The 61,617-nt window shown below is 48.6% G+C and overlaps 1 protein-coding gene across 1 annotated transcript; it reads left to right on the plus strand.

The window, feature by feature from the left end:
- The first annotated feature begins 28,076 nt into the window (after window positions 1-28,076).
- Window positions 28,077-60,083, plus strand: RIIAD1 (regulatory subunit of type II PKA R-subunit domain containing 1). The gene is made up of 4 exons (XM_077463359.1): window positions 28,077-28,208; window positions 30,639-30,715; window positions 30,841-30,887; window positions 59,694-60,083. The coding sequence occupies exons 1-4, from the start codon at window positions 28,152-28,154 to the stop codon at window positions 59,804-59,806; spliced, it is 294 nt and encodes a 97-aa protein (XP_077319485.1). The 5' UTR covers window positions 28,077-28,151; the 3' UTR covers window positions 59,807-60,083.
- The last annotated feature ends 1,534 nt before the right edge of the window (window positions 60,084-61,617 follow it).

A 61,617-nucleotide genomic window follows, 5' to 3' on the forward strand; every position in this document is an offset into this window, starting at 1 on the left:
GAGCTCTGCCCAGGGTCCAGGTGGGGTCCTGTTGAGAATGAGGACCTGCCATTACACACCGAGCTCTGTCTGGGGTCCAGTTGGAGTTCTCTAGAAATAAGAACCTATGTAAGACTATGAGATAGCTACAAACCAGACTGCAAACTGGTGAAACCACCCAGGCTGGAAGGCTTGTCAGACCGGCTCGTCGTAGAATAGATCGTAACCTTCCTGTGGCAGTTACAAGAGGGTGGTTTATTGAGCCACTCATTATAGCAACAGACTGTAAACCTAATTACCGTGAGCTCTGGCATTACATCACAAAACTGTAAATTATATTAGATTGTAAGCTCCTGGGAACAACTACTGTACCATGCCACTAAATTGCAAGCTTTTGGGGTCAGGGTCCCATTATAACACTAGCCTGTAAGCTCCTGGGGCCAGGGACTAATTGCAACCCTAAATTGTAAGCTCCTGGGGACAGGACATTATTATACTGCAAGCTCCTGGGGACGGGGGTCTAATTATACACCCACAGTGTACAATTCTGGGGTCAGGGTCTCCTGTGATTGTAAGCTCCTTTGAACACGGTCGCCTTATATTGCTAGACTGTAAGCTTTTGGTCCTTCCTATATCACTAGATCAGGGGTGGACTGGAGGGGCGGCTGCTCTGGGCACTGTGGTATCATGTGCAGTGGGGGTGAGAGAAGGAGATGGGGGGGGGATTTGTGTTGAAAGGGGGAATTTGGGGAGGGGGTTCTAAGAGTGGTGATTTAGGGGAATTTGTGTTGTAAGGGAAGGATGGTGGGAAAAAGATTTGTGCTAGGAAGGTGGATTTAGGGGGAATTTGTGCTGGGAGGGGGAATTTGAAGTGTGGGGGGGGGTAGATGTGTACTAGGAGGGGATAATTTAGGGATAGAGGATTTGTGCTAGGAGGAGTGATTTTTTTTGCGTGGGGGGCATTTGAGCTGGAGGGATTTGAGGGGTAAAGATTTGTGCTAGGATGGGAGATTGGAAGTGGGGGGGAGGTGTACCGGGGGAGAGGCTATTTTGGGGTAGAGGATTTGTGATAGGAGGGGTGAATTTTTTTGTGGGGGAGGCATTTGAACGGGGGGGGGGGGGGTTGGGGGATGAGGGGCCAAAGATTTCTGCTTGGAGGGGGATTTGGGGGGAATTTGTGCTGGGAGGGGGGAATTTGCAGTGGGGGGGAGAAGATGTGTACCAGGAGGGGAAATTTTAGGGGTAGAATATTTGTGCTAGGAGGGGTACATTTTTTTTATCTTTTTTTTGGGGGGGGGGGGGGATTTAGACTTGGGGGTTGGAGGGGCAAAGATTTGTGCTAGGAGGGGGGACTGTGGGGAAAGATGTGTACCATCGGGGTGGCTATTTTGGGGATAGAGGATTTCTGCTAGGAGGGGGTGAATTTTTTTGTGGCAGAGGCATTTGAATGGGGGGATTTGCGTGGGGGGGGGGAGATATGTACTAGGAGGGGACATTTTAGGGGTAGAAGATTTGTGCTAAGAGGGGTACATTTTTAATCTTTTTTTGGGGGGGCGGGCGTTTGAACTTGGGGGATGGGGGGCAAAGATTTGTGCTAGGAGAGGGCGATTTGGGGGGAAGTTGTGCTGGGAGGGGGGATCTGAAGTGGGGGGGAGGATGTGTACTAGGATGGGAAATTTTAGAGGTAGGGAATTTGTTCTAGGCAGGGGGGGCATTTAAGCTGGATGAATTTTGAGGATGGAGGAGCAAATATTTGTGCTGGGAGGGGGGATTGGAAGTGGGGGAGGACATGTGTACCAGGAAGGGAAATCTTAATGGTAGAGGATTTGTGCTAGGAGGGGTGATGTTTTATTTTTATTTTGTAAGGGGGAGGGACATTGGAACTTGGGGGACCTGGGAGATGTGGGGCAAAGATTTGTGCTAGGAGGGGGAATCAAGTTCAAATATGGGAGGGGGGACTGGAAGCGGGGGAGGAGATGTGCACTAGGATGGGAAATTTTAGGGGTAGAGGATTTGTTCTAGGAGGGGTGATGTTTTATTTTTATTTTTGAAGGGGGGGGAGACATTGGAACTTGGGGGACCTGGGAGATGGGGGGCAAAGATTTGTGCTAGGAGGGGGAATTATGTTCAAATACGGGAGGGGGGTTGGAAGAGGGGGAGAAGATGTGCACTAGGATGGGAGGATTTGTGCTAGGAGAGGTGAAGTTTTATTTTTTTTTGGGGGGGGGGGAGACATTGGAACTTGGGGGACCTGGGAGATGGGGGGGGGGGGCAAAGATTTGTGCTATGAGGGGAAATTTGTATTGGGAGGGGGGATTGGAAGTGGAGAAGAAGATGCGCACTAGGATGGGAGGATTTGTGCTAGGAGAGGTGAAGTTTTATTTTTTTTAGGGGCGGGACATTGGAACTTGGGGGACCTGGGAGATGGGTGGGGGGGGGCAAAGATTTGTGCTAGGAGGGGGAATTTGTACTGGGAGAGGGGATTGGAAGCGGGGGAGAAGATGTGCACTAGGATGGGAAGTTTTAGGGGTAGAGAATTTGTGTTAGGAGGGGTACATTTCATTTCTTTGGAGAGGGGGCATTTGAGCTGGGAGGGGGGGGGGGCAGATTTGTACAGGGAGGAGGGCAAACTTATGCTTAGGGGGTAAGCATGCAGATTAGTTCTCAGTGGGTTTTTTTTTTTGAGGGGGGGGGGGGGGTTTGCTGACAGATAATGCTCATACATCTTGGTGGGGGTGGGGGTGGGGGGGGGCAGTTTTTGGCATGTTTACCCTGGGCTCTAGATGACTTTGTCCCGGCACTGAGCTAGATTGCAAGTTCTTGGGATAAAAGTCCTAGGCACCTGTGTCTTATCTGCCCCGACTATCCCAATGCACACCATAGTTGAACTTAATAAACAGCCTGAATAATAGCCCCCTGGGGGGGGGGGCACAGGTGCCTGGAGGATGGGGGGGGGGGAGGGGAAATGCATTTAATATTTCATAAGCGCAAATCAGTTTCTTACTGGAGGGAGCTAATAACTGTGCTGGATGACAGCCGTGTAATTACCTCCGGGGGGGGGGGCATCGGGAAGGCAGTGGAGTAAAATTCCGGACCTGCACAAATTTTGTTATGAGGGAACATCCAAACATCTGCCCGGTAACCAAACCCTCACTCCACCCTCTCCTTCTGCAAACTCCATTTTTTGATTTTTTTTTTTTGGGGGGGGGGGGGGGGGCATTTGTTCTCTTATTTTTTGGCACGATATTATACGATTGTGAATTTATCTTCTTCCCGACCATCACCTTTTGTCCAATTTTATTCTAGAACGTGCTCTGTGTCGGTGTAGATTCCCGCAAATTGGATCGTTGATCGTTGGTAGAAACTTGGTGTTTCTAATGGCCTTAAGGAAAAAAAGGGGGGAGGGGAAGGGAGTAATGGTTACCGTTATCTGTGCGGGTGGGGTGGGGGGTGGGGGAGGTTTGTGGAATATTCATATAACAAGCCCTCAGAATTTTTTTTTAAAAAAAAGGTTGTCGGCAAGTGGAATATTTCATTGAAGGACAATTAGACTTCCATGGTGGAGATCAAGAGTTGGTGTACAAGGTGTGGTTGGTGGATTGGGGTTTTGGGGGTATCATAATCTACAATAAGGTCTTGGAAGAAAGGAATTGGGTTCATATACGAGGGAAGAACCAAATGTAGAGGCTTTGCTTTGTCAGAATTACAACAACAAAAAATTGGGGAAATTTGCCATTTTGGCAAATTGTATTGGAGTCAATCGGTTTTTATCGGTACAGTGGGATTTAAGTGGCTCCTGTGGGTTAGAGAAGCTCCTTTCAACGATCCTAGATCTGTTCTTGTGCCGCGTAATGGTCCTTTGTTAGTTGAGAACATGATTTTAGATACTGAGGAACAGAGGAGCCTTAAATTTAACCGCCAACTTTAACCCTAAGCCTAAAGATAACCCTAAATCTGACCCCAACTTTAACTCTAGCGGTAATCTTAACTCTAAGCTCAACATTAACCCTAAATTTAACCCTCAAATTCAACCCTAGCCATAACCCTAACTCTAACCCCAACATCAACCCTAGTCACAACGCTAACTCTAACCCCAACATCAACCCTAGTCACAACCCTAACTCTAACCCCAACATCAACCCTAGTCACAACGCTAACTCTAACCCCAACATCAACCCTAGCCATAACCTTCACTTTAACCACAACATCAACCATAGCCATAACCTTCACTGTAACCCCAACATCAACCCTAGCCATAACCCTAACTCTAACCCCAACATCAACCCTAGTCACAGTCCTACCTCTAACCCCAACATCAACCGTAGCCATAACCTTCACTCTAACCACAACATCAATCCTAGCCATAACCTTAACTCTAACCCCAACATCAACCGAAGCCATAACCTTAACTCTAACCCCAACATCAACCCTAGCCATAACCTTAACTCTAACCCCAACATCAACCCTAGCCATAACCTTAACTCTAACCACAACGTCAACCCTAGCCATAACCTTAACTCTAACCCCAATATCAACCCTAGCCATAACCTTCACTCTAACCCCAACATGAACTATAGCCATAACCTTAACTCCAACTCCAACATCAACCCTAGTCACAGCCCTAACTCTAACCCCAACATCAACCATAGCCATAACCTTCACTCTAACCCCAACATCAACCCTAGCCATAACCCTAAGGCCGCGTACACACGCGCGGACTGTTGGCCCAACTTTGTCCGTCCAACAGTTTGAGCGAACAGTCCGCTCAAACTTAGCATGGACGGACATGGCCACACACGACGAACGAACAGTTTGCTGAAACCGTGCGCGATGACGTGAACGGCACGTACGACGGGACGCAAAATACGACGTCCTATACACTGCATTATAACTTTCGGCTTGAAAATCCTTTCTGAGCATGCGCGGAACTTAGTTTGACGAACAAGCCTACACACGGGCGGACTGTTCGTTGAAACAAGGTTTCAGCGGACAGTTTTTCGGAATTTCCGTAAAACCTTGTCCGTCCAACTGTCCGCTGAAACTGTCCGCTGAAAGCCCACACACGAGCGGACTGTCCGCCCAAACACTGTTCAGCGGACAAGGTTGGGCCAACAGTCCGCGCGTGTGTACGCGGCCTAACTCTAACCCCAACATCAACCCTAGTCACAGTCCTACCTCTAACCCCAACATCAACCGTAGCCATAACCTTCACTCTAACCACAACATCAATCCTAGCCATAACCTTAACTCTAACCCCAACATCAACCGTAGCCATAACCTTCACTCTAACCCCAACATCAACCCTAGCCATAACCCTAACTCTAACCCCAACATCAACCCTAGTCACAGTCCTACCTCTAACCCCAACATCAACCATAGCCATAACCTTCACTCTAACCACAACATCAATCCTAGCCATAACCTTAACTCTAACCCCAACATCAACCGTAGCCATAACCTTCACTCTAACCCCAACATCAATCTTAGCCATAACCTTAACTCTAACCCCAATATCAACCCTAGCCATAACCTTCACTCTAACCCCAACATCAATCCTAGCCATAACCTTCACTCTAACCACAACATCAATCCTAGCCATAACCTTAACTCTAACCCCAACATCAACCGTAGCCATAACCTTCACTCTAACCCCAACATCAATCTTAGCCATAACCTTAACTCTAACCCCAATATCAACCCTAGCCATAACCTTAACTCTAACCCCAATATCAACCCTAGCCATAACCTTAACTCTAACCCCAATATCAACCCTAGCCATAACCTTCACTCTAACCCCAACATCAACTCTAGCCATAACCTTAACTCTAACCCCAATATCAACCCTAGCCATAACCTTCGTTCTAAGCCCAACGTCAATCCTACCCATAACCTTAACTCTAACCCCAATGTCAACCCTAGCCATAACTTTAACTCTAACACCAACATCAACGCTAGCCATACCCTTAACGCTAACCCCAACATTAAACATAGCCATAACTCTAACACCAACTTTAACCCTAGCTGTAACTTTTACTCTAACCCCAACATCAACCCTAGCTGTAACCTTTATTCTTAACCCAATATTAAATGTAGTTATAACCTTAACTCTAACACCAACATCAATTCCAGCCATAACCTTGACTTTGACTCTAACCCCAACATTACCCTAACTCTAACCACAACATTAAACCTAGCCATAAGCTTAACTCTGACCCCCAACATCAACTCTAGCCATAACCTTAACTTTATCCCCAAAAGCAACCATCAGCCATATCCTTACCTCTAACCCCAACATCAACCCCACCCTTAACCTTGACTCTAACCCCAACATTAACCCTAATTCTAACCCCAACAGTAAACCTAGCCATAAGCTTAATCCTGACCCCCAACATCAACCCTAGCCATAACCTTAACTCTAACCCCAACATTGACCCTAGCTGTAACCGTGACTCTAACCCCAACATCAACCGTAGCCATAACCTTCACTCTAACCCCAACATCAACCCTAGCCATAACCTTAACTCTAACCCCAATATCAACCCTAGCCATAACCTTCACTCTAACCCCAACATCAACTCTAGCCATAAAATTAACTCTAACCCCAACATCAACCCCAGCCATAACCTTGACTATGACTCAAAACCCCAACATTACCCTAACACTAACACCAACATTAACTCTAAGCCCAACATTAAACATAGCCATAACTCTAACCCCAACTTTGACCCTAGCTGTAACCTTGACTTTAACCCCATCATCAACCCCAGCCATAACCTTAACTCTAACTCCAACATTAATCCTAACTCTAACCCTAACATTAAACCTAGCCATAACCTTCACTCTAACCCCAACATCAACCCTAGCCATAACCTTAACTCTAACCCAAACATTGACCCTAGCTATAATTGTGACTCTAACCCCATCAACCCTAGCTGTAACCTTCACTATAAACCCAACATTAACCGTAGCTGTAACATTAACTCTAACCCCGACATTAAACCTAGCCATAACCTTAACTTTATCCCCAAAATCAACCCCAATCATACTCTTAACTCTAAACCCCAACATCAACCTCAGCCGTAACCTTTACTCTAACCCCAACATTAACCATAACTGTAACCCCAACATTAAACCAAGCCATAAACTTAACTCTAACCCCAACACCCTGATATACTAGTTTTGGGGAACTCAAGGGTAGTTTGGGAGTTCTAGGGAAGACAGAGAATTTGGATATTACCCAAAAAATTCATTCTGTTTCGTTATCTAGGATCACTGTAATTTTATTAGTACGACAAACCAATTTTGGGGTATTCAAGGGCAGTTTGGGAGTTCTTAGACGGAGAATTTGGGTACCTACTCAATAAATGCATTTTATTGTCTAAGATCACATTGATTTAATAGTTTTCGGGTAATCAAGGGCAGTTTGGGAGTTCTTAGAGAAGACCAAGAATTTACGGTAGGTACTACCCAAAAAGTTAAGTCTCCTTATCTAGGATCAGGCGAATTTTATTACTACGATAAGCCCGTTTTGGGAACTCATGGAGAGTTTGGGAGTTCTTAGGGAAGACAAAGAATTTGGGTATTATCCAATAAATGAATTCTATTTCGTTATCTGGGATCACCCAAATTTTATTACTATGATGAGCCAGTTTTGGGGTACTCAAGCACAGTTCTTAACCAAGAATGTTGGTATCTACCCAATAAATGAATTCCATTATCTGAAATCACCCTGACTTACTAGTTTTGGGGTACTCAAGGACAGTTTAGGAGTTCTTAGAGAGGACCGAGAATTTCGGTAATACCCAAAAAGTTCATTTAATTTCATTATCTGGGATCACCCGAATTTTATAACAACGATGACCCAGTTTTGGAGTAGCCGAGGGCAGTTTGGGAGTTCTCATGGCGGCTGGAGAATTTGGGTATCTACCCAGTAAATGAATGCCATTGTCTGTGATCACCCTTTTATTAATAGTTTTGGGGTACTTGAGTGCAGTTTGGGGGTTCTTAGACAAGATCGAGAACTTGGGTGTTACCCAATTAGTTCATTCTATTTCGTTATCTGGGATCATCCAAATTTTATTACTACGATGAGCCAATTTTGGGGTACTGAAGGACAGTTTGGGAGCTCTTAGACCGAGAATTTGGGTATCTACCCAATAAATTAATTCCATTATCTGAGATCACCCTGACTTAATAGTTTTGGGGTACTCAAGGACAGTTTAGGAGTTCCTAGGGAAGACCGAGAATTTGAATAATACCCAAAAGTTCATTTAATTTCATTATCTGGGATCACCTGAATTTTATTACAATGATGAGACAGTTTTGGGGTACTCGAGGACAATTTGGGAGTTCTTAGACCAAAAATGTTGGTATCTACTCAATAAATGAATTCCATCGTCTGGGATCACCCTGACTTACTATTTTTTTGGGGTACTTGAGGACAGTTTGGGAGTTCTTAGACCGAGAATGTTGGTATCTACCCAATAAATGAATTCCATTGTCTGGGATCACCCTGACTTTCTAGTTTTTTGGGGTACTCAAGGACAGTTTGGGAGTTCTTAGACTGAGAATGTTTGTATCTACCCAATAAATGAATGCCATTGTCTGGGGTCACCCTATTATTAGCTTTGGGGTACTGAAGGACAGTTGGGAGTTCTTAGGGAAGACCGAGAATTTGGGTATCTACCCAATAAATGAATTCCATTATCTGAGATCACCCTGACTTACTAGTTTTGGGGTACTCAAGGACAGTTTAGGAGTTCCTAGGGACCGAGAATTTGGATAATACCCAACAAGTTAATTTAATTTCATTATCTGGGATCACTCAAAATTTATAACGATGATGAGCCAGTTTTGGGGTACCTGAGGGCAGTTTGGGAGTTCTCATGGAGGCTGGAGAATTTGGGTATCTACCCAATAAATGAATGTCATTGTCTGGGATAACCCTGCTATTAATAGTTTTGGGGTACTCAAGGGCAGGTTGGGCGTTCTTAGGCAAGATCGAGAATTTGGGTATTACCCAATTAGTTCATTCTATTTCGTTATCTGGGATCACCCAAATTTTATTAATGCGATGAGCCAATTTTGGGGTACTCAAGGACAATGTGGGAGCTCTTAGACTGAGAATTTGGTTATCTACCCAATAAATTAATTCTATTATCTGAGATCACCCTGACTTACTAGTTTTGGGGTACTCAAGGACAGTTTAGGAGTTCCTAGGGAAGACCAAGAATTTGGATAATTCCCAAAAGTTCATTTAATTTCATTATCTGGGATCACCTGAATTTTATTACTACGATGAGCCAATTTTGGGGTACTGAAGGACAATTTGGGAGTTCTTAGACCGAGAATGTTGGTATCACCCAATAAATGAATTCCATTGTCTGGGATCACCCTGACTTTCTAGTTTTTTGGGGTACTCGAGGACAGTTTGGGGGTTCTTAGACCAAGAATGTTGGTATCTACCCAATAAATGAATTCCATTGTCTGGGATCACCCTGTTATCACTAGCTTTGGGGTACTCGAGGGCAGTTTGGGAGTTCTTAGACCAAGAATTTGGGTATCTACCCAATAAATGAATTCCATTGTCTGGGATCACCCTGACTTACTAGTTTTGGGGTACTCAAGGACAGTTTAGGAGTTCTTAGACCAAGAATTTGGATATCTACCCAATAAATTAATTCCATTGTCTGGGATCACCCTGACTTACTAGTTTTGGGGTACTCAAGGACAATTTAGGAGTTCCTAAGGCAGACCGAGAATTTGAGTAATACCCAAAAAGTTCATTTAATTTCATTATCTGGGATCACCCGAATTTTATTACAACGATGAGCCAGTTTTGGGGTAGCCGAGGGCAGTTTGGGAGTTCTTAGACCGAGAATGTTGGTATCTACCCAATAAACGAATGCCATTGTCTGGGATCACCCAGTTATTACCAATTTTTGGGGTACTTGAGTGCAGTTTGGGGGTTCTTAGACAAGATCGAGAATTTGGGTATTACCCAATTAGTTCATTCTATTTCGTTATCTGGGATCACCCAAATTTTATTAATGCGATGAGCCAATTTTGGGGTACTCAAGGACAATGTGGGAGCTCTTAGACTGAGAATTTGGTTATCTACCCAATAAATTAATTCCATTATCTGAGATCACCCTGACTTACTAGTTTTGGGGTACTCAAGGACAGTTTAGGAGTTCCTAGGGAAGACCAAGAATTTGGATAATTCCCAAAAGTTCATTTAATTTCATTATCTGGGATCACCTGAATTTTATTACTACGATGAGGCAATTTTGGGGTACTGAAGGACAATTTGGGAGTTCTTAGACCGAGAATGTTGGTATCACCCAATAAATGAATTCCAATGTCTGGGATCCCCCTGACTTTCTAGTTTTTTGGGGTACTCGAGGGCAGTTTGGGAGTTCTTAGACCGAGAATTTGGGTATCTGCCTAAAAAATGAATTCCATTGTCTGGGATCACCCTGACTTTCTAGTTTTTTGGGGTACTCGAGGGCAGTTTGGGAGTTCTTAGACCGAGAATGTTGGTATCTACCCAATAAATGAATTCCATTGTCTGGGATCACCCTGACTTTCTAGTTTTTTGGGGTACTCGAGGGCAGTTTGGGAGTTCTTAGACCGAGAATGTTGGTATCTACCCAATAAATGAATTCCATTGTCTGGGATCACCCTCTAGTTTTTGGGGTACTCGAGGGCAGTTTGGGAGTTCTTAGACCGAGAATGTTGGTATCTACCCAATAAAAGAATGCCATTGTCTGGGATCACCCAGTTATTACCAATTTTTTGGGTACTTGAGTGCAGTTTGGGGGTTCTTAGACAAGATCGAGAAATTGGGTATTACCCAATTAGTTCATTCTATTTCGTTATCTGGGATCCCCCAAATTTTATTACTAAGATGAGACAATTTTGGGGTACTGAAGGACAGTTTGGGAGTTCTTAGACCGAGAATTTGGGTATCTGCCTAAAAAATGAATTCCATTGTCTGGGATCACCCTGACTTTCTAGTTTTTTGGGGTACTCGAGGGCAGTTTGGGAGTTCTTAGACCGAGAATGTTGGTATCTACCCAATAAATGAATTCCATTGTCTGGGATCACCCTGACTTTCTAGTTTTTTGGGGTACTCGAGGGCAGTTTGGGAGTTCTTAGACCGAGAATGTTGGTATCTACCCAATAAATGAATTCCATTGTCTGGGATTACCCTCTAGTTTTTGGGGTACTCGAGGGCAGTTTGGGAGTTCTTAGACCGAGAATGTTGGTATCTACCCAATAAATTAATTCCATTGTCTGGGATCACTCTGACTTACTCAAGGACAGTTTGGGAGCTCTTAGAGAAGACCCAAAATTTGGGTATCTACCCAATAAATGATATTCTATATCGTATTCCCGGGATCACCCACATTTTTTTGCTACGATGAGCCAGTTTTGGGGTACCCGAGGGCAGTTTGGGAGTTCTCATGGAGGCTGGAGAATTTGGGTATCTACCCAATAAATGAATGCCATTGTCTGGGATCACCCTGTTATGAATAGTTTTGAGGTACTCAATGCCAGTTTGGGGGTTCTTAGGCAAGATCGAGTATTTGGGTATTACCCAATTAGTTCATTCTATTTCGTTATCCGGGATCACCCAAATTTTATTTCTACAATGAGCCAGTTTTGGGGTACCTAGGACAGTTTAGTGTGTTACCCCCCCCCCAAAAAAATGTCATTATCTGGGATCACCCTGATATTATTGTGATGATGAGCAAGTTTTGGGGTGCTGTAAATGATGAGGAAAAGGGTCTTCACAGAAAATCTTACCATTAATGGTCTTTGTCAATACGTATTGGGTTGGAGAGGGGGATGGGTGGGCATTTATTTCCCCCAGGTGATGCAGCACTGTGGGGGGGGGGGGGGGGGAAGGGGGGATATATAAAAATGTAAAAGGTACAGAGGCGCTCGGGGTCGGGGGGGGGGGGCCCAGCCGCGGCCTTCTCCACCAGCTGTGCGTCCTGCCAGTGATGTCCCCGGGGACCGGCTGTGTGACATTGACAAACACTTATAAACATGACATTTGAAAGACGGTCCCCAGACCCGCGGATGCCGGCCTGCATCAAAATGAAAGATTAGGAAGCAATAATCCGGCACGCAGCAGTGGGGGGAGGGGGGGGGGAGTGACAGCGCTGTGCCTCGGGGACGCCGTACACGCCACCTTACCAGAGACGGCTGAGCTCACAAGCTGCGCCGACATCACCGTGTCACCGCGCCCCGCCGTCCACAGCCCTTCCCGGGGACTCGGCGCCGTCTGGCCGGTCCGCTGATAAATACGAATCCGACTGAATTACATCAGAACCGAGCTTTACAAATCCCAACACGTTCCACCCCGTCCCTGAGTCCGAGCCTAGGCTGAGACTCTCCCCTCCCCCCAGTCATCAGTCTGCTGCAGGCAGGAGCAAGCATTTCCTCAGTCTCCCCTCCCCCCAGTCATCAGTCTGCTGCAGGCAGGAGCAAGCATTTCCTCAGTCTCCCCTCCCCCAGTCATCAGTCTGCTGCAGGCAGGAGCAAGCATTTCCTCAGTCTCCCCTCCCCAGTGATCATGCTGTACATTGTAACTTTGTAGAAGGAGGAGGAGTCGTTTCCTCTGTCTCCCCTCCCCCAGTCTGCTGCAGGCAGGAGTCTGCATTTCCTCAGTCTCCCCTCCCCTAGTGATCAGACTGTACATTGTAACTTTGTAGAAGGAGGAGGAGTCATTTCCTCAGTCTCCCCTCCCCCAAATATTAGTCTGCTGCAGACAGGAGGATACTTTTACTCAGTCTCCCCCTTCCCCGGTCATTGGTCCGCTGCAGGCAGAGAGAAGCATCTCCCCTCCCCCAGTGATCCAGACTGTACATTGTAACTTTTCAGATGGAGGAGGGGGCATCTCCCCCTCCCCCAATCTGCTGCAGGCAGGAGGATCCATTTTCTTGGTCTCCCCTCCCCCCAACCATCAGTCTGCTGCAGGCAAGAGGATGTATTTCCTCAGTCTCCCCTCCTCCAGCCTGCTGCAGGAAGGAAGAAGCATTTCCTCAGTCTCCCCTCCCTCAGTAATCAGACTGTACACTGTAACTTTTTACAAGGAGGAGGAGTAATTTCCTCAATCTCCCCTCCCCCAATCTGCTGCATGCAGGAGGATGCATTTCCTCAGTCTCCCCTCCCCCAGTCATCAGACTGCTGCAGGCAGAAGGATGCATTTCCTTGGTCTCTCCTCCCAAAGTGATCAGACTGTACATTGTAACTTTGCAGATGGAGGAGGAGGCATTTCCTCAGTCTCCCCTCCCCCAATCTGCTGCAGGCAGGAGGGTGCATTTTCTCAGTCTCCCCTCCCCCAACTATCAGTCTTCTGCAGACAAGAGGAAGTATTTCCTCAGTCTCCCCACCTCCAGCCTGCTGCAGGAAGCAGAAAGCATCCCCTCAGTCTCCCCTCCCCCAGTCATCAGTCTGCTGCAGGCAGAAGAAAGCATTTCCTCAGTCTCCTCCCCCAATGTGCTGCAGACAAGAGGATGCATCTCCTCAGTCTCCCCTCCCCCAGTCATCAGTCTGCTGCAGGCAGAGAGCAGCATTTTGTCAGTCCCCCCCCCCACCATAGTGATCAGACTGTACATTGTAACCTTGTAGCAACCCATCCTCTCAGTCCAGGAAGTAGATGGTGACCCTGGATGATGCCTGAACAAAGGTGCCGTCCTTCTGGAGAGTGCTGAGATCTCTGATGAGATAGAAATGTTTGTCCTCATGTTACAGACTTGTGGCAAATAGAAAGGAGATTGCACAGACATTGTACAATCAGATTGGATGGTGTGTAGCCGGCGGGCTGAACATTTTCTCCATAAGGCAGACGACCGAATAAAAAATACATAATAATGTGTAACATAGAGAAATAGATACCTTTAAAAAAAACAAAATAAGAAGAAAAAAAAAAAAAAGCCTTAAAAGTCTTAAAATAAGAAATAGTAAAATAAATAATTATAAATAAATACTTTTAAAATATAAATAAGAATAGAAAAAAAAGCCTTAAAATAATAAAGAGTAAAGTAAATAATTATGAAATAAATAATACAAAAATAAATAATGTAAAAAATACCCAAAGTAGATTTAAAAAATAAATATGTATATAAAAAATAGAAATAAAAAATACATAATAATGTGTAACATAGAGAAATAGATACCTTAAAAAAAAAACGAATAAGAAGGAAAAAAAAAAGCCTTAAAAGTCTTAAAATAAGAAATAGTAAAATAAATAATTATAAATAAATACTTTTAAAATATAAATAAGAATAGAAAAAAAAGCCTTAAAATAAGAAAGAGTAAAGTAAATACTTATGAAATAAATAATAGAAAAATAAATAACTTAAAAAATACCCAAAGTATATTTAAAAAATAAATATATATATAAAAAATAGAAATAAAAAATACATAATAATGTGTAACATAGAGAAATAGATACCTTTAAAAAAAACAAAATAAGAAGAAAAAAAAAAAAGCCTTAAAAGTCTTAAAATAAGAAATAGTAAAATAAATAATTATAAATAAATACTTTTAAAATATAAATAAGAATAGAAAAAAAAGCCTTAAAATAATAAAGAGTAAAGTAAATAATTATGAAATAAATAATACAAAAATAAATAATGTAAAAAATACCCAAAGTAGATTTAAAAAATAAATATGTATATAAAAAATAGAAATAAAAAATACATAATAATGTGTAACATAGAGAAATAGATACCTTAAAAAAAAACGAATAAGAAGGAAAAAAAAAAGCCTTAAAAGTCTTAAAATAAGAAATAGTAAAATAAATAATTATAAATAAATACTTTTAAAATATAAATAAGAATAGAAAAAAAAGCCTTAAAATAAGAAAGAGTAAAGTAAATACTTATGAAATAAATAATAGAAAAATAAATAACTTAAAAAATACCCAAAGTATATTTAAAAAATAAATATATATATAAAAAATAGAAATAAAAAATACATAATAATGTGTAACATAGAGAAATAGATACCTTAAAAAAAAAAACGAATAAGAAGGAATAAAAAAAGCCTTAAATGTCTTAAAATAAGAAATAGTAAAATAAATAATTATAAATAAATACTTTTAAAATATAAATAAGAATAGAAAAAAAGCCTTAAAATAATAAAGAGTAAAGTAAATAATTATGAAATAAATAATACAAAAATAAATAACTTAAAAAATACCGAAAGTATATTTAAAATAAATAAATAAATAAATATAACTATATATATATATATATATATATATATATATATATATATATATATATATATATATATATATAAAACTATATATATATATAACTATATATATATATATATATATATATATATATATATATAATATATTTTGGCTATTTTTTAAGTTATTTTTTTTTTGTATTATTTATTTCATAACTATATATACACATACACACACATACAGTATATGTATATAAAATGAAAAATATATAATAAGGCATAACATGTCACACATAGACAAATAAATAGCTAAATAGCTTAAAATTTTTTTTTTTTAAATATAATGAATATAATATAATAAAAAAAAAATGCCTTAAAATAATTAAAAATAAAATAAATAATACAAAGATAAATAATTAGAAAAATAGCATATTTCATTGAAAATAATCTTGTATACTGTGTAGTAAAAAAAAAAAAAAAAAAATCAATAATAAGGAATAAGGTGTCACACACCGACAGACAAATATCTTTCCTGTTTATTGACAGCCAACAGAAAGTGCTGCAGACACTGAGCGGCTCAGAGCCCCCCCAGTACATCTCCTCACCCCCTTCACTAATTGGGGGTCATTTGCATAGTGGGGGCCACTTCAGGATGGGAAGGCACTGACATTAATTACCCACATGGTGAGGGTCCGAAATTCTCCAGGGTCACCATCTGCTGGGTGTGGGGGGGGGGGGGGGAGGGGGGGTCCATTCATGCAAAGGTTTAATCTCTCATCAATGAAGCACCAGACCAGAGAGGAGGAGAGGGTCCCGCTCAGGACAATGCCCCCGCCTTAACCCTTCAATGCCCACGCCGGACTGTGGATCTTATATATATATATATTAGATTGTAAGCTCCAAGGCCCTCCTATTCCTTCTGTATGGTAATTGTACTGCCCCTCCCCCCCCTTTTAAGTGCTGCGCTAACTGTTGGCGATATATAAAAAAATATGTATAATAATATTCAAATCATATGGGGGGGGGGGAGGGGTTGCTGGGTGTGGTGGGAGGGCATCTCTTTGTGCCTATATACAGTATGTGTGTGTATACATTTATAGAAATACAGCGCCTGGAAAAAGTATTCATACCCTTTGAAATTCCCCACATTTTGTTACAACCAAAAACCGTAAATGTATTTTATTGGGATTTTCTGTGATGGACCAACACAAAGTGTCACATAATTGTGAAGTGGAAGGAAAATGATACAAATAAATATGTGAAAAGTGTGGGGGAGGGGCATTTGTATGGCGCCCCCCGGAGTCAATACTTTGTAGAACCCCCTTTCTCTACAAGTCTTTTTGGGGGTGTCTCTACCAGCTTTGCCCATCTAGAGAGGACATTTCTGCCCATTCTTCTTCTTCTTTGTAGAATATCTCGCGCTCTGTCAGATTGGATGGAGAGCGTCTGTGATCAGCAATTTTCAAGTCTGGCCACAGATTCTCAATGGGATTTAGGTCTGGACTGTGACTGGGCCATTCTAACACATGAATATGCTTTGATGTAAACCATTCCATTGTAGCTCTGGCTGGATGTTTCGGGTCGTTGTCCTGCTGGAAGGGGAACCTCCGCCCCGGTCTCAAGTCTTCTGCCGACTCTAACAGGTTTTCTTCTAAGATTCTCCTGTATTTGTCTCCATCCATCTTCCCATCAACTCTGACCAGCTTCCCTGTCCCTGCTGAAGAAAACCATCCCCACCACATGATGCTGCCACCGCCATGTCTCACGGTGGGGATGGTGTGTTCGGGGGATGGGCAGTGTTAGTTTCCCCCACACATAGCGTTTTGCTTTTAGGCCATAAAGTAGAATTTTGGTCTCCTCTGACCAGATCACCTTCTTCCACATGTTTGCTGCCCCCTCCCCCACATGGCTTCTCACAAACTACAAACAGGACTTCTTATGACTTTCTTTCTCCAATGTCTTTCTTCTTGTCACTCTTCCATAAAGGGCAGATTTGTGGAGAGACGACTAATAGTTGTCCTGTGGACAGATTCTCCCCCCTGAGCTGTGGATCTCTGCAGCTCCTCCAGAGTTACCATGGACCTCTTGGCTCTTCTCCGATGAATGCTCTCCTTGCCCGGCCCGGTCAGTTTAGGTGGACGGCCATGTCTTGGTAGGTTTGCAGTTGTGCCCATACTCTTTCCATTTTCCGATGATGGATTGAACAGAGCTCCGTGAGATGATCAAAGCTTGGGAGATTTTATTATAACCCAACCCTGCTTTATACTTCTCCACAACTTTATCCCTGACCTGCCTGGTGTGTTCCTTGGCCTTCATGATGCTGTTTGTTCTCTAAGGTTCTCTAACAAACCTCTGAGGGCTTCACAGAACAGCTGTATTTATACTGAGATGAAATGACACACAGGTGGACTCTATTTACTAATTAGGTGACTTCTGAAGGCAATTCGTTCCTCTAGATTTTAGTTATTGGTATCAGAGTAAAGGGGGCGCCATACAAATGCCCCTCCCCCACACTTTTCACATATTTATTTGTATCATTTTCCTTCCACTTCACAATTATGTGACACTTTGTGTTGGTCCATCACATAAAATCCCAATAAAATACATTGATGTTTTTGGATGTAACATGAGAAAATGTGGGAAGGTTCCTCGCGGTCGCGGTCCTGCCGGCGTTATCGCTCCGCCATGACAAGCGCTAATTCAAGTTCAATGCGAAGTATTAAGGCTGAGAGGGGTCCCGGGGGAGGGGGAGGGGGGGATGAGATATTAATAGCTCGGTGGCGCGGAGGGTCTCTCTCTCTCTCTCTGGCGTGCGGGGGAGGGGGGGGGGCGTTCGCAGTCGGGGGAGACAGCTGGACAACTGTCATTATCGGCAATTACAGCCGTCAGCTCTGACGACTATGAAGTCACACCGAGCGCTCGGACCCCCACAGACGTAAATGTCCCCCCCCTCCCCCCATCTCTCGCTCAATCGGCGGCCACAAACTGCAAGTGAAAGTGCGCTTGCTTTCACTTTAGAGAATTTCCAAAAAAAAACGAAACTGCGCCCGAGAGAGGGGGGGGGGGGGCGGGGCCTCGCGTGCGTTTATCACAGCTGGTCGGAAATGTGTTTTTAATTAACGGATAAATTAATTAACGCGAGACGCCGTCCTATCCCCACGCCAGACGCTGACCAGTTTTGCTCAAGATGCCCCCCGACTGTGCGTCCCCCCCCCCAACCACCCACCGGATGGCAAATTTCCCAGCCATAGGGGTGGAGGAGGGGAGGGCACCGCATCCCAGTGTGAGGATTGATGGAACATGGGCTTATCAGGGGTTCCCACCATCCCTGTGCTGAGTTCCCGGGTCTGTACACCCGCTGTGCCCATTATGAGGGGTTCCCACCATCCCTGTGCTGAGTTCCCGGGTCTGTACCCCCGCTGTGCCCATTATGAGAGGTTCCCACCATCCCTGTGCTGAGTTCCCGGGTCTGTACACCCGCTGTGCCCATTATGAGGGGTTCCCACCATCCCTGTGCTGAGTTCCCGGGTCTGTACACCCGCTGTGCCCATTATGAGGGGTTCCCACCATCCCTGTGCTGAGTTCCCGGGTCTGTACACCCGCTGTGCCCATTATGAGGGGTTCCCACCATCCCTGTGCTGAGTTCCCGGGTCTGTACACCCGCTGTGCCCATTATGAGGGGTTCCCACCATCCCTGTGCTGAGTTCCCGGGTCTGTACCCCCGCTGTGCCCATTATGAGGGGTTCCCACCATCCCTGTGCTGAGTTCCCGGGTCTGTACACCCGCTGTGCCCATTATGAGGGGTTCTCACCATCCCTGTGCTGAGTTCCCGGGTCTGTACACCCGCTGTGCCCATTATGAGGGGTTCCCACCATCCCTGTGCTGAGTTCCCGGGTCTGTACCCCCGCTGTGCCCATTATGAGAGGTTCCCACCATCCCTGTGCTGAGTTCCCGGGTCTGTACACCCGCTGTGCCCATTATGAGGGGTTCCCACCATCCCTGTGCTGAGTTCCCGGGTCTGTACACCCGCTGTGCCCATTATGAGGGGTTCCCACCATCCCTGTGCTGAGTTCCCGGGTCTGTACACCCGCTGTGCCCATTATGAGGGGTTCCCACCATCCCTGTGCTGAGTTCCCGGGTCTGTACCCCCGCTGTGCCCATTATGAGGGGTTCCCACCATCCCTGTGCTGAGTTCCCGGGTCTGTACACCCGCTGTGCCCATTATGAGGGGTCCCCACCATCCCTGTGCTGAGTTCCCGGGTCTGTACACCCGCTGTGCCCATTATGAGGGGTTCCCACCATCCCTGTGCTGAGTTCCCGGGTCTGTACACCCGCTGTGCCCATTATGAGGGGTTCCCACCATCCGTGTGCTGAGTTCCCGGGTCTGTACACCCGCTGTGCCCATTATGAGAGGTTCCCACCATCCCTGTGCTGAGTTCCCGGGTCTGTACACCCGCTGTGCCCATTATGAGGGGTTCCCACCATCCCTGTGCTGAGTTCCCGGGTCTGTACCCCCGCTGTGCCCATTATGAGGGTTTCCCACCATCCCTGTGCTGAGTTCCCGGGTCTGTACACCCGCTGTGCCCATTATGAGGGGTTCCCACCATCCCTGTGCTGAGTTCCCGGGTCTGTACCCCCGCTGTGCCCATTATGAGGGGTTCCCACCATCCCTGTGCTGAGTTCCCGGGTCTGTACCCCCGCTGTGCCCATTATGAGGGGTTCCCACCATCCCTGTGCTGAGTTCCCGGGTCTGTACACCCGCTGTGCCCATTATGAGGGGTTCTCACCATCCCTGTGCTGAGTTCCCGGGTCTGTACACCCGCTGTGCCCATTATGAGGGGTTCCCACCATCCCTGTGCTGAGTTCCCGGGTCTGTACACCCGCTGTGCCCATTATGAGGGGTTCCCACCATCCGTGTGCTGAGTTCCCGGGTCTGTACACCCGCTGTGCCCATTATGAGAGGTTCCCACCATCCCTGTGCTGAGTTCCCGGGTCTGTACACCCGCTGTGCCCATTATGAGGGGTTCCCACCATCCCTGTGCTGAGTTCCCGGGTCTGTACCCCCGCTGTGCCCATTATGAGGGTTTCCCACCATCCCTGTGCTGAGTTCCCGGGTCTGTACACCCGCTGTGCCCATTATGAGGGGTTCCCACCATCCCTGTGCTGAGTTCCCGGGTCTGTACGCCCGCTGTGCCCATTATGAGGGGTTCCCACCATCCCTGTGCTGAGTTCCCGGGTCTGTACACCCGCTGTGCCCATTATGAGGGGTTCCCACCATCCCTTGGCTGAGTTCCCGGGTCTGTACAACCGCTGTGCCCATTATGAGGGGTTCCCACCATCCCTGTGCTGAGTTCCCGGGTCTGTACACCCGCTGTGCCCATTATGAGGGGTTCCCACCATCCCTGTGCTGAGTTCCCGGGTCTGTACACCCGCTGTGCCCATTATGAGGGGTTCCCACCATCCCTGTGCTGAGTTCCCGGGTCTGTACACCCGCTGTGCCCATTATGAGGGGTTCCCACCATCCCTTGGCTGAGTTCCCGGGTCTGTACAACCGCTGTGCCCATTATGAGGGGTTCCCACCATCCCTGTGCTGAGTTCCCGGGTCTGTACACCCGCTGTGCCCATTACGAGGGGTTCCCACCATCCCTGTGCTGAGTTCCTGGGTCTGTACACCCGCTTTGCCCATTACGAGGGGTTCCCACCATCCCTGTGCTGAGTTCCCGGGTCTGTACACCCGCTGTGCCCATTATGAGGGGTTCCCACCATCCCTGTGCTGAGTTCCCGGGTCTGTACACCCGCTGTGCCCATTATGAGGGGTTCCCACCATCCCTGTGCTGAGTTCCCGGGTCTGTACACCCGCTGTGCCCATTATGAGGGGTTCCCACCATCCCTGTGCTGAGTTCCCGGGTCTGTACACCCGCTGTGCCCATTATGAGGGGTTCCCACCATCCCTGTGCTGAGTTCCCGGGTCTGTACACCCGCTGTGCCCATTATGAGGGGTTCCCACCATCCCTGTGCTGAGTTCCCGGGTCTGTACACCCGCTGTGCCCATTATGAGGGGTTCCCACCATCCCTGTGCTGAGTTCCCAGGTCTGTACACCCGCTGTGCCCATTATGAGGGGTTCCCACCATCCCTGTGCTGAGTTCCCGGGTCTGTACACCCGCTGTGCCCATTATGAGGGGTTCCCACCATCCCTGTGCTGAGTTCCCGGGTCTGTACACCCGCTGTGCCCATTATGAGGGGTTCCCACCATCCCTGTGCTGAGTTCCCGGGTCTGTACACCCGCTGTGCCCATTATGAGGGGTTCCCACCATCCCTGTGCTGAGTTCCCGGGTCTGTACACCCCAAGGTGGGCGGGAACAAAACCAGAAACGATGATGTTCAGTCCCCAAAGGAGTGAAGCAGTCACCTCTATGAATGTCTGAGCCCCCAGAACGCCTCCAACACCTCCGGCATGTACCAGTTTGGAGTGGTCAGTCAGCACACAGAGATCAGGTAGATTTCAGGTGAGAGTCTGGAGGCAGATTTGGGACTTTATAGAGAGAAAACTTCAGGCTTAGAAAATAGGAGTCTCAAACAGACCTATAGATGACATTCAATCTCATCATTGTGGGAGGGGCAGAGACACAAACTACTGGAGGAAATCTCATCATTGTGGGAGGAGCAGAGACACAAACTACTGGAGGAAATCTCCCCATTGTGGGAGGGGCAGAGACACAAACTACTGCAGTAAATCTCCCCATTGTGGGAGGGGCAGAGACACAAACTACTGCAGGAAATCTCCCCATTGTGGGAGGGGCAGAGACACAAACTACTGGGGGGAAATCTCCCTATTTGTGGGAGGGGCAGAGACACAAACTACTGGGGGAAATCTCCCCATTTGTGGGAGGGGCAGAGACACAAACTACTGGGGGAAATCTCCCCATTTGTGGGAGGGGCAGAGACACAAACTACTGGGGGGAAATCTCCCCATTTGTGGGAGGGGCAGAGACACAAACTACTGGAGGGAAATCTCCCCATTGTGGGAGGGGCAGAGACACAAACTAATAGGGGAAATTTTACTATTGTTGGAGGGGCAGGGAGACAATCTACTGTGGGATGGAAGTCCTACAATATTCCTAGAAAATGAAGAGTGATTCAGCTCATGGTTGCTGATGTTTCAATTCGGGGCGGATCTCCCCTTTAAGATGAATGATTTGTATCTCTCTCTATACATTGTACCTCCTCGCAGAGTTCATTTTCATATAATAAGGCAGAGAAGGAAGAAATAATGAGTCCTATTCTGTACAGGTCACTCGTCAGCGGGCGTTATTAGGTGACCCCGCAGTGAAAAACAGACCTCTAATTGCCCAGCAGTGTATAATTGTGATGTGGATGGGGAATGGGGGGGGGGGGGGTGGGGTGGTCTCCGATAAGTCTCTGTGCGGCGGTATGCGGCGTATAATGGACGCGGCGGAGCGGATGGTACCCGGAGCCCCGATGATGATGCTGGATGATGGTTGCTACGTGATGGCAGATTAGAAGCCATCTGCTGTTTTCCATCCCCCAAGAACACTTGTGTTTACTGAGCGGGGAGAGAGCAGGAGCGAGCGGGGCCTGTGCACACCTGCCGCCCTCCCCATCCCCCCCCAGCCCCCCCCCCGTCCGCTCTCTGATCACACACTCAAGGATGACAAGAGATCGGTACAACGCACGGCGCAATGATAAGAGGGCCCAAAAAAGGCAAACACACGCAACCAGGGAACGGGACGGCCGCACAAAGAGGTGTAAAAAATAAAAAATAAAAAATGGCGGCCGAACGTCGTTATAAGCAAATTTATCACGCAAAAGATTTTTTCGTTTTTTATTTGCTCGTGTTGTAAAAAATGTGCGCGGCTGGAGTCGGAGGTTCTGACCGCAGAGAAAAATAAATATCGATCCTCGACCGACCGTCTCATCGCCTCCGGAAAGGGATAAAAACACGCGAGTATTGATGGCGGATGTGATTGTTCCCCAAAGCAACCGTAGCCAATCAGATCGGGCAAATGTTCTCTTAAGGGCTGACTTATGTTGTTGCGCATGCAGTAACGTGCGTTACGTCACACTGTAACGTGCAGCCCATTGAAATAAATCGGCTTCTGACGCAACGCGTTTTACGTCACACTGTAATGCGCAGCCCATTGAAATAAATTGGCAGACGCAACGCGTGTTACGTCACACACTAATGCGCAGCCCATTGAAATAAATCAGCTTCTGAAGCAACGCGTTTTACGTCACACACTAATGCGCAGCCCATTGAAATAAATCGGCTTCTGAAGATTAATCAGATTCTGATGTAGTGCACGTTACGTCACACACTAATGCGCAGCGCATTGATATAAATCGGCTTCTGACACAACGCGTGTTACGCCACACTGTAATGTGCAGCCCATTGAAATAAATTGGCTTCTGACGCAACGCATGTTACGCCACACACTAATGTGCAGCCCATTGAAATAACTGACTTCTGACGCAAGGCGTTACGCTACACACTAACGTGCAGTCCATTGAAATAAATAAGCTTCTGACACAACGTGTGTTACGCCACACACTAATGCACAGCTCATTGATATAAATCGGGTTCTGACGCAACGCGTATTACGCCACACTGTAATGCGCAGCCCATTTAAATAAATCGGCTTCTGACTAAAGGCGTTACGCCACACACTAATGTGCAGCCCATTGAAATAAATAAGCTTCTGACGCAATGTGTGTTACGCCACACTGTAATGCGCAGCCCATTGAAATAAATCGGCTTCTGAAGATTAATTAGATTCTGATGTAGTGCACGTTACGTCACACACTAATGCGCAGCCCATTGAAATAAATCGGCTTCTGACACAACGCGTGTTACGCCACATTGTAATGTGCAGCCCATTGAAATAAACTGACTTCTGACGCAAGGCGTTACGCCACACACTAATGTGCAGCCCATTGAAATAAATAAGCTTCTGGCGCAACGTGTGTTACGCCACACACTAATGCACAGCTCATTGATATAAATCGGGTTCTGACGCAACGCGTGTTACACCACACTGTAACGCGCAGCCCATTTAAATAAATAGGCTTCTGACGCAACGCGTGTTACGCCACACTGTAATGCGCAGCCCATTTAAATAAATTGGCTTCTGACGCAGCGCATGTTACGCCACACTGTAATGCGCAGCCCATTTAAATAAATCGGCTTCTGACGAAAGGCGTTACGCCACACACTAATGTGCAGCCCATTGAAATAAATAAGCTTCTGACACAACGTGTGTTACGCCACACACTAATGCACAGCTCATTGATATAAATCGGGTTCTGACGCAACGCGTGTTACGCCACACTGTAACGCGCAGCCCATTGAAATAAACTGACTTCTGATGCAAGGCGTTACGCCACACACTAATGTGCAGCCCATTGAAATAAATCGGCTTCTGACGCAACGCGTGTTACGCCACACTGTAACGCGCAGCCCATTGAAATAAATCGTCTTCTGAAGATGAATCGGCTTCTGATGTAATGCGCGTTACTCAGGGTTCACCTGCATTTCTTCCCGCCCGCCACCGTCCGCCCACCTGCAAACAAACATGGCGGCCGGTTGGGTGAGTACATGTCAACCTATATAATCTAAGGCCGCGCCGCAACCGCAAGCAAAACGAGAAGAAAAAAAAAGGCGTGCGACACATTGGTCCAAAAAATTGTAGCGTTTTTTTTTTTTTTTTTACTTTATTGAAATGTCACAAAAGGACACGTCATTTGAGCCTTCGCACAACGTCGCGGTTTGATGATGTGAAAACGCGTTTTTGTGCATCGCGCTGCTGAAATAAGAGATTTTTATGCAATGGACATAAATGGCACAAATAAGGGGCGGAGTCTTTGCGTGGAGCCTGCGTTCATAAGAAAGATTTAAGGGTCACCCCCCCACCCCACCCCACCCCGATACACCATTCCCTGACGCATTAATTGGCCGCCATTAATTGTCTCTAATTAGAAGTGTCAATCCATTAATTGCACCCGTAGTTGCCCCGTCCTGGGGCAGAGAGGGTTAACGCTGGGGGCAGGTGGAGGAGGGGGGAGGAAATGTTCCACAAAGAGACCCCAGCTGCTGATTGTGTGTGTGTGGGGGGGGGGGGATTGTGGGGTCAACTGGGGACACGGAGACAAGGGGACAAAAGTATCATCACAAAGGCCGGGCCTCCATTGTTGTGTCCGCCTCAGTGTGGTGACAACAGAGGGAACACAATGACACCAAATACAGGGACACATCATATGGGGATACAATGTAGGGGGACACATCATATGGGGATACAATGTAGGGGGACACATCATATGGGGACACAATGTAGGGGGACACATCCTATGGGGACACAATGTACGGGAAACAATGTATGGGGACACATCATATGGGGACACAATGTATGGGGACACATCATATGGGGACACAATGTATGGGGACACATCATATGGGGACACAATCTAGGGGGACATAATCTAGGGGGACACAATGTATGGGGACACATCATATGGGGACACAATGTATGGGGACACATCATATGGGGACACAATCTAGGGGGACACAATCTAGGGGGACACAATGTATGGGGACACATCATATGGGGACACAATCTAGGGGGACACAATGTATGGGGACACATCATATGGGGACACAATCTAGGGGGACACAATCTAGGGGGACACAATGTATGGGGACACATCATATGGGGACACAATGTATGGGGACACAATGTATGGGGACACATCATATGGGGACACAATCTAGGGGGACACAATCTAGGGGGACACAATGTATGGGGACACATCATATGGGGACACAATGTATGGGGACACAATGTATGGGGACACATCATATGGGGACACATCATATGGGGACACAATGTATGGGGACACATCATATGGGGACACAATCTAGGGGGACACAATCTAGGGGGACACAATGTATGGGGACACATCATATGGGGACACAATCTAGGGGGACACAATGTATGGGGACACATCATATGGGGACACAATGTAGGGGGACACAATGTAGGGGGACACATCATATGGGGACACAATGTAGGGGGACACAATGTAGGGGGACACATCATATGGGGACACAATGTAGGGGGACACATCATATGGGGACACAATCTAGGGGGACACAATGTATGGGGACACAATGTAGGGGGACACATCATATGGGGACACAATGTAGGGGGACACATCATATGGGGACACAATCTAGGGGGACACCATGTATGGGGACACATCATATGGGGACACAATGTAGGGGGACACAATGTAGGGGGACACATCATATGGGGACACAATGTACGGGGACACAATGTAGGGGGACACATCATATGGGGACACAATGTAAGGTGACACAATGTAGGGGGACACAATGTATGGGGACACATCATATGGGGACACAATGTAGGGGACACAATCTAGGGGGACACAATGTAGGGGGACACATCATATGGGGACACAATGTAGGGGGACACATCATATGGGGACACAATGTAGGGGGACACATCTTATGGGGACACAATGTATGGGGACACAATGTATGGGGACACATCATATGGGGACACAATGTAGGGGGACACAATGTAGGGGGACACATCATATGGGGACACAATGTAAGGTGACACAATGTAGGGGGACACAATGTATGGGGACACATCATATGGGGACACAATGTAGGGGACACAATCTAGGGGGACACAATGTAGGGGGACACATCATATGGGGACACAATCTAGGGGGACACAATGTAGGGGGACACATCATATGGGGACACAATGTAGGGGGACACATCTTATGGGGACACAATGTATGGGGACACAATGTATGGGGACACATCATATGGGGACACAATGTAGGGGACACAATCTAGGGGGACACAATGTAGGGGGACACATCATATGGGGACACAATCTAGGGGGACACAATGTAGGGGGACACATCATATGGGGACACAATGTAGGGGGACACATCTTATGGGGACACAATGTATGGGGACACAATGTATGGGGACACATCATATGGGGACACAATGTAGGGGGACACAATGTAGGGGGACACATCATATGGGGACACAATGTAAGGGGACACAATGTAAGGGGACACAATGTAGGGGGACACATCATATGGGGACACAATGTAAGGGGACACAATGTAAGGGGACACATCATATGGGGACACAATGTAGGGGGACGCAATGCATTCATATTATTATTGGGGAGGGAAAAGCACATAATATAAAGTAGAGGGGGGGACATTATATAATGTATGGGGGAGGGGACAATATATAATGTATAGGGGAAGTATATAATGGACAGGGGGAGGGGACAGTATATAATGTACAGGGGGGACAGTATATAATGGACAGGGGGAGGGGACAGTATATAATGTACAGGGGGGACAGTATATAATGTACAGGGGGGACAGTATATAATGTACAGGGGGGACAGTATATAATGTACAGGGGGGACAGTATATAATGTACAGCGGAGAGAACGTATATAATGTATAGGGGAGGGGACAGTATATCATGTACAGGGGGAGGGGACCGTATATAATGTATAGGGGGAGGGGGGAAGTATATAATGTACAGAGGAAGGGCGTATATAATGTACAGATGGAGGGGACAGTATATAATGTATAGGGGGAGGGGACATCCCGGGGGCTGTCACCATGGAGACGGCTCAGTGTCCTCCTCTGTTGCCCCTGGTAACCACACTCCCCCATTCATCTGAAGGACAATCCCGATTGGCTGCCCCCAGCACACGGCGCGTTAGACCTGTTTAGTGACGTCACACTGGGGCCTCTCCCCCCGCTCGGCCGTCTCCATGGTAACAATCTCCGCGAGAACAAAAGGGCGGGGCCGCAGCCAGTCACGTGAGGTCCCGCCCCTAGCAACCGGGAGAGCGTCCCCTAGAGGAAGATGGCGGATCCCGGAGCTCTGAACCCCGAACAGGAGAGCCGACTGGGGGCCTGGAAGGTGAGAGACCCCGCTGAGCTGAGCATGCTGGGACTTGTGGTGTCCCCCAATAATAAATCCCGCCCAGACCTCCTGATTGGTGGAGGGTCTGCACAGGACACGCCTACCATTCAGCAATTGGGGGGATCCTCACCCTATATGGACAGTATATATATATATATAATCCCCCCAATATATATATAACCCCCCAATATAATCACCCCCACATATATATATATATATATATATATATATATATATATATATATATATATATATATATATATATATATATATATAACCCCCCAATATAATCACCCCCATATATATATATATATATATATATAACCCCCAATATAATCACCCCCATATATATATATATATATATATAACCCCCCAATATAATCACCCCCCAATATATATATATATATATATATAACCCCCCCAATATAATCACCCCCATATATATATATATATATAAAATCCCCCCCCCCCAATATTACCATCATTCCTATAGTGACCCCCAGAGATCAATCATCCAATATGTGCAAATCCGATCAATCGATCATTACACATCCCCCGCACCTCTGTCCCCTTCACATTACACATCCCCCGCACCTCTGTCCCCTTCACATTACACATCCCCCGCACCTCTGTCCCCTTCACATTACACATCCCCCGCACCTCTGTCCCCTTCACATTACACATCCCCCGCACCTCTGTCCCCTTCACATTACACATCCCCCGCACCTCTGTCCCCTTCACATTACACATCCCCCGCACCTCTGTCCCCTTCACATTACACATCCCCCGCACCTCTGTCCCCTTCACATTACACATCCCCCGCACCTCTGTCCCCTTCACATTACACATCCCCCGCACCTCTGTCCCCTTTACATTACACATCCCCCACACCCCTGTCCCCTTCACATTACACATCCCCCGCACCTCTGTCCCCTTCACATTACACATCCCCCGCACCTCTGTCCCCTTTACATTACACATCCCCCACACCTCTGTCCCCTTCACATTACACATCCCCCGCACCTCTGTCCCCTTCACATTACACATCCCCCGCACCTCTGTCCCCTTTACATTACACATCCCCCACACCCCTGTCCCCTTCACATTACACATCCCCCGCACCTCTGTCCCCTTCACATTACACATCCCCCGCACCTCTGTCCCCTTTACATTACACATCCCCCACACCCCTGTCCCCTTCACATTACACATCCCCCGCACCTCTGTCCCCTTCACATTACACATCCCCCGCACCTCTGTCCCCTTTACATTACACATCCCCCACACCCCTGTCCCCTTCACATTACACATCCCCCGCACCTCTGTCCCCTTCACATTACACATCCCCCGCACCTCTGTCCCCTTCACATTACACATCCCCCGCACCTCTGTCCCCCTTCACATTACACATCCCCCGCACCTCTGGTCCCCTTCACATTACACATCCCCCGCACCTCTGTCCCCCTTCACATTACACATCCCCCGCACCTCTGTCCCCCTTCACATTACACATCCCCCGCACCTCTGTCCCCCTTCACATTACACATCCCCCGCACCTCTGTCCCCTTCACATTACACATCCCCCACACCTCTGTCCCCTTCACATTACACATCCCCCACACCTCTGTCCCCCTTCACATTACACATCCCCCACACCTCTGTCCCCCTTCACATTACACATCCCCCGCACCTCTGTCCCCCTTCACATTACACATCCCCCGCACCTCTGTCCCCTTCACATTACACATCCCCCGCACCTCTGTCCCCTTCACATTACACATCCCCCACACCTCTGTCCCCCTTCACATTACACATCCCCCACACCTCTGGTCCCCTTTACATTACACATCCCCCACACCTCTGTCCCCCTTCACATTACACATCCCCCGCACACCTCTGTCCCCCTTCACATTACACATCCCCCGCACCTCTGGTCCCCTTTACATTACACAGCGCCTCTAAGTCTTCTGTAGACCGGAAGTGATGTCGGTTGCTGACCCCTGATCTAGGGAGATCTGTTCAATCGTTTAATATAGCACCCCCACCCCATGACTCGGAGAGATCTGTTTAATCATCTAATATTACCCCTGCCCCCCTCCCCAATGACTCGGAGAGATCTGTTTAATGAATGAATGAAATACTTGTATAGCGCACAATGCGAACTGAATCGCCTCTAGTCATCTAATATAACTATTGCGCCCATGACTCTGAGGGATGTGATCAATCGATGATCTAATATAACCCTCCAATGATCTAAGGAGATCTGATCAATCAATCATCTAAAACAATCTGACCTCACTTTTATATGATTCATTATTTCCCATGGTCATGTTCTTTGATTGGTGGTTCATGGTGATACGTTTATCGATAGTCTCCTGTCATTGGTTGGATCTCTGATCCCTATGTATGTGATTTCTCCTCCTGCAGATCCAGACTCGGATCGATAATGAGAGCTACCTCCGGAGGCACCAGGAAGTGCGCCTGCTGCTGTCTGCATTTACACGGTGATTACAATCTCATCCACACCGACATCTGCCCCATACACAGTCTGATAACACACAGATTTATACTGAGTGTGGGCCCCAGAGTCCTGCACCCCAACCAATCACATCTCTCTGTGTCTTTCTAGGGAGGTTCTGCTCCACCGCCCTGAGAACATCCGTGAGTTTGCAGCAGGTAAGGCGTTATCACACTGACATCACTGCGTTTACTGGGGGTGGGGGATGGGAAGCGTGCTACCTTTACTGATCGTTCATTGGTTCCTGGGGCACTCTCTGATTGTTCATTGGTCTCCAATACTCTCCCTGATCAATCACTGGTCTCCAGAATTCTCCCCAACTTTTCATTGGTTTCCAGCATTCTTCTCCATCCTTCATTGGTTTCCAACGCTCTCCCTGATCAACCATTGGTCTCCAGCATTCTCCCCAACTGTTCATTGGTCTCCAGCACTCTCCCTGATCCTTCATCCATCGCCAACAATCTCCCTGATCAATCATTGGTCTCCAGCATTGTTCTCCATCCTTCATTGGTTTCCAACGCTCTCCCTGATCAATCATTGGTCTCCAGCATTCTCCCCAACTGTTCTTTCGTTTCCAGCATTCTTCTCCATCCTTTATTGGTCTCCAACAATTTTCTGGATCATTCATTGGTCTCCAGCACTCTCCCCAATTGTTTATTGGTTCCAGCATTCTTCTCGATCCTTCATCGGTCTCCAGCATTCTCCCTGATCCTTCATCAATCTCCAACAATTTCCCTGATCATTCATTGGCCTCCAGCACTCTCCCCAATTGTTTATTGGTTTCCAGCATTCTTCTCGATCCTTCATCGGTCTCCAGCATTCTCCCTGATCCTTCATCAATCTCCAACAATTTCCCTGATCATTCATTGGCCTCCAGCACTCTCCCCAATTGTTTATTGGTTTCCAGCATTCTTCTCGATCCTTCATCGGTCTCCAGCACTCTCCCCAGCCGTTAATTAGTCTCCAGCATTCTTCTCGATCCTTCATTGGTCTCCAGCATTCTTCTCGATCCTTCATTGGTCTCCAGCATTCTTCTCGATCCTTCATTGGTCTCCAGCATTCTTCTCAATCCTTCATTGGTCTCCAGCATTCTTCTCAATCCTTCATTGGTCTCCAGCATTCTTCTCAATCCTTCATTGGTCTCCAGCATTCTTCTCAATCCTTCATTGGTCTCCAGCACTCTCCCTAATTGTTTATTGGTTTCCAGCATTCTTCTCGATCCTTCATCGGTCTCCAGCACTCTCCCCAGCCGTTAATTAGTCTCCAGTATTCTTCTCAATCCTTCATTGGTCTCCAGCACTCTCTGTGATCCTTCATCTATCTCCAACAATTGTCCTGATCCTTCATTGGTCTTCAGCACACTCCCCAATTGTTCATTGGTCTCTAGTGTTCTTCTTGATCATTCATTGGTCCCCAGCACTCTCCCCAACCGTTCATTGGTCCCCAGCATTGTTCCCAATACTTTATTGGTCTCCAGCACTCGCTCTGATTCTTTATAAGTTTCCAGGACTCTACCCAGTCATTCAGTGGTTTCCATGCACTGTTTTTGATCCTTCTCTGGTCTCCAGCATTCTCCCTGACCCTTCATCTGTCTCCAACCATTTCCCTGATCATTCTTGGTCTCCAGCATTCTTCTCCATCCTTCATTGGTTTCCAACACTCTCCCTGATCAACCATTGGTCTCCAGCATTCTCCTTGATCCTTCATCCATCTCCAACAATCTCCCTGATCAATCATTGGTCTCCAGCACTCTCCCCAATTGTTTATTGGTTTCCAACCATTTCCCTGATCATTCTTGGCCTCCAGTATTCTTCTTAATACTCCATCGGTCTCCAGCACTCTCCCTGACCCTTCATCCATCTCCAACCGATTCCCTGATCATTCGTTGGTCTCCAGTGATCTCCCCAACTGCTCATTGGTCTCTAGCATTCTTTTTCACCCTTCATTGGTCTCCAGAATTCTTCTCAATCCTTCATTGGTCTCCAGCACTCTTTGTGATCCTTCATCTATCACCAACAATCATCCTGATCCCTCATTGGTCTTCAGAACACTCCCCAATTGTTCATTGGTCTCTAGTGTTCTTCTTGATCATTCATTGGTTCCCAGTACATTCGTTGGTCTCCAGGATTCTTTTTGATCCTTCGTTGGTCTCCAGAATTCTTCTCGATCCCTCATCGGTCTCCAGCATTCTACCTGATCCTTCACCCAACTCCAACCATTTCCCTGATCATTTGTTGGTCTCCAGTGCTCTCCCCAACTGCTCATTGGTCTCTAGCATTCTTTTTGATCCTTCATTGGTCTCCAGCATTCTTCTCAATCCTTCATTGGTCTCCAGCACTCTTTGTGATCCTTCATCTATCGCCAACAATCATCCTGATCCTTCATTGGTCTTCAGCACACTCCCCAATTGTTCATTGGTCTCTAGTGTTCTTCTTGATCATTCATTGGTTCCCAGTACTCTCCCCAACCATTCATTGGTCTCCAGCATTCTTCCCAATCCTTCATTGGTCTCCAGCACTCGCTCTGATTCTTTATTAGTTTCCAGGACTCTACCCAGTCATTCAGTGGTTTCCATGAATTCTTCTTGATCCTTCTCTGGTCTCCAGCATTCTCCCTGACCCTTCATCTGTCTCCAACCATTTCCCTGATCATTCATTGGTCTCCAGTATTCTTAATACTTCATCAGTCTCCAGCATTCTCCCTGACCCTTCATCCATCTACAACCGTTTTGCTGATCATTCGTTGGTCTCCAGTGCTCTCCCCATCTGTTCATTGGTCTCCAGCATTCTCCCTGATCCTTCATCCATCGCCAACAATCTCCCTGATCAATCATTGGTCTCCAGCATTCTGCTTGATCCTTCATCCATCTCCAACAATCTCCCTGATCAATCATTAGTCTCCAGCATTGTTCTCCATCCTTCATTGGTTTCCAACGCTCTCCCTGATCAATCATTGGTCTCCAGCATTCTCCCCAACTGTTCATTCGTTTCCAGCATTCTTCTCCATCCTTTATTGGTCTCCAACAATTTTCCGGATCATTCATTGGTCTCCAGCACTCTCCCCAATTGTTTATTGGTTCCAGCATTCTTCTCGATCCTTCATCGGTCTCCAGCATTCTCCCTGATCATTCATTGGCCTCCAGCATTCTTCTCAATCCTTCATTGGCCTCCAGCATTCTTCTCAATCCTTCATTGGCCTCCAGCATTCTTCTCAATCCTTCATCGATCTCCAGCATTCTTCTCGATCCTTCATCGGTCTCCAGCATTCTCCCTGATCAATCATTGGTCTCCAGCATTCTTCTCAATCCTTCATTGGTCTCCAGCATTCTTCTCAATCCTTCATCGGTCTCCAGCATTCTCCCTAATCAATCATTGGTCTCCAACAATCTCCCTGATCATTCATTGGTCTCCAGCACTCTCCCCAATTGTTTATTGGTTTCCAACATTCTTCTCGATCCTTCATCGGTCTCCAGCATTCTCCCTGATCAATCATTGGTCTCCAGCATTCTTCTCAATCCTTCATTGGTCTCCAGCACTCTCTGTGATCCTTCATCTATCTCCAACAATTGTCCTGATCCTTCATTGGTCTTCAGCACACTCCCCAATTGTTCATTGGTCTCTAGTGTTCTTCTTGATCATTCATTGGTCCCCAGCACTCTCCCCAACCGTTCATTTGTCTCCAGCATTATTCCCAATACTTTATTGGTCTCCAGCACTCGCTCTGATTCTTTATAAGTTTTCAGGACTCTACCCAGTCATTCAGTGGTTTCCGTGCACTGTTTTTGATCCTTCTCTGGTCTCCAGCATTCTCCCTGACCCTTCATCTGTCTCCAACCATTTCCCTGATCATTCTTGGTCTCCAGCATTCTTCTCCATCCTTCATTGGTTTCCAACGCTCTCCCTGATCAATCATTGGTCTCCAACAATCTCCCTGATCAATCATTGGTCTCCAGCACTCTCCCCAATTGTTTATTGGTTTCCAACCATTTCCCTGATCATTCTTGGCCTCCAGTATTCTTCTTAATACTCCATCGGTCTCCAGCATTCTCCCTGACCCTTCATCCATCTCCAACCGATTCCCTGATCATTCGTTGGTCTCCAGTGATCTCCCCAACTGCTCATTGGTCTCCAGCATTCTTTTTCACCCTTCATTGGTCTCCAGAATTCTTCTCAATCCTTCATTGGTCTCCAGCACTCTTTGTGATCCTTCATCTATCACCAACAATCATCCTGATCCCTCATTGGTCTTCAGAACACTCCCCAATTGTTCATTGGTCTCTAGTGTTCTTCTTGATCATTCATTGGTTCCCAGTACATTCGTTGGTCTCCAGGATTCTTTTTGATCCTTCGTTGGTCTCCAGAATTCTTCTCGATCCCTCATCGGTCTCCAGCATTCTACCTGATCCTTCACCCAACTCCAACCATTTCCCTGATCATTTGTTGGTCTCCAGTGCTCTCCCCAACTGCTCATTGGTCTCTAGCATTCTTTTTGATCCTTCATTGGTCTCCAGCATTCTTCTCAATCCTTCATTGGTCTCCAGCACTCTTTGTGATCCTTCATCTATCGCCAACAATCATCCTGATCCTTCATTGGTCTTCAGCACACTCCCCAATTGTTCATTGGTCTCTAGTGTTCTTCTTGATCATTCATTGGTTCCCAGTACTCTCCCCAACCATTCATTGGTCTCCAGCATTCTTCCCAATCCTTCATTGGTCTCCAGCACTCGCTCTGATTCTTTATTAGTTTCCAGGACTCTACCCAGTCATTCAGTGGTTTCCATGAATTCTTCTTGATCCTTCTCTGGTCTCCAGCATTCTCCCTGACCCTTCATCTGTCTCCAACCATTTCCCTGATCATTCATTGGTCTCCAGTATTCTTAATACTTCATCAGTCTCCAGCATTCTCCCTGACCCTTCATACATCTACAACCGTTTTGCTGATCATTCGTTGGTCTCCAGTGCTCTCCCCATCTGTTCATTGGTCTCCAGCATTCTTTTTGATCCTTCATTGGTCTCCAGAATTCCTCTCAATCCCTCATTGGTCTCCAGCATTCTCCCTGATCCTTCATCCATCTCCAACCGTTTTCCCTGATCATTCGTTTGCTCTCCAGTGCTCTTCCCATCTGTTCATTGGTCTCCAGCATTCTTCTCTATCCTTCATCGGTCTCCAGCATTCTCCCTAATTCTTCATCTGTCTCCAACAATTCATTGATGGGCAGCACTCTTCCCCTGGTCCACCACTTGTATCCTGAGGGTTACATGTGGCTCCTTGGTACTTACTGTGTGGCAGACCGTCCCAGCAGTAGGTACGGGGGGAAAGGCCTGTACTGGCAGTTTCATGAAACAATTTCTATGTCCTGCTCCAGTCTCCACCAACGCTTGTGCTCAGTCTCTGACTTTCTCTTGTAGTGGGTTTAGCAGTCTGTGAAAGTCAATGTAGTATGACCACAGTCTCGGCTGTGGTAGTATGTGAGTAGTCTGTGAGTAGTATCTCCTGTAGGAATGCCCGCAATCACCTGTAGTATGCCTCTTACAGTCTCTGTCTCCTGTAGTATGTCTGCAGTCTCTGACTGTCTCCTGTAGGATGTTTGCAGTGTCTGACTGTCTCATGTAGGATGTTTGCAGTCGCTGACTGTCTCCTGTAGGATGTTTGCAGTCTCTGACCATCTCCTGTATTATGTCTGCAGTCTCTGATCATCTCCTGTACTATGTTTGCAGTCTCTCACCATCTCCTGTATTATGTCTGCAGTCTCTGATCATTTCCTGTACTATGTCTGCAGTCTCTGACCATCTCCTGTACTATGTCTGCAGTCTCTGATCATCTCCTGTATCATGTCTGCAGTCTCTGATCATCTCCTGTACTATGTCTGCAGTCTCTGATCGTCTCCTGTACTATGTCTGCAGTTTCTGATCATCTCCTGTACTATGTTTGCAGTCTCTCACCATCTCCTATACTATGTCTGCAGTCTCTGACCATCTCCTGTACTATGTCTGCAGTCTCTGACCATCTCCTGTACTATGTTTGCAGTCTCTGATCATCTCCTGTACTATGTTTGCAGTCTCTCACCATCTCCTGTACTATGTCTGCAGTCTCTGATCATCTCCTGTATTATGTCTGCAGTCTCTGACCATCTCCTGTACTATGTTTGCAGTCTCTCACCATCTCCTGTACTATGTCTGCAGTCTCTGATCATCTCCTGTATTATGTCTGCAGTCTCTGATCATCTCCTGTACTATGTTTGCAGTCTCTCACCATCTCCTGTACTATGTCTGCAGTCTCTGATCATCTCCTGTACTATGTCTGCAGTCTCTGATCGTCTCCTGTACTATGTCTGCAGTTTCTGATCATCTCCTGTACTATGTCTGCAGTCTCTCACCATCTCCTATACTATGTCTGCAGTCTCTGACCATCTCCTGTACTATGTCTGCAGTCTCTGATCATCTCCTGTACTATGTTTGCAGTCTCACCATCTCCTGTATTATGTCTGCAGTCTCTGATCATCTCCTGTATTATGTCTGCAGTCTCTGACCATCTCCTGTACTATGTCTGCAGTCTCTGACCATCTCCTGTACTATGTCTGCAGTCTCTGACCATCTCCTGTACTATGTCTGCAGTCTCTGATCATCTCCTGTACTATGTCTGCAGTCTCTGACCATCTCCTGTACTATGTCTGCAGTCTCTGACCATCTCCTGTACTATGTCTGCAGTCTCTGATCGTCTCCTGTACTATGTCTGCAGTCTCTGATCATCTCCTGTACTATGTCTGCAGTCTCTAACAATCTTTCGTAATACAACATAGACTGAATATTATGTGTTTCCCCCATGGGAATGTCAGAGGCTTCCTATATCTAGTAAGTAGACCACCACTTCCCTATAGCACAGGAAAGGGATCAGCCAATCACAAGGCGGCGCTCATTGCGTTACGAATCTTTTGCCAGGTAGACCAGTCCCCGCATACGTTTTGCTCTCCCATTAATAAGGACGCGGAGGGAGGGACATACCGTCCTCGAGATTAGGAGGGGGTAGAGGCACTTCATCACTCGGAAGGACGCGGAACGACAGGACAGAAACACATTATCTCCGCTCACACCTCGTCCATCACGCTCACAGCGGCGCGTCAATGACGGATACTTTGTATCGTAAAGCTGTCAAGACAAATCGCAGGAATAATGTGGATCCTCATGGATTAGGGAGACGTCTTTCCGTATTGATCCCGGGAGAGACGGAGGAGAATGCGTTTCCCGGGGGCCTCGTTATTTTCCAGGAATTGTATTTAACGCCGGGACACAAATGTCCTTCTGGTCTGCGTTACGAACGTCGGCGCTCATAAACCACCGAGGAAGGAAACCCAATCCCCGGCTTCTCTCCAGCATCGGTGCACATACAGGCGAAGATTATGGCCAGACATCTGACAAAAATGTTATTGGTTTCCAGAACGTTTATTGGTCTCTCTCTTCTATCGTTCACTGGTTTCCAGCACTCTCACCAATCGTTCATTGGTCAGCAGCACTCTCCTCTATCTTTTATTGGTCTCCAGAGCTCTGTCTAATTATTCATTGGTTTGCAGCACTCTGCCTGATCATTCATTGGTCTGCGGTTCTCTCTCCAATTGCTCATTGGTCTTCAGAACTCTCCCTGATTGTTCATCGGTTTGCAGCTCTCTCCGAAAATCATTTGTTGGTTTCCATCATTTGATCTGTAGTACTCTCCCTAATCTCCAGGCATTCTTCCAAATCATTCATTGGTTTGCTGCACTCTTTCGACACACTCATTGGTCTTCAGAACTCTCTGAAATCATTCATTGGTCTGCAGCACTCTCCCCAATTGCTCATTGGTCTCCAGCATTCTCCCAGACCATTCATTGGTCTGCAGCACTCTCCACAACCATTCATTGGTCTGCAGCAATCTCCCCGACTGCTCAATGGTCTCCAGCCCTCTCCCCGATTAGTCATTGGTCTGCAGCACTCTCCTCAACCATTCATTGGTCTGAAGCACTCTCCCAGACCAATCATTGATCTGCAACACTCTCCCTGACCATTCATTGGTTGGCAGCGCTCTCCCCGACCATTCATTGGTCTGCAGCACTCTCCCTAATTAGTCATAGGTCTGCAGCACTCTCCCTGACCATGTATTGGTCTGCAGCACTCTCCCCAACCATTCATTGGTCTGCAGCACTCTCCCCGACCATTCATTGGTCTGCAGCACTCTCCCCGACCATTCATTGGTCTGCAGAGCACTCTCCCCGACCATTCATTGGTCTGCAGCACTCTCCCTGGCCATTTATTGGTCTGCAGCACTCTCCCCGACCATTCATTGGTCTGCAGCACTCTCCCCGACCATTCATTGGTCTGCAGCACTCTCCCTAATTAGTCATAGGTCTGCAGCACTCTCCCCCCGACAGTTCATAGGTCTGCAGCACTCTCCCTGACCATGTATTGGTCTGCAGCACTCTCCCCGGCCATTCATTGGTCTGCAGCACTCTCCCCGGCCATTCATTGGTCTGCAGCACTCTCCCCGACCATTCATTGGTCTGCAGCACTCTCCCCGACCATTCATTGGTCTGCGGTTCTCTCTCCAATTGCTCATTGTTCTTCAGAACTCTCCCTGATTGTTCATTGGTTTGCAGCTCTCTCCAAAATCATTTGTTGGTTTCCATCATTTGGTCTGTAGTACTCTCCCTAATTGCACCTCAATCTCCAGGCATTCTTCCAAATCATTCATTGGTTTGATGCACTCTTTCGACACACTCATTGGTCTTCAGAACTCTCTGAAATCATTCATTGGTCTGCAGCACTCTCCCCAATTGCTCATTGGTCTCCAGCATTCTCCCAGACCATTCATTGGTCTGCAGCACTCTCCACAACCATTCATTGGTCTGCAGAAATCTCCCCGACTGCTCAATGGTCTCCAGCCCTCTCCCCGATTAGTCATTGGTCTGCAACTCTCCTCAACTGATCAATGGTCTTCGGCACTCTCCCCGACCATTCACTGGTCTGCAGCATTCTCCCCGACCATTCATTGGTCTGCAGCACTCTCCCCGACCATTCATTGGTCTGCAGCACTCTCCCCGACCATTCATTGGTCTGCAGCACTCTCCCCGACCATTCATTGGTCTGCAGCACTCTCCCAGTCCAATCATTGATCTGCAACACTCTCCCTGACCATTAATTGGTTGGCAGCGCTCTCCCCGACCATTCATTGGTCTCCAGCACTCTCCCTAATTAGTCATAGGTCTGCAGCACTCTCCCCGACAGTTCATAGGTCTGCAGCACTCTCCCTGACCATGTATTGGTCTGCAGCACTCTCCCCGACCATTCATTGGTCTGCAGCACTCTCCCCGACCGTTCATTGGTCTGCAGCACTCTCCCCGACCGTTCATTGGTCTGCAGCACTCTCCCCGACCGTTCATTGGTCTGCAGCACTCTCCCCGACCGTTCATTGGTCTGCAGCACTCTCCACGACCGTTCATTGGTCTGCAGCACTCTCCCCGACCGTTCATTGGTCTGCAGCACTCTGCCCGACCGTTCATTGGTCTGCAGCACTCTCCCCGACCGTTCATTGGTCTGCAGCACTCTCCCCGACCGTTCATTGGTCTGCAGCACTCTCCCCGACCGTTCATTGGTCTGCAGCACTCTCCCCGGCCGTTCATTGGTCTGCAGCACTCTCCCCGACCGTTCCTTGGTCTGCAGCACTCTCCCAGACAGTTCATTGGTCTGCAGTACTCTCCCCGATTAGTTATTGGTCTGCAGTGTTCTCCACAAGTGTTCCTTGGTTTGTAGCACTCTCTCTGATGTTTTTTTGGTCGTCAGCTCTTTCCACTAATGTTCGTTGGTATCCAGCACTGTCTTTGATTGTTCTCCAGCACTCACCCTGATCATTCTTACCACCTGCACCCTCTCATTGGTTCCCAGCACTCTCTCTAATCAGTCAGTGGGCTCCAGTATACTCCCCTATCGGTCATTGATCTTCAGGACTCTCCACCATCATTCCCTGGGCTCCAGCATTCTCCATCATTCCCTGGTCTTCAGGACTCTCCATCATCATTCCCTGGTCTCCAGCATTCTCCACCATCTTTCCCTGGTCTTCAGGACTCTCCATCATCATTCCCTGGTCTCCAGCATTCTCCACCATCATTCCCTGGTCTTCAGGACTCTTCACCATCATTCCTTGGTCTCCAGCATTCTCCACCATCTTTCCCTGGTCTTCAGGACTCTCCATCATCATTCCCTGGTCTCCAGCATTCTCCACCATCATTCCCTGGTTTTCAGGACTCTTCACCATCATTCCTTGGTCTCCAGCATTCTCCACCATCTTTCCCTGGTCTTCAGGACTCTCCATCATCATTCCCTGGTCTCCAGCATTCTCCACCATCATTCCCTGGTCTTCAGGACTCTCCATCATCATTCCCTGGTCTCCAGCATTCTCCACCATCATTCACTAGTCTCCAGCACTCTGCTTGACAGTTCACTGTGGAGACTTTCCCTCACTTCCTGCCCCAATGACAGGGTGTCACAAAAATAGGAAGAGATTGGATATCTCTCCAGTGGGGACAGAGACCGCAACAAATCACATCTACTTAGTAGAGAGGGGAAAGGTTAGACCATCCCTCAGGATTGTATTGCTCACTGTGTCTTCTTATTCTGGTGACACCCACACCTCTCTCCTATCTTGGTGTCACCGGGACAGGAAGCAAGAGCAAATCTTTCTAATAATGACACACGTTTACAGCTTCGGATATTGAATTGTTTCCACTACAAACAGCATTTGTCGGGAGTTCCCTCCGTCCAATCTCGGTGCGCGTTCAGTCTTAACTAAGGCTGTGCTCCGGAAGTCACGGAAGACGCGTTCGTCCCCGGCAATAATGGAAACTTTTATTAACATCGCGAACAAAAAAGTAATTAAGAAGTGGGAGACGCCTGGGAAATTAATCTCGCTGATAAGTGTGTGCAGATATTTCATCAGAATGTAAGTTGGAGCTGCGAGCGCGGAGTTATCGTCTGTGTCACGGCGGGTTCAAGAGGATCGGTCATGGCAGGGCATAGGCAACAATCTGAAGAGTCCATCTTATATCATTACAATTCTGGTTATACAAACTCATCGGACACTTTTTTAGGTCCCCCCTTGCTAGTAGCGGGTTGGACCCCCTTCATTAGGTCTTCCTTGCTAGTAGCGGGTTGGACCCCCTTCATTAGGTCTTCCTTGCTAGTAGCGGGTTGGACCCACTTCATCAGGTCTTCCTTGCTAGTAGCGGGTTGGACCCCCTTCATTAGGTCTTCCTTGCTAGTAGCGGGTTGGACCCCCTTCATTAGGTCTTCCTTGCTAGTAGCGGGTTGGACCCACTTCATCAGGTCTTCCTTGCTAGTAGCGGGTTGGACCCACTTCATTAGGTCTTCCTTGCTAGTAGCAGGTTGGACCCCCTTCATTAGGTCTTCCTTGCTACTAGTGGGTTGGACCCCCTTCATTAGGTCTTCCTTGCTAGTAGCGGGTTGGACCCCCTTCATTGGGTCTTCCTTGCTAGTAGCGGGTTGGACCCACTTCATTAGGTCTTCCTTGCTAGTAGCGGGTTGGACCCCCCTTCATTCGGTCTTCTTTGCTAGTAGCGGGTTGGACCCCCTTCATTAGGTCTTCCTTGCTAGTAGCGGGTTGGACCCCCTTCATTAGGTCTTCCTTGCTAGTAGCGGGTTGGACCCCCTTCATTAGGTCTTCCTTGCTAGTAGCGGGTTGGACCCCCCTTCATTAGGTCTTCCTTGCTAGTAGCGGGTTGGACCCCCTTCATTAGGTCTTCCTTGCTAGTAGCGGGTTGGACCCCCTTCATTAGGTCTTCCTTGCTAGTAGCGGATTGGACCCACTTCATTAGGTCTTCCTTGCTAGTAGCGGGTTGGACCCCCCTTCATTAGGTCTTCCTTGCTAGTAGCGGGTTGGACCCACTTCATTAGGTCTTCCTTGCTACTAGTGGGTTGGACCCCCTTCATTAGGTCTTCCTTGCTAGTAGCGGGTTGGACCCCCTTCATTGGGTCTTCCTTGCTAGTAGCGGGTTGGACCCACTTCATTAGGTCTTCCTTGCTAGTAGCGGGTTGGACCCCCTTCATTCGGTCTTCTTTGCTAGTAGCGGGTTGGACCCCCTTCATTAGGTCTTCCTTGCTAGTAGCGGGTTGGACCCCCTTCATTAGGTCTTCCTTGCTAGTAGCGGGTTGGACCCCCTTCATTAGGTCTTCCTTGCTAGTAGTGGGTTGAACCCCCTTCATTAGGTCTTCCTTGCTAGTAGCGGGTTGGACCCACTTCATTAGGTCTTCCTTGCTAGTAGCGGGTTGGACCCCCTTCATCAGGTCTTCCTTGCTAGTAGCGGGTTGGACCCCCTTCATTAGGTCTTCCTTGCTAGTAGCGGGTTGGACCCCCTTCATTAGGTCTTCCTTGCTAGTAGCGGGTTGGACCCCCTTCATTGGGTCTTCCTTGCTAGTAGCGGGTTGGACCCCCTTCATTGGGTCTTCCTTGCTAGTAGCGGGTTGGACCCCCTTCATTAGGTCTTCCTTGCTAGTAGCGGGTTGGACCCCCTTCATTGGGTCTTCCTTGCTAGTAGCGGGTTGGACCCCCTTCATTAGGTCTTCCTTGCTAGTAGTGGGTTGAACCCCCTTCATTAGGTCTTCCTTGCTAGTAGCGGGTTGGACCCCCTTCATTAGGTCTTCCTTGCTAGTAGCGGGTTGGACCCCCTTCATTAGGTCTTCCTTGCTAGTAGCGGGTTGGTCCCACTTCATTAGGTCTTCCTTGCTAGTAGCGGGTTGGACCCCCTTCATTAGGTCTTCCTTGCTAGTAGCGGGTTGGACCCCCTTCATTAGGTCTTCCTTGCTAGTAGCGGGTTGGACCCCCTTCATTGGGTCTTCCTTGCTAGTAGCGGGTTGGACCCCCTTCATTGGGTCTTCCTTGCTAGTAGCGGGTTGGACCCCCTTCATTGGGTCTTCCTTGCTAGTAGCGGGTTGGACCCCCTTCATTAGGTCTTCCTTGCTAGTAGCGGGTTGGACCCCCTTCATTAGGTCTTCCTTGCTAGTAGCGGGTTGGACCCACTTCATTAGGTGAGTACACTGGGGACACTGTAGTCATAATGGGATGGACATGGTCAGCAACAATACTCAGGTAGGCCGTGGCCTTCAAACCATGCTCAATTGGTATAAAAGGGCCCAAAGTGTGCCAAAAAAATACCCCCCCACCATTACACCCCCACCACCACCAGCCTGAACCGGTAATACAAGGCAGGATGGATCCATGTGCCAAATTCTGACCCCACCGTCTGAATGTCGTAGACTCATCAGACCAGGCAACGTTTTTCCAATCCTGTATTGTCCAATGTTGGTGATCCTGTGCCAATTGTAGCCTCAGTTTCCTGTTCTTAGCTAACAGGAGTGGCACCCGGTTTGGTCTTATGCTGCTGTAGCCCATCTGCTTCAAAGTTGGATGTGTTATGCGTTCAGAGATGGTATTCTGCGTACTTTGGGTGGTTATTGGAGTTACTGTTGCCTTTCTATCATCTGGAACCAGTCTGCCCATTCTCCTCTGACATCAACAAGGCATTTTCCTCCACACAACTGCCGCTCACTGGATATTTTCTCTTTTTCCTATCACTCTCTGTAATCCCGAGAGATGGTTGTGTGTGAAAATCCCAGAAATACTCAGACCGGCCCGTCCGGCTCCAACAACCCACGCCACGTTCAAAGTCACTTAAATCCCCTTTCTTCCCCATTCTGATGTTTGGTTTGAACTTCAGAAAGTCGTCTTCACCACGTCTAGATGCCTAAATGCATTGAGTTGCAGCCATTTGATTGGCTGATGAGTAATTCGTGTTACCGAGCAACTGAACAAGTGTACCTAATAAAGTAGCCGGTGAGTGTATGTGTGTGTATATATTATATACATATATATATTCACTTCCTTGCAGAGATTTACATGCTTAGTCTGAGCATACCACTTAAATCCTCCCTCCATCCTTTGGGTGTACAGGCTCCCCCCCCTGGACTGAAAAACCATCGTCCGGGTATACAGGCTCCTCCCCCGGACTGAAAATCCACCATCCTCCGGGTGTACAGGCTCCTCCCCCTGGACTGATATCTTCCCTCCATTCTCCGGGTGTGTACTGGCTCCTCCCCCTGGACTGAAAATCCTCCCTCCGACCTCCTGGTGTACCGGCTCCTCCCCCCGGACTGAAAATCCCCCCTCCATCCTCCGGGTGTACCGGCTCCTCCCCCCGGACTGAAAATCCTCCCTCCATCCTCTGGGTGTACCGGCTCCTCCCCCTGGACTGAAAATCCTCCCTCCATCTTCTGGGTGTACCGGCTCCTCCCCCCTGGACTGAAAATCCTCCCTCCGGGTGTACCGGCTCCTCCCCCTGGACTGAAAATCCTCCCTCCATCCTCCGGGTGTACAGGCTCCTCCCTCTGGACTGATATCCTCCCTCCATTCTCTGGGTGTACAGGCTCCTCCCCCCGGACTGAAAATCCTCCCTCCATCCTCTGGGTGTACAGGCTCCTCCCCTGGACTGAAAATCCTCCCTCCATCCTCCGGGTGTACCGGCTCCTCCCCCTGGACTGAAAAACCATCGTCCGGGTATACAGGCTCCTCCCCCCGGACTGAAAATACACCATCCTCCGGGTGTACAGGCTCCTCCCCCTGGACTGATATCCTCCCTCCATTCTCTGGGTGTACAGGCTCCTCCCCATGGACTGAAAATCCTCCCTCCATCCTCCGGGTGTCACGGCTCCTCCCCTGGACTGAAAATCCCCTCTCCATCCTCCGGGTGTACAGGCTCCTCCCCCTGGACTGATATCCTCCCTTTATTCTCTGGGTGTACAGGCTCCTCCCCTGGACTGAAAATCCTCCCTCCATCCTCCGGGTGTACCGGCTCCTCCCCCTGGACTGAAAATCCTCCCTCCATCCTCCGGGTGTCCCGGCTCCTCCCCTGGACTGAAAATCCTCCCTCCATCCTCCGGGTGTACAGGCTCCTCCCCCCGGACTGAAAATCCTCCCTCCATCCTCCGGGTGTACCGGCTCCTCCCCCTGGACTGAAAATCCTCCCTCCACCCTCCGGGTGTACTGGCTCCTCCCCATAAACTGACACGGCTTCCTCTGATCTCACTGCACACTGTGAGCATCTCAATGTGCATTAGAAGCTGCAGCAAGTCAGAGCCCCGCCCCATTTCCTACCTGGAGGATGTCAGTCTGGCTGTCCCTGGCCCGCCCCTTTCATTCATTGGACTTCAGTTCTTTCAAACACACATCACATGTGGGCATTACCTATGCAAATACAGCCTGCCTAGGACCATCCACTCCTCCACACTTACACCCACCCATTAAGGCATTTTGTAATTTGCATAACTCCTCCCACTGCTGGCATCGGGACTGAGGGCTTTTGAGAAGCATAAGAAGGGAAGACCCCCCCCCCCACCATGCCGACATCCAATAATTGTACAAAAAGGATTGAAAGGGTAAAACTCTCTCAAAGAATGAAAGGACTTTGTGGGCACAACATGAGGGCAAGGATAATTAGCATAAAATATTTTTTTATTATAAAATGTTAAAAAAAATGACACATAACAGAACAAAACAACACCCTCTAGTGGACAAGGTCAACAGATACCCAAATAACGAGACATGGAGGCAATGAATTGATAGAGAGTCCATAAATGTATAATGAAAAACCGTATAGTGTCAAATGGTTGGGTCCATGAACTCCTCCATGCTTGCCTGTCAACGCATTTCGCATCAAATTGCTTCCTCAGGACAAAAATGGGTAGGTGCTGATTGGCCTTGAACATGAAACATTGGGTGACGCCACATAAAACAAGCGGAGAGCCAAACCAATCCTTCCGGACGATAAGGCACAACAATTAATGGTGTTTTGATCCCGTGTGGGACACCTGACATCGGCAAATTATCCACCCTATGGGGTGGCCCGAGACTTCTACAAGAGCCACGAAAATTAGAACTGTCTCTTCCATATGATCTTGAATCTTAATTAGCACCAAGGAAGGATAAAAAAAAAAAAAAGTCTTCCAATGGTGTATAAAATATCACCCCTTTGGAGGCTCAACCATGGAGCCAAACCAAACCCCCGATAGGGTAGGAAACGCCCGTAAGGGTTATTAACACAGGTTTCTCCCGCCGGCTCTTGAGGAGGAGTCCTGGGATGTTTCGGGAAGCTATGTACAGCCCCCGGTTGGCCCTTCCCACTTATGCTTAGAGGCTAAGGATGCAGATTAGTGCTCAGTAGTTCTGTGGGGGGGGGGGGGGGGGCAGGGCCGTCTTTAATATTGATTGGACCCTGGGCAAATCTTTTCTTGGGCCCCCCCCCCCTCAATGCAGTTTTGCTCTCCACCTGCTCTGAGACATAAAATAAATAGCAGCTAGACTCAAAATCAGTTTACTGAATCAGATCAGGCAGCAATTGCGATTGGTTGCCAGAGGTTACAGTGTATCATTACCACTCACTGACTGGTTGCTAGAGGTTACAGCACACATTACAGCTCACTGACTGGTTGCTAGAGGTTACAGCACACATTACAGCTCACTGACTGGTTGCTATAGGTTACAGCACACATTACAGCTCACTGACTGGTTGCTAGAGGTTACAGCACACATTACAGCTCACTGACTGGTTGCTAGAGGTTACAGCACACATTACAGCTCACTGACTGGTTTCTAGAGGTTACAGCACACATTACCGCTCACTGACTGGTTGCTAGAGGTTACAGCACACATTACAGCTCACTGACTGGTTGCTAGAGGTTACAGCACACATTACCGCTCACTGACTGGTTGCTAGAGGTTACAGCACACATTACAGCCCACTGACTGGTTGCTAGAGGTTACAGCACACATTACAGCTCACTGACTGGTTGCTAGAGGTTACAACACACATTACCGCTCACTGACTGGTTGCTAGAGGTTACAGCACACATTACAGCTCACTGACTAGTTGCTAGAGGTTACAGCACACATTACCGCTCACTGACTGGTTGCTAGAGGTTACAGCACACATTACCGCTCACTTACTGGTTGCTAGAGGTTACAGCACACATTACCGCTCACTGACTGGTTGCTAGAGGTTACAGCACACATTACAGCTCACTGACTGGTTGCCAGGGGGTACAGCACATGATTTCAGCTTGTTGATTGGTTGCTAGAGATTACTGTGGATATGACTTCAGAGGGGGATAACATACATATCAATGCCGCCGACTGCCGCTATTTACATATGAATGCCGATAATTGACATGTAAACACAGGGTCTGCAGGTGAGTCACCTGTACACAATAATAGGGCAGAGCTGGGCAGCATTAGTAGCAGCACTTCACACTGAGATATTGGGACACAGCACAGGACTAAAACCTCAAGGGACGAGGGAATTTTAACCAGGATAGTTGGCAAGTATGAGGCAGCTGCTTTGGGCCCCACAACAATGACAGGGCCCAGGGCAGCTGCCCCTTTTGCCCTGCCTTAAAAACGGCCCTGGGGGGGGGGGGTATTTTGCTGACACATACCATCTTTGGAGGGAGGGTGGGACAGGTTGGCATGTTCACCCTGGGCTCTAGATGACTTTGTCCCGCCACTGCCAGTCACGGCATTTCTCAGGGCAGGTTTCCAGGCGGTGACAACAGTGGACCATGCCCTTTATTTTGCGATGTGTATTGAGAAGCACTGATAGTCTCCGTTTTGGAAGCCCGTGTGACAGGGTGACAATGCAGAAGCACAAATGGGAGTTGGGGACAGAGCGTTGTCACCCTATAACAGGGGCAAAGGACCTTCCCATGTCGAACCTTATCAGAAATATTAGTGGTCCGGGTTGTGTCTAATTTTAACGGTAAGATTCCTCCAGAAGCCCAATGGTGACCGATTGACAGCTGACCATACACCGCCCAAGGACCTCCCTGGCAGGGACGTGGTTAAGTCCTCCTGGCTAGGAGACATGGGCGCTGGGTGGGTATTATATTCACGTCCGCAGGGAAGGCCGGCGTGAGTGGAAAAAATAGACATCTCTCTCTCCGTCTGAGCCGGCGAGGAAGGCGGATGTTAACCTTAATGAATTCAATTACTGGCAGAACACAGCTCTGGGCTCTGTGCAGGAGACGGCGGGCAGGATAAACACGGCGTCCGGGGGGGGGGGGGGGGCTGGGAGTGCCGGCGCACATCCAGGAGAGCGGTGCGGTTCTGCATTGGGCACACCGGGGTCCTGGAATCACATCCCAGCAGAGACACCAGCTGACTGGAGGATGTATGGTCTTCTTCTCCATGTCTGGAGGATAGTGTCACCAAAGATTATAAGACTGGGATGGGGCATGAGAACTAAAGTTCTTTCAGAGGAAGGTACTGATGTGAATCCTGTCCCCAAGAGCTTACAGTCTATAAGGAATGGTGATGAGTGCTAGAGGTACAATATGACCCCGGAGTTGTTTTGTAGCCGTGAAACTATTGGAGAAAGATGAGGGCCAAACACGGAGGGTGGTGGGAAGTACGAGGTTAAAGGCGCAGCATGGGAGAAGTCTGGAGGTGTGAATTAGGAATAGTAACTTGGGGGGAAGAGAGTCCCAGAGAAGGAGAGCAGTATGGGAAAGGTTTTTTTAGGGTGTGACTGGAAAGTGTTGACTTGGGAGGATGAGAGATCCAGAGGAGGGCAGCATGGGAGAAGTCCTGAAGCTGTAATTCGGAAGTGGTGACCTGGGAGAAGAGAGATCCAGAGCAGCATGAGAGAAGTTCTGGGGTCGTGATTGCAAAGTGGTGACCTGAGGAAAGAGAGATCCAGAGAAGCAGGGCAGCATGGGGGAAGTTTTGGGGTCGTGATTGGGAAGTGGTGACCTGAGGAAAGAGAGATCCAGAGAAGAAGGGCAGCATGGGAGAAGTTCCGGGGTCGTGATTGGGAAGTGGTGACCCGAGGAAAGAGAGATCCAGAGAAGCAGGGCAGCATGGGAAAAGTTCCGGGGTCGTGATTGGGAAGTGGTGACCCGAGGAAAGAGAGATCCAGAGAAGCAGGGCAGCATGGGGGAAGTTCTGGGGTCGTGATTGGGAAGTGGTGACCTGAGGAAAGAGAGATCCAGAGAAGCAGGGCAGCATGGGAAAAGTTCCGGGGTCGTGATTGGGAAGTGGTGACCCGAGGAAAGAGAGATCCAGAGAAGCAGGGCAGCATGGGGGAAGTTCTGGGGTCGTGATTGGGAAGTGGTGACCTGAGGAAAGAGAGATCCAGAGAAGCAGGGCAGCATGGGAAAAGTTCCGGGGTCGTGATTGGGAAGTGGTGACCTGGAGGAAAAGAGATCCAGAGCAGCATGGGAGAAGTTCTGGGGTCGTGATTGGGAAGTGGTGACCTGGAGGAAAAGAGATCCAGAGCAGCATGGGAGAAGTTCTGGGGTCATGATTGGGAAGTGGTGACCCGAGGAAAGAGAGATCCAGAGAAGCAGGGCAGCATGGGAAAAGTTCCGGGGTCGTGATTGGGAAGTGGTGACCTGAGGAAAGAGAGATCCAGAGAAGCAGGGCAGCATGGGGGAAGTTCTGGGGTCGTGATTGGGAAGTGGTGACCTGAGGAAAGAGAGATCCAGAGAAGCAGGGCAGCATGGGAAAAGTTCTGGGGTCGTGATTGGGAAGTGGTGACCCGAGGAAAGAGAGATCCAGAGAAGCAGGGCAGCATGGGGGAAGTTCCGGGGTCGTGATTGGGAAGTGGTGACCTGAGGAAAGAGAGATCCAGAGAAGCAGGGCAGCATGGGAGAAGTTCTGGGGTCGTGATTGGGAAGTGGTGACCTGAGGAAAGAGAGATCCAGAGAAGCAGGGCAGCATGAGAGAAGTTCTGGGGTCGTGATTGGGAAGTGGTGACCTGAGGAAAGAGAGATCCAGAGAAGAAGGGCAGCATGGGAGAAGTTCCGGGGTCGTGATTGGGAAGTGGTGACCTAAGGAAAGAGATCCAGAGAAGCAGGACAGCATGGGGGAAGTTCTGGGGTCATGATTGGGAAGTGGTGACCTAAAGGAAGAGGGATCCAGAGGAGGGCAGCTATTGAGAAGTCTTTGGGGGTGTGATTTGGAAATGGTTACCCAGAAGTAAAGAGATCCAGAGAAGAGCACCATGGGAGAAGTCCCGAGGTTATAATTAGGAAGTGGTGTCCTTCGGGAAGAGAGATCCAGAGAAGGAGAGCAGCAGAGTAGAAGTTCTGGAAGTGTGACTGGGAAGGATGGACCTGAAAAAGAGCGGCATCTGAGAAGACCTTGGGGTGTGATTTAGAAATGGTGACCCAGAAGAAGAGAGCTCTGCAGGAGTGCAGCATGGGAGAAGTCCTGGAGGTGTGAATGAGAAATAGTAACCTGGGGAAAAGAGAGTCCTAGAGAAGGAGGGCATGGGAAATGTCTTGGGGGGGGGGGGGGGGTGTGAGGAAGGAAGCATTGGAGATGTCCCTGGGGTGTGATTGGGAAATCTGGAGGAGTGCAGCCTGGGAGAAGTTCTAGAGGCGTGAGTGGGAAGTGGGGAACCAGAGGAAGAGAGACCAGGAGAAGAGGGGCAGCATGGGAGAAAACCTGGGGATGTGATTGGGAAGTGGTGACCCAAAGGAAGAGAGACCTGGAGAAGAGGAGCAGCATGGGAGAAGCATGGGAGAAGACCTGGGGGTACAATTGGGAAGTGGCAACCCAAAGGAAGAGAAATCCAGAAAAGGAGGGCAGCATGGGAGAAGCCCTGAGGTTGTAAATAGGAAGTGGTGACCAGGAGGAAGAGAGATCCATAGATGTAGAACAGCATGGGAGATGTTCTGGAGGTGTGATTGGGAAATGGTGACCTGGAGAAAGATACAGAAAAGGAAGGCAGCATGGGAGAAGTCCTTGGAGTTGTGGTTGGGAAGTGGTGACCCAAAGGTAGAGAAATCTGGAGGAGTGCAACATGGGAGAAATCCCAGGGTTGTATTTAGGAAATGGAATCCTGATGGAAGAGAAATCCAGAGGAGGGCAGCACTGGAGAAGTCCTTGGGGTGTGACTGGGAAATGGTTACCCAGAGGAAGAGAAATCTGGAGGAGTGCAGCATGGGAAAAGTCCTGGAGGTGTGACTGGAAAGTGTTGACCGGGGGCAAAGAGAGATCCAGAGAAGTTGCTGCATGGGAGAAGTCATTGGGGTTGTGACTGGGAAGTGGTGATCCAGAGAAGTGCCGCATGGGAGAAGTCATTGGGGTTGTGACTGGGAAGTGGTGATCCAGAGAAGTGCCGCATGGGAGAAGTCATTGGGGTTGTGACTGGGAAGTGGTGATCCAGAGAAGTGCCGCATGGGAGAAGTCGGGGTTGTGACTGGGAAGTGGTGATCCAGAAGAAGAGAGATCCAGAGAAGTTGCCGCATGGGAGAAATCGTTGGGGTTGTGACTGGGAAGTGGTGATCCAGAAGAAGTGCCGCATGGGAGAAGTTGTTGGGGTTGTGACTGGGAAGTGGTGATCCAGAGAAGTGCCGCATGGGAGAAGTTGTTGGGGTTGTGACTGGGAAGTGGTGATCCAGAGAAGTGCCGCTTGGGAGAAGTCGTTGGGGTTGTGACTGGGAAGTGGTGATCCAGAAGAAGAGAGATCCAGAGAAGTTGCCGCATGGGAGAAATCGTTGGGGTTGTGACTGGGAAGTGGTGATCCAGAGAAGTGCCGCATGGGAGAAGTCATTGGGGTTGTGACTGGGAAGTGGTGATCCAGAAGAAGAGAGATCCAGAGAAGTTGCCGCATGGGAGAAGTCGTTGGGGTTGTGACTGGGAAGTGGTGATCCAGAGAAGTGCCGCATGGGAGAAGTCATTGGGGTTGTGACTGGGAAGTGGTGATCCAGAAGAAGAGAGATCCAGAGAAGTTGCCGCATGGGAGAAATCGTTGGGGTTGTGACTGGGAAGTGGTGATCCAGAAGAAGTGCCGCATGGGAGAAGTTGTTGGGGTTGTGACTGGGAAGTGGTGATCCAGAGAAGTGCCGCATGGGAGAAGTTGTTGGGGTTGTGACTGGGAAGTGGTGATCCAGAGAAGTGCCGCTTGGGAGAAGTCGTTGGGGTTGTGACTGGGAAGTGGTGATCCAGAGAAGTGCCGCTTGGGAGAAGTCGTTGGGGTTGTGACTGGGAAGTGGTGATCCAGAGAAGTGCCGCATGGGAGAAGTTGTTGGGGTTGTGACTGGGAAGTGGTGATCCAGAGAAGTGCCGCATGGGAGAAGTCATTGGGGTTGTGACTGGGAAGTGGTGATCCAGAAGAAGAGAGATCCAGAGAAGTTGCCGCATGGGAGAAATCGTTGGGGTTGTGACTGGGAAGTGGTGATCCAGAGAAGTGCCGCATGGGAGAAGTCATTGGGGTTGTGACTGGGAAGTGGTGATCCAGAAGAAGAGAGATCCAGAGAAGTTGCCGCATGGGAGAAGTCGTTGGGGTTGTGACTGGGAAGTGGTGATCCAGAGAAGTGCCGCATGGGAGAAGTCATTGGGGTTGTGACTGGGAAGTGGTGATCCAGAAGAAGAGAGATCCAGAGAAGTTGCCGCATGGGAGAAATTGTTGGGGTTGTGAGTGGGAAGTGGTGATCCAGAAGAAGTGCCGCATGGGAGAAGTTGTTGGGGTTGTGACTGGGAAGTGGTGATCCAGAGAAGTGCCGCATGGGAGAAGTTGTTGGGGTTGTGACTGGGAAGTGGTGATCCAGAGAAGTGCCGCTTGGGAGAAGTCGTTGGGGTTGTGACTGGGAAGTGGTGATCCAGAGAAGTGCCGCTTGGGAGAAGTCGTTGGGGTTGTGACTGGGAAGTGGTAAGCCAGAGAAGTGCCGCATGGGAGAAGTTGTTGGGGTTGTGACTGGGAAGTGGTGATCCAGAGAAGTGCCGCTTGGGAGAAGTCGTTGGGGTTGTGACTGGGAAGTGGTGATCCAGAGAAGTGCCGCTTGGGAGAAGTCGTTGGGGTTGTGACTGGGAAGTGGTGATCCAGAGAAGTGCCGCATGGGAGAAGTTGTTGGGGTTGTGACTGGGAAGTGGTGATCCAGAGAAGTGCCGCTTGGGAGAAGTCGTTGGGGTTGTGACTGGGAAGTGGTGATCCAGAGAAGTGCCGCTTGGGAGAAGTCGTTGGGGTTGTGACTGGGAAGTGGTGATCCAGAGAAGTGCCGCATGGGAGAAGTTGTTGGGGTTGTGACTGGGAAGTGGTGATCCAGAGAAGTGCCGCTTGGGAGAAGTCGTTGGGGTTGTGACTGGGAAGTGGTGATCCAGAGAAGTGCCGCATGGGAGAAGTTGTTGGGGTTGTGACTGGGAAGTGGTGATCCAGAGAAGTGCCGCTTGGGAGAAGTCGTTGGGGTTGTGACTGGGAAGTGGTGATCCAGAGAAGTGCCGCATGGGAGAAGTTGTTGGGGTTGTGACTGGGAAGTGGTGATCCAGAGAAGTGCCGCTTGGGAGAAGTCGTTGGGGTTGTGACTGGGAAGTGGTGATCCAGAGAAGTGCCGCTTGGGAGAAGTCGTTGGGGTTGTGACTGCTCCAGTGGTGGGCATCATGGGGTTGTGACTGGGAAGTGGTGATCCAGAAGAAGGGATCTTCTATGGAGAATTGCGCGGGGTTATGGTTTAGTAACTTGGTGAAATCATTTTTTTCCCACTCTTTTTGGCCATTTGTTTCCCACCATCGTGCTTCCTAACCCCGGAGAAGATTTGGAGGCCGGAGAGGAAGCGGGAAAACGAATGGCAGTGATTTGTCCGGCATTCACCGCTAGAACCCGCTGTGTTCGGTGTAGCGGCTCCTTCGTCATCGTCAGTCAGGATTTCTTAGAATGGAGCAGCTTCTGGGAAAATATTGATCGCCCTTTGCTGTCTAATAACACAGGAATTATGACTGGGAGGTGGGGGTATCTGGGAGAGGGGGACTGCTGTTCCTGAAAAATTGGGCAATCGCCCATCTTCCTGCTTCTACATTCAGGTGGTGTGCCCGTTGACCATTGATGAAGTAGCGGGCCGGGTTCGATGGCAGTCAGGCCCATTTGGAGGTCATTGGGTGCCACTCTTCTTAGTTATTACGCCTCATTTTTATATCATTTTCTTCCTAATATGACTCTGTGATTCCCAGACTCTGGTGTCACATGGGTGTGCAGCTCCCAGCATGCTCTGCTTCTCCTCTCCTGAGGTTGCTGTGAGCTAAACTATGCACGGGCCCAGGTTGGAGCAATCCCCATGAGTTCATAGTAAGCCGACATGTTCCAGGGTTAGACAAACCCCCCCCCCCCCCCCTTCATCAAGGCTCAGATTCTCAGATGGGGCCTAAAATCGAAACTGCATGGGAAGAAGAAGCCAACACGTTTCGTGTCAGACACCCCCGCCCCCCTCGTCAGGAATCAGATTCTCAGAGGGGGCCTAAAATTAAAATTGTGTAGGCAACTGGGGTACCTTGGGGAGCCCTGAAGTGGTCTGAAGAATGTAAACAAGGATGAGAGCGCCCCTTAGGTCATTACTGAATCTGACATGAAATGAGGAGAAAAAGCAAACACGTTTCGGGGTCAGACACCCCCCTTCATCAGGGCTCAGATTCTCAGATGGGGTCTAAAATAAAAACTGTATAGGCAGTGCTCTGCCAACCAGGACACCTTAGGGGTCCTGGGAAAGGTCTGAAGAATGTAAACAAGGATGAGAGCGCCCCTTAGATCATTACTGAATCTGACATGAAATGGGGAGAAAAAGCAAACACGTTTCGGGGTCAGACACCCCCCTTCATCAGGGCTCAGATTCTCAGATGGGGTCTAAAATAAAAACTGTATAGGCAGCGCTCTGCCAACCAGGACACCTTGGGGGTCCTGGGAAAGGTCTGAGGAATGTAAACAAGGATGAGAGCGCTCCTTAGGTCATTACTGAATCTGACATGAAATGGGGAGAAAAAGCAAACACCTTTCGGGGTCAGACACCCCCCTTCATCAGGGCTCAGATTCTCAGATGAGGGTCTAAAATAAAAACTGTATAGGCAGCGCTCTGCCAACCAGGACACCTTGGGGGTCCTGGGAAAGGTCTGAAGAATGTAAACAAGGATGAGAGCGCCCCTCAAGTCTTTATTGCAAAGAAATGGGGAGAAGAAGCCGACATGTTTTGGGGTCAGACACCCCCCTTCATCAGGGATCAGATTCTCAGATGTGGCCTAAAATCCAAACTGCATAAGCAGCGCACTGCCAACCAGGGTACCTTGGGGGTCCCAGGGAAAGTCCTGAAGAACGTAAACAAGTTTGAGAGTTTCCCTCAAGTCATTTTACATATGGCAAAAATAGAAGCCAGAAGTCAGACCCCCCCCCCCTTCGTCAGGAATCAGATTCTCAGAGGGGGCCTAAAATCATTTGTGTAGGCGGCGCTCTATCAACTGCGGTACCTTGGGGAGCCCTGAAATGGTCTAAAGAATGTAAACAAGGATGAGAGCGCCCCTTAGGTTGTTACTGCATCTGACATGAAATGGGGAGAAGAAGCCAACACGTTTTGGGGTCAGACACCCCCCTTCATCAAGGCTAAGATTCTCAGATGGGGTCTAAAATAAAAACTGTATAGGCAGCGCTCTGCCAACCAGGGCATCCTTGGGGGGGTCCTGGGAAAGGTATGAAGAATATAAACAATGATGAGAGCGCCCTTCAAGTCTTTATTGCATGCGGAAAAAAATGTGGAGAAGAATCCGACACGTTTCGGGGTCAGAAACCCCCTCTTCGCCAGGGATCAGTTTCTTAGATGGGCCTAAAATCCAAACTGTATAGGCAGCGCTCTGTCAACCAGGGTACCTGGGAGGTCCCGGGAAACATCTGAAAAATGTAAAGAAGGATGAGAGCACTCCTTGAGTCTTTTTTTTGCATGTGGATAGAAATGGGGAGAAGAAAACCAACACGTTTCAGGGTCAGGCACCCCCCTTCATCAGGGATTGGACTTTCAAAGGAGGCCTAAAATCAAAATGGTATAAGCAGTGCTCTGTCAACTGGGGTACCTTGGGGGCCCTGGAGTGGTCTGAACAATGTAAACAAGGACAAGAGCACCCGCATCTGACATGAAAAGAGGAGAAGAAGCCAACACATTCTGAGGTCAGACTCCCCCCCTTCATCAGGGCTCAGATTCTCAGAGGGGGCGTTAAACCAAAACTGTATAAGCAGTGCTCTGTCAACCAGGGTACCTTTGGGGTCCCGGAAAAGGTATGAGGAATGTAAACAACGAGAGTGCCCCTCAAGTCGTTACTACATCTCACAAGAAATTAGAAGAAGCCGACGTGTCGGAATCAGACACCCTCCCTTCATCAGGGATCGGAGTCTCAGAGAGGGTCTAAAATTGGGGGCTGAAACTGTATAGGCAGCACTCTGTCAACCAGGGCACCTTGGGGGTCCCGGGAAAGGTCTGAAGAATGTAAAGGATTAGAGCACCACTCCTCAAGTCTTTTTTTTGCATGTGGTAAGAAATGGGGAGAAGAAGCCAACGCGTTTAGGAGTCAGACACCCCGCTTCGTCAGGTATCAGATTCTCAGAGGGGGCCTAAAATTGAAACTGTATAGGCAGCGCTCGGCCAACCAGGGCACCTTGGAGGTCCTGGGAAAGTCTGAAGAATGTAAACAAGGATAAGAGCGCCCCTCAAATCCTTACTGCATCTGACAAAAAATGAGGAGAAGAAGCCAACGTGTTTCGGGGGCCGGACACCTCCCCTTCGTCAGGGATCAGATTCTCAGAGGGGGGCCTAAAATTGAAACTGTATAGGCAGCGCTCGGCCAACCAAGGCACCTTGGAGGTCCCAGGGAAAGTCTGAAGAATGTAAACAAGGATGAGAGCGCCCCTCAAATCCTTACTGCATCTGACAAGAAATGAGGAGAAGAAGCCAACGTGTTTCGGGGGCTGGACACCTCCCCTTCGTCAGAGATCAGATTCTCAGAGGGGGGCCTAAAATTGAAACTGTATAGGCAGCGCTCGGCCAACCAGGGGACCTTGGAGGTCCCAGGGAAAGTCTGAAGAATGTAAACAAGGATGAGGGCGCCCCTCAAATCCTTACTGCATCTGACAAGAAATGAGGAGAAGTAGCCAACGTGTTTCTGGGTCAGACACCCCGCTTTGTCAGGTATCAGATTCTCAGAGGGGGTCTAAAATTGAAACTGTATAGGCAGCGCTCTGCCAACAAGGGCACCTTGGAGGTCCCACGGAAAGTCTGAAGAATGTAAACAAGGATGAGAGCACACCTCAGGTTGTTACTGCATCTGATACAAAATAAGGAGAAGAAGCGACGTGTTTTGGGGTCAGACACCCCCCTTCGTCAGGTGTCAGACTCTCAGAGGGGGGCCTAAAATGTAAACTGTATAGGCAGCGCTCTATCAGGAGGTCCCTGGAGTGTTCTGAAAAAATGTAAACAAGGACGAGAGCGCTGTTACTGCATCTGACAAGAAATGAGAAGAAGCCAAAGTGTTTCGGGGTCAGACACCCCCCCCCCCTTCGTCAGGGATCGGTTTCTTAGCGGGGGGGCCTAAAATTAAAACTGTATAGGCAGGGCCCCTGAGGTGTTCTGAAAAAAATGTCAACGCTCAGATCTTCATTGCATGTGACAAGGAATTAAGAGAGGAAGCCGAAGTGTTTCGGGGACAGATATCCCCCTTCATCAGGGCTGTAGATAAGACTATTGGACTATTTTCATTACTGAATGGTATTGGTCCCTGGACAGACAAGAGTGCCGCTAGTACACCCCCTAGAAAAAAAAAAAAAAGAGGGCGGGGCTGGAGGGATGCGAGCAAATCCTGATAGGATGGTCATTAAGGAAGAAGATTAGGAATGCAGGAGGAGGAGGGAAGGTGATGTGATTGGCTGTATATCTGGAACATGGTGTTAGATAATGTGCCAATTATAGAGAGATGGGGGATGGGTCACATGACTAGAATTAATACTAATCATGGCGTTCACATGCTCCCAGTAAACTTTGGGGTGACCGAGCTGCCACACCGTACATGCGTGGGGTGGGGGGTGGCCGTTGCTTCTGGACAATTGTCCCCGGAGATCCAGGGAGGAAAATAACTGATGTTACGTATTACAGGCGTCAGTAAATCGCCTTTTCTGGGAGGTCCTGACCGGGGTCTTTCCTCGGGCCGTATCGGACCCCCCCCCCTCCCCCGACCAACGGCGACTCCAGCTGGTGACGAACTGCGCCTGCTGACAGGAACCAGACGGCCCCAGAAGATCCAAAAGGGGCCCCTTATTAAATCATATTATAGGCATGTAATGTGGTTATACGGGAACGCACAGGCACCTGTTACCATGGCGACTAGAGCGAGAAGAGCGCGCCTTTCCCAGCACCCAACCTTAACCCCAGCTGTACCGGAGAGAGCAGCCGGCAGTAACCCTGCAAGTGCCAGAGTCCAGGCGGCATTCACCCCCCCTCCCCCCATCAGTGCCGCTACAAGGAGGCATTAACCCCATATGAGCCAGGCATGGGGGAGGGGGAATTGGTTCATTACTCCATCAATGCCAAACGACACTTCACCCGTCTCTACCACCGAGCGCCCCTCACCCATTGTATCCACATTGCATGATGATAACCCCCAGCATGCCGGAGAGCGGGCAACAGTCACCCATGTCTATACCCTGAAGCCTCTCACCTTGTGACTTGCTAAATAGTTACAATGTACAGCCTGATCACTGGGGGAAGGGAGACTGAGGAAATGACTCCTCCTCCTTCTACAAAGTTACAATGTACAGTCTCATCACTGGGGGGAGGGGAGACTGAGGAAATGACTCCTCCTCCTCCTACAAAGTTACAATGTACTGTCTGATCACTGGGGGGAGGGGAGACTGAAGAAATGACTCCTCCTCCTTCTACAAAGTTACAATGTACAGTCTGATCACCGGGGGAGGGGAGACTGAGGAAATGACTCTTCCTCCTTTTACAAAGTTACAATGTACAGTCTGATCACTGGGGGAGGGGAGACTGAGGAAATGCTGAGTGACAGGTCCAATTTAGGGGGGGGGGGGGGATTTGGGCGGAGCACAACCAATGACCAATTATTTTGTTTCTCAGATTATTTCACGGATCCGATGTTGGCGGTGATGATCCGGGAGAAGATGAGCCGACCCCAACCAGAGGATTTGTACAATATAACGCTCGCTGTGGGGGAGGGGCCCCCAGAGTAACACCCGCCCCCTTAGACCCGTGCGGTGTAGACATGTGACCTCTGAACTCCACAGAACGAGGGCTTTCCTGAAGATGTGGACAGGACTGTAAATCCGGATTAATGAGAATGTGGGTCCGCCATTTGCCTGAATCTGATTGGCTGCTCTCTACACACTACGGATGCACCACAGTGAAATAATAAAGTTTCATTTGTTCGAATGTTGCCTCCCCCCCCCCCCCCGTCATCAACATGTTAATAAATGTCTTAAATAAAACCTGTTTTTATCTATGATGTCATCACCGGGTCTCTGCGCTTCTCTGGGCAATGCAGGCAGATCGTGGCTGGTGGGAGGGGCCAGCAGGGTGCGGTTTTCATGACATACACCTAGTTTTATCCCCAGTGATACCAATTATGGAGGCACCACATGTGGGCGTTACCTATGCAAATACAGTCTGCCTAGGAACGCCCACTCCTCCAGACTGACACCCGCCCATCACGACATTGTGTTATTTGCATAACTCCTCCCACTGCTTGCAGTTAGGGCTGAGGGCTCTTCCTTTTCATTGATTGGATTTCAGTTCTTCCAATCATGGAGGCTCAGTATTGAATGTGGGCGTTACTTATGCAAATACATCCTGCCTAGGAACGCCCACTCCTCCAGACTGACGCCCCCGCCCATCAAGGAATTTCAATATTTGCATAACTCCTCCCTAAACTCTGATTTCACTGCACACGTTGGCTCAGCGCCACATGTGGGCGTTACCTATGCAAATACAGTCTGTCTAGGAACGCTCACTCCTCCAGACTGATACCCACCCATCACGAAATTTTGATATTTGCTTAACTCCTCCCACCGTTTGCATCAGGACAGAGTACTTCTCTATGCAATGCAGGCAGATCGTGGCTGGTGGGAGGGGCTTCCTGAAAATATCACAGCCCCCCGCCTCAAGAGCACTCAGTCCTGATGGAAGCAGTGGGAGGAGCTATGCAAAGATCAAAATTTCTTGATGGGCGGGTATCAGTCTGGAGTGGGCGTTCCTAGGCAAGCTGCATTTGAATAGGCAACGCCCACATGTGATGCCTCCATTATTGAACTGAAATCCAATAAATGAAAGGGGTGGGGCCAGGGGCTGTGCGCCCTCAAACCAGGAAATAGAGCTCCGCCTTATCTGACTTGCTGCAGTTTCTAATGCACATTATGAGAAGCTCAGTGTGCAATGAAATCAGAGGAAGCCATTCCAGTCCAGGGGGAGGAGCCGGTACACCTGGAGGGAGGATTTCAGTCCAGGGGGAGGAGCCGGTACACCCGGAGAACGGAGGGAGGATTTCAGTCCAGGGGGAGGAGCCGGTACACCCATAGAACGGAGGGAGGATTTCAGTCCAGGGGGAGGAGCCTTTACACCTGGAGGAGGGAGGGAGGATTTCGGTCTAGGGGGAGGAGCCGGTACACCCAGAGATGGAGGGAAGATTTCAGTCCAGGGAGAGGAGCCTGTATACCCGGAGATGGAGGGAGGATATCAGTCCAGGGGGAGGAGTCGGTCCCCCAGAAGGATGGAGAGAGGATTTCAGTCCAGGGGGAGGAGTCAGTCCCCCAGGAGGATGAAGGGAGGATTTCAGTCCAAGAGGAGGAGTCGGTCCCCCAGGAGAATGGAGAGAGGATTTCAGTCCAGGGGGAGGAGTCGGTACCTCCGGAGGATGGAGGGAGGATTTCAGTCCAGGGGGAGGAGTCAGTCCCCCAGGAGGATGGAGGGAGGATTTCAGTCCAGGGAAGGGAGTCGGTCCCCCAGGAGGGTGGAGGGAGGATTTCAGTCCAGGGGGAGGAGTCGGTAC

The sequence above is a fragment of the Lithobates pipiens genome, unplaced genomic scaffold (genome assembly GCF_037356315.1).
Source record: "Lithobates pipiens isolate NorthernLeopardFrog02 unplaced genomic scaffold, aLitPip1_a1.2 Scaffold_30, whole genome shotgun sequence".
Classification (NCBI taxonomy): Eukaryota; Metazoa; Chordata; class Amphibia; order Anura; family Ranidae; genus Lithobates; species Lithobates pipiens.

Bases quoted from the DNA above. Each gene is read 5' to 3' on its own strand.
- RIIAD1 (XM_077463359.1), top strand. From the start codon at position 28,152: ATGGCGGATCCCGGAGCTCTGAACCCCGAACAGGAGAGCCGACTGGGG. The intron at 28,209-30,638 runs GTGAGAGACCCC...CTCCTCCTGCAG, and splicing joins GCCGACTGGGGGCCTGGAAG to ATCCAGACTCGGATCGATAA. The intron at 30,888-59,693 runs GTAAGGCGTTAT...TTTGTTTCTCAG, and splicing joins CATCCGTGAGTTTGCAGCAG to ATTATTTCACGGATCCGATG.